General features: G+C 59.8%; 2 protein-coding genes across 6 annotated transcripts; one reads left to right on the forward strand and one right to left on the reverse strand.

The window, feature by feature from the left end:
* The first annotated feature begins 15,299 nt into the window (after positions 1-15,299).
* BRD3 (bromodomain containing 3) lies at positions 15,300-50,298 on the forward strand. Its single transcript, XM_053908508.1, is given in 13 exon segments — positions 15,300-15,429; positions 28,657-28,831; positions 28,833-28,982; positions 29,701-29,838; positions 30,483-30,630; positions 31,451-31,665; positions 33,550-33,921; positions 36,816-36,944; positions 38,934-39,125; positions 40,259-40,500; positions 43,746-44,038; positions 45,150-45,275; positions 46,965-50,298. Coding segments are annotated over 12 exon segments (2,184 nt in total). The 5' UTR covers positions 15,300-15,429; positions 28,657-28,768; the 3' UTR covers positions 47,081-50,298.
* A 1,821-nt stretch (positions 50,299-52,119) lies between these two features.
* BRD3OS (BRD3 opposite strand) lies at positions 52,120-54,832 on the reverse strand. Of its 5 annotated transcripts, none has more exons than XR_008424395.1 (3): positions 54,671-54,832; positions 54,087-54,136; positions 53,100-53,711 (listed from the first exon to the last, which is right to left on the reverse strand). XR_008424395.1 is itself a non-coding variant. In XM_053908510.1 (3 exons), exons 1-3 carry the CDS (start codon positions 54,781-54,783, stop codon positions 53,590-53,592), a joined length of 264 nt encoding a protein of 87 aa, XP_053764485.1. In that variant the 5' UTR covers positions 54,784-54,806; the 3' UTR covers positions 53,100-53,589. The 5 variants fall into 5 exon arrangements, 2 of the variants coding, with proteins under 2 accessions (XP_053764486.1, XP_053764485.1); XR_008424396.1 differs by having other exon boundaries at positions 54,678-54,710; XR_002076271.2 differs by lacking the exon at positions 54,671-54,832 and having other exon boundaries at positions 53,100-53,352; positions 53,468-53,711; positions 54,087-54,426.
* Positions 54,833-59,398: the final 4,566 nt, after the last annotated feature.

The following is a 59,398-nucleotide window of genomic DNA, read 5'->3' on the forward strand; positions in this document are numbered from 1 at the left end:
TTGACATCGGGGTGCAAGGCGGGGCTGCTCTCAGCAGCACAGATCGCCAGCCTGCTGGCCGGCCCCGGCTCCCCGGTCTGGCCCTGGAGACCGGGGCGGGTCTGCCAGGCCCTGCTGGAGGCTGGTCGCCGTGGTGACACCCCTCCACCAGCATCACCATCCTGGGCCATTCGGACACACCCGCATTCGAGTCCTGTCCTCTGTGCTAGAACTCCACCCCCTGCAGCATGACGAAGGGTTCCGGAAAGGATCCCCGCACATTGTCACATGGCACATGGTCCCCCGGAGGATGGCGATGGCGGCTCCCTCCAAAGAGTCTGTGTAGAGCCAAGAGTCCCTGTCCCCATCAGCCTCGAGGGGCTCTAAACTCTCCTGACTTCCTTCTGCATAGACCTCAGCACGGTTCCAACTACACAGGTGCTGCCATAATTGGGGTTTTAGGTCTCTTTGCCCCTCTCCAGGGCCCCCCTCCCATTGCGTTCTCCAGAACGCCCCGGCCCCCGCCCCCGCCGGAGACAGAGCAGCAGCAGCTTGACCAACCGCTCTTTGCCGGACAGAAGGGTGGAGAGTTGTCTTACGAACACTGATTTTACTCCCGGTGTCCTTGCAGCACTGCGTATACCGGAGGCGCTCAATAATGACTTACCAAGGGGTTAAGTTGATCAGCCGAGAGTGGGTGTGACAACTTTTGAGCATGTTGCAGCGCCAGAAAGTGAAGGAAGCTTCTGGAAATAGCAAAAGGGTGGGTCGTGTCACAGGGTCGTGGGGGGCCACCCCCGCTGGGGCGATTTGAGGGGGGAAACCTCCTTTGGTTTATGACCCAAAGCATGCAATAGATACACAGGGGGTGACACGGATAGACAGAAGCAGCTGTTCCTCAAAAGGGGGTTCCCGTCTGCCAAGGTGGCACCCGGGAGACACCCGGGTAACGAAGGTACCTCCCCGCTGACACCCCCTCCCCCCAGGACAGCGGGGCCCCAGGGAGGGGATGGTATGGGGTGGGAAGGGCTCTTCACCTCTGTGGCCTTCTTTCCAACACCCATAATCCCAGAGTCCTGGTGAGAAGACACATGAGCAGCCCAGCCTGGGGGGCATTCTACGAGATAACCTCGCCACTGCCCCTCCCAACTGCCCCGGTCCTCCCTCCTCCCGAGGAGCAGGGACAGACTGACGCGCTGTCACAGATGGGAGGAGACGACCGCAGGTCGCGTGTGGCGTCCGGGTCGGGTTCTGAGCAGGAGGAGGAAGCTGACGGACGGACGGACGGACGGACAGACGCGCTGGCGAAAGCCACATACGGTCGGTGCCGAGGGCGCCTTCTTGTTGTGCAGGCACCTTGACCTTGGTGATGCGAGGGGGTGATGATGGGGAATCTGGGAGAAGGGTCTGCGGGAGCCCCTGTGTTACCTGCAGCTTTTCCGTAAATCTAAGAGCAATCTTAAATAAAAAGTTTATTTAAACAAAGAACGGGCACACCCCTTGTCCCCCCCCCCCCCACCCCCGCCGCAGAGAGAGATGGGGTGGGGGGGCTTTGGCTCATCAGCGTGGACCAGACGGAGGCGCTCCACGCGAGAGGCAGCCGCCGGCCTTCTGCCACTCTTTTTGTTGCCCTGGATGGCCCTGGGCACAGGCGGGGGCCGGGGAAGCCTGGCACCCGGGTGACCAGCAGGGCCGCAGCTCCCTCTGCGGTGCTGTCCCGGCCCTGCAAAGCTCTGGGGGACCCCTCCCCACTCCACCCTCTGACTCGTTTCTTGACCTGGGGTTCCGGCACCCCCAGGGCCTCTGTGGGCCCCCTGGTGTTGCGTGCAGAGCTTTGGAAGTCTGGGCACGAGGCAGGGGAGTCTAGCGGTTCGGCCCATGGGTGTTGGCCAGTCCTGGCTCTGACCCTCTGGACGCCTGTGTCCTCTCAGCCTCGGTTTCCTTGTCTGTAAGGCGGGACAGCGGCAGCACCCAACGCAGGGCGGGCGCATGCGGGGCCAGGGACGGGGCAGGGCTGGAGGAGGGACGTGCCATCTGGATGGGGAGCTGTGGTCCCGCATGTGAGGTGGTTCAGAGGGAACAGACAGGTGGGAGCCGGGACGGAGGCCCTGAAGGGAGTGGCAGGTGTGCAGGCCCCCCCCCCACCCCAGTTTCACCTTCCCTCCCCCACACCTGCTTTCTGCTTCACCCCAAGGCTTTTGGGAAGACGACGTCTCAAGAGCATCACACACCATTTTCTCCCTCTGTGTTTTAGAGAAGGTCAACTTGGTGTCACAGGCCTCTCCCCCCGCCCCCCCCCCCGAAAATGCAGAGGCTCACTGGGCAGTTGTAGATAGACTAGAACTTCTAGATGGACTTTTCCTGTTCCAGGAAAGGGATGACCTACCGTTTGGACCAGACTTAAAACACTGACTCAAAGAACTCTACACATCTTCTTTCTAAAACGAGCACCTCGGGGCGCCTGGGGGGCTCAGTCGGCTGAGCGCCCGACTTCGGCTCAGTTCACGATCTCGCGGTTCGTGGGATCGAGCCCCATGTCGGGCTCTGTGCTGACCGCTCAGAGCCCGGAGCCTGCTTTGGATTCTGCGTCCCCCTTTCTCTCCGCCCCACCCCTGCTTGTGCTCTGTCTCTCTCCGTCTTTCAAAAATGAATAAACATTAAAAAAAAAATTTTTTTTTTAAATGAGCAGCTCTCAGCAGCGCCTGGCTGGCCCAGTCGCTGAAGTGGGAGAGTCCTGATCTTGGGGTTGTGAGTTCGAGCCCCTCGTTGGGTGTGGAGATCACTTAAAAAACTAAAATCTGAAGAAAAAATAAATCTAAGATAAATAAAATGAGCAGCTGTCACAATTAAAGCAGCCACAGGCCACCGCTTGGCAAGGGCCCTGCGTGGAGCCCCGCCCCGCCCCGCCCCGAACTCGCAACCCACGGGCCGAGAGCCATACCCAACGGATCCATCCAAACGTCGTTTGTCCAGCTCATCTGTGCTAAGCACCAGTCACGGACGAGGAGATTAATACAGCCGCAGGGCTGCAGCCCTTGGGAGCGACACACAGCTTAAGAGTTGTTGCCCCATGGTGGGGGAGACTCCTGTGAGGTGTGGGAGGGATAAAAAGACTGGGTATGATCAGGCAGGCTCCCTGAGGAGGAGACCCCTGAGAGCCTGAAGGGACATAGGAAAAGTGAGCAGCAGGAGCCAGGGAAAGCCAGGCAGAGGACAGGAGTGTTCCCAGCAGGAAGAACAAACAGCTTATGCAAAGGCCCTGTGGCGGAAGGTGTTTGGTGAGTCTGAGGGCCAGGATGCGATCGGCCGGAGCGTGTGGGAGCTGCAGGCCACGCTGGAGACGTGGCGCAACCTTGAGTGGCTGTGTCCCGTCCCGCTGCTCTGTGGAAGCCGGAGGCTGCTGTGGTTTTACAGGAAGAGACAGGGAGTGGACACAGTGGGGTGATATTCAGGAAGCAGGACCCGCAGGAGATGGTGGCCAACTGAATGTGGGGAGTAGGGTGCTGCTGGGAGTCAAGGTCATGACGCCGGTTCCTGATGGGGCATTTGGGGAACGGGGGTGCCTGTGCCCGAGGCAGGGAGCCCCACGGCTCTGCCCCTCCATCTGCCACCTCTCAGGACTTCCTCGCTGTCGGGTCCATTGCCAGTGGCCCTGTTCAGTCCTCAGCTCATGTCTCAGGGCTGTGACCGGGGCCCTTCTGCTCCTCTGGCTGCACAGGCACCGCCTCCTTCATCCCCCAGGACCCCGCAGTGCACTTTCCTTATCATCTCCATTTCACGGCTGAGGAAACCGAAGCTCAGAGGGGTTTAGCAACTAGCTGGAGGCCACACGACAAGGGGGGCAGTTGGGACTCAAACCCAGACCCGCGTGACGCTGAAACACACGCCCTCCGCGATCACCTGTGCTGGGCCTCAACAGCCGGTGCCCAGGGGCCACTGTTGCGAACCCTCACTTGACCCCCCCGCGCACACAGCGTGGGGTGTGCAGGTGCGTGGGATAGAGGACAACTTATTTTCTGGGGCCCTTTTAATGGCTTGTAATTCTTCCGCTGCTATTATCTTTGTGGGAACCTCTCCAATTTCATTTATTATTTATATATTTTTCTAGTATTTATTTATCTTTGAGAGACAGAGAGACAGAGCCTGAGCAGGGGAGGGGCAGAGAGAGAGGGAGACACAGAATCGGAAGCAGGCTCCAGGCTCCGAGCCATCAGCCCAGAGCCCGACGCGGGGCTCGAACTCGCGGACCGCGAGATCGTGACCTGAGCTGAAGTCGGACGCTGAACCGACTGAGCCACCCAGGCGCCCCTACTTTCTTTAGTGCTCTTGGATGCATGAAGGTTTTTATTTTTTTTTTTAACATTTTTGAAAGGCAGAGAGAGACAAAGCGTGAATGGGGAAGGGAGAGAGAGAGAGAGGGAGACACAGAAACAGAAGCAGACTCCAGGCTCCGAGCTGTCAGCACAGAGCCCTACCCAGGGCTCAAACTCACGGACCGTGAGATCATGACCTGAGCCGAAGTTGGACGCCCAACCGACTGAGCCACCCAGGCGCCCTGAAAGTTTTTTATTTTGATGAAGTCAAATTTATCTCTTTTTTCTTTTGTTGCTCATGTTTTGGCTTAGTATCTAATAATTCATGGCTAAATCCAAGGTCTTGTAGATTTATTCCTATGTTCTCTGCTAAGAGTTTTTGTGGTTTTAGTTTTTACCTTTAGGCCTTTGATCCATTTGGAGTTCATTTTTGTATATGGTGTGAGGAAGGGGTTCGTTTTTATTCTTTTGCATGGGGATATCCAGTTGTCCCGGCACCATTTGCAAAAAAGATGATTCTTTCTGTGCACTTTGGTGCCCACACTTTTTCTTTTTAGGATGGCATCTGTCATTTTTGATTAGGGTCCACCCTAATGACCTCATTTTAACCCAAATACCTCTTGAAAGACCCTATCTTCAGCTAGATCATCTTTTTCTCCCCAGTTCTTTTTTTTTTTTTTCAAACGTTTATTTATTTTTGAGACAGAGAGAGACAGAGCATGAACGGGGGAGGGTCAGAGAGAGAGAGAGGGAGACACAGAATCGGAAACAGGCTCCAGGCTCTGAGCTGTCCGCACAAAGCCCGACGCGGGGCTCGAACTCACGATCCGTGAGATCATGACCCGAGCCGAAGTCGGACGCCCAACCGACTGAGCCACCCAGGCGCCCCTCCCCAGTTCTTTTAAGATGGTGCACTGCATTCATTGATATTGATGTGTCGAACTGCTCTTTCATTCCTGGAATAAGTCTCAGTTGTTGTGTGATCCTTTTAATATGCTGCTTGCTGGTATTTTGTTGAGGATTTTTGTGCCTGTACCCACAAGGGATATTGGTCTGTAGTTTTCTTGTGGTGTCTTTGTCTGGCTGTGGTACGAGGGTAATAATGGCCTCATAAATGATAGGGGAGTGATTCCCCCCTCCTCTATTTTTGGGACGAGATTGAGAAATACTGCTGTTAATTCTTTAAACGCTTGATGGAATTCACCAATGAGGCCATTTGGTCCTGGGCTTTCCTCTGTCGGAGGTTTTTGATTACCTATTCAACCTCTTTTACTCATTTTAGGTTTTTTTGAGATTTTGTGTTCTTCTCTCTTTTTTTAATTTTTAAAAATGTTTTATTATTTATTTTTTGAGAGAGAGAGAGAGAGAGAGAGACACACAGAGTGTGAGTGGGGGAGGGGCAGAGAGAGGGAGACACAGAACCCGAAGCAGGCTCCAGGCTCTGAGTTGTCAGCACAGAGCCCAACGGGGGTCTCAAACTCATGAACTGTGAGACCATGACCTGAGCCGAAGTCGGATGCCTAACCGACTGAGCCCCTCAGGCGCCCCAAGATTTTGTGTTTCTTCTCAAGACAGTTTGGCCAGTGTGCACATTCCTAGGGGTTCATCCATCTCATCTAGGTTATTGAATTTGTTGGCAAACCCTAAAAAGGAAGTAAGCCCAAGTATCTTCACACAAGAAAGTTAACCTCCCATTCTGATTCCTGCTTCTACTCATATGAGCTTCTCTCTTGTTTTCCAGGCCAATCTACCTAAAGGATGGTCTATTTTGTTGATTTTTTTTAAAAAATGTTTATTTATTTTGAGAGAGAGAGAGAGAGAGAGAGAGCAGGGGAGGGGCAGAGACAGAGGGAGACACAGAAACTGAAGCAAGTTCCATCGAGGCTCTGAGCTATCAGCACAAAGCCTGATGTGGGGCTCAAACTCATGAACTGTGGGATCATGACCCGAGCTGAAGTCAGATGCTTAACTGACTGAGCCACCCAGGCACCCTCTGTTTTGTTGATTTTTTTCAAAGTAGGCTCTATTCCCAGTGTGAAGCCCAATCCAGGGCTTGAACTCACGACCCTTAGATCAAGTCCTGAGCTGAGATCAAGAGTTGGACACTTAACTGACTGAGCTACCCAGGTGTCCCTGTTGATTAAAAAAAACAAAAAATCTTTTAATCTTTTAATTTAGTTGGTCCTCTCTCTTGCTTTTCTATTTATTTTATTCATATCCTCTCTAATTTATATTGCTTCCTTCCTTCTGCTAGCTTTGAGTTTAGTTTGCTCCTTTTCTAGTTCCTTTTGGTGGGAGTTCGGGTGATTGATCTGAGATGTTTTCTCTTTTTTAACATAGGCACATATAGCTATGACTTTCTCTCTAGGTGCTGCTTCTGCCAAACCCCATAAGTTTTGGTATGTTTGGATTTTTTTGTTTGTTTGCTTAGTATTTTCCAATCTCCCTTGTGATTTTCTTTGACCCATTGGTTGTTTCAGAGTGTGTTGTCTGATTTCCACATGTTCATGGATTCTCAAATTTTCTTTCTGGTAGTGATTTCTCGCTTCCTTTGGTTGTGGTCAGAGGAGATATTTTGTATCATTTTAATATTTTTAAAATTTTGTTTATTATTTATAAATTTTTAAATGTTTATTCAATTTTGAAAGAGAGAAAGAGAGAGCAGAGGAGGGACAGAGAGAGAGAGGGAGAGACAGAATCCCAAGCAGGCTCCACGCTGTCAGCACAGAGCCTGATGTGGGGCTTGAACCCACATACTGTGAGATCATGTCCTGAGCTGAAGTCCGATGCTCAACCAACTGAGCCACTCAGGTGCCCCTTATTTTAATCTTTTTAATAAGTTTTTGAGACTTGTTTTGTGGCTTAACATGTGGTCCGTCCTGGAGGACGTTCTCTGGGCCCTTGAGAAGCGTGTGTGTTCTGCTGCTGTTGGGCAGAGCGATCTACATAAGTGTTAGGTCTGGTTGGCTATAGTATCATTCACGTCCTCTGTTGCCCTGCTGATCTTGTCTACTTGTTCCATTCATTATTGGAATGGAGGTGTTGAAGTCTCCAACTATTCTTATTGAGCCGTTATTTCTCCCTTTGATTCTGTTAGCTTTTGTTTCATATTGCCCCTTGTTGGGGGCTCTGTTTGTATGGGCATACATGTTTATTATCGTTATATGTTCTCGTTATGTTAAACTTTTTATCATTATATAATGTGTTTCTTTGTCTCTTGTAACAATTTTGGTCTCAAAGTTTAGTTTGTCTGATATTAATATAGCCGCTCCAGCTCTCTTTTGGTCACTGTTTATTATTTTTAAAATGTTCTTATTTTATTTTTGAGAGAGAGAGAGAGAGAGAGTGAGCATGAGTGGGGGAGGGGCAGAGAGAGAGAGGGAGAAACAGAATCTGAGCTGTCAGCACAGAGCCAATGCAGGAACGCTTGAACCGTGAGATCATGACCTGAGCTGAAGTTGGGTGCTTAACTGACTGAGCTACCCAGGCGACTCTGGTCACTGTTTAAATGGAATGTGTTTTCCTATTCTTTTACTTATAACTTATTTGTTTCTTTGGTTCTAGTCTCTTGCAGACAGCATATGGTTGGATTATGTTTTTCCCCCTTTCATCCATCCTGTCAATTGCTGCCTTTGAATTGGACAATTTAATCCATTTACATTTAATGTAACTACCTACACAGAAGCACTTCCGCTGTTTTGCCATTCAGTTTTGATATGTCTTTTATCTTTTTTGTGCCCCAATTCTTCCACCAGTATCTTCTTTTGTATTAGATATTTGCTACTGCACCATTTTCTTCTCTTTGACTAAATATTTTTTAGTTATTTTCTTACTGGTTGCCCTGGAAATTATAATTAACATATTAATTTAGAATAAACTATTTTGTATTGGTTTCACTGGTATACAAAAATGATGCTTCTGTATCAGGCTATCCCTCCCTCATGTTGTCATTGTTACAAATTATATCTCTATACATGATCCACTGACATAGATTTATAATTATTGCGTGTGTAGTTGTCTTTTAAATGACATAGGTAGAAAAAGAGGTGTTACTAACTAAAAATATATTAATCTGACTTTCATATTTACCGAAGTAGTTCCCTTTACTGTTCTTTATTTCTTCATGTGGATTCAAGCTACTCTCTCCTGTCCATTCATTCCTCAAAGGGCAGGTTTCTAGCAACAAACTCTCAGTTTTTGTTTATCTGAGAATGTTTTGATTTCTCTTTCTTTTTTACAAGATAGTTTTGCTGGATATGGAATCTTGGTTGACAGGATTTTTTTGTCTCTTAGCACTTTGCATATGTCATCATGCTGCTTTCTGGACTCCATGTGGTTGTGGTTTTTTTTTTTTTTTTCTCTAAGTTTATTCATTCATTTTGAGAGACAGAGAGAGCATGAGCAAGGGAGAGGCAGAGAGAGAAGAGAGACTATCCCAAGCAGGCTGCACACTATCAGCACAGAGCCCAACATCGGGTTTGAACTCCCGAACCATAAGATCTGACCTGAGTTGAAACCAAGAATCGGATGCTTTACCAATTGAGCTACGCAGGCGTGCCACCTCCATGGTTTCTGATGACAGATAAGCTCTTGATCATACTGAAGCCCCCTTGTACATGATGAGTGACTTCTCTCTGCTTCCAGGATTCTCTTTGTCTTTCAACATTTTGATTATAATGTACAGATCTCTTTGAGTTTATCCCACCTTGGATAACTGTTTTGAGCTTCTTGGCTACGCAAACTTTTGTCTTTCATCAAATTTGGGAAATTTTTGGCTGTTATTTCATAAAATATTCTTTCTTTCCCAATGAGTCTGTAATTTTCCCATTGTACATACATTAGTATGCTTGATAGCATTCTGCCGGTCTCTGAGGCTCTGTTCACTTTTCTCTCTTTTCTCCGTTTCAATCATCTCAATCAACGCATCATTAAGTTCTTTGTTTCTTCTGCTTGCTCAAATTTGTTATGGAGTGCATCTAGTGAATTTTCTGTTTCAGTTATTGCTCTTTTCAAGCCCAGAATTTCTATTTGGTTCCCTTTCATTATTTCTATCCGTTTTATTGCTGTTCTCTATTTGGTGAGATATTGTGCTTATGGTCCCCTTAATTCTTTGTGCCTGGTTTCCCATAGCCCTTGAGCATATTAACAGGGTTGATTTAAAGTCTTTATCCAGGAAATCTAACATTTGGGCTTCCCGAGGGACTGTTTCTATTAATTTCTTTCCCAGTGTGCTGGCTACACTTTCTTGCTTGTTTGCATGCCTCACATTTTGTTGTTGTTGTTGTTGTTGTTGTTGTTGTTGTTGTTGTTGGAAATTGGACATTTTCAATATTATAACGTGGCAGCTCTGGAAGTCAGATTCTCCTCCCTCCCTAGGGTTTGCTGCTGATGGCTGCTGTTGCTTGATTTTTCTGAACTAACTTTGTAAATCCAGTATTCTGCGTTGTGCATGTGGCCAGCAAAGTGTCTGCTTAATTAGCTCAGTGGTCAGCTAGTTATTCAATGGAAATTTCATGCAACACGGACATTAAACTGCCTCTTCCTTGATTGTTTTTCCAGTTTATGTAAACCTTTGACTAGTTTCCAGAGTTCAGATAAAGTATATTCTGACAGTTTTTTCCAGTTTATTTGCTGTTTCTGCAGAGTTATGGGCCCTTGAAGTCCTCTGCTCTGCCATTTTTGCTGACTTTATCTCAGCCGATTGCCAGTCAGATCTCGTTTTCTCTGATGGCTTTTGTTCCTCTGTGATACGTTTAGGGGTGCACTAACTCGTTTATCCTACTTGTGCTTGAAGGATTCATTTCCTCCATCTATTTTGCTCAAGTTTCATCTATTATCTGTACAAATATTTCTTCTCCCCTTTAATTCTTAATTCTGTCTATCTGGAGTTCCTATTAGAAGTATGACATAACACCCCTTTCCTGTTTTTTAAATGAATTTTCCAATTTTCATATTTTCCACCTCTTTGTTCCTCTAACTAATTCTCTCTTCAACAGTGTCTAAGCCACTCTGTATCCCTTCCTCTGAGGTTTAAATTTCCATGTAGCCTGTATTTTTGTTTTTTGTTTTTTATTTTTTAGCATGTATTTTTGATTTCTAGAACTTCTAAGATTTTTTTTTCAAAATTTCAAAATTTTTGTTAGCCTTTTTTTTTTATTACTTATTTTACATTTTCAATCATTCTGAACATACTTATCTCGTCATCTTGGGATTCCTCTTCAGAGGCAGGGGATAGGAGGAGGGAATACAGACAGGGCCATGATGTCACAAGACGTCAACACAGATAGCTTTCCTGCAGGTGGCAAAGCCAAGAGGGGTTGTCACCATGGCCTTGTAATGCCAAGGGCACCTCCACCTTGAGCGAGGATTCCAGGAGACCAGAAACCGCAGCACTTCCCGGGCCAGCCCGTCTCCGTTCTATTACCATGATTGTTTCTGCAAACAAAACGTAGGTTTTGGTTCATAGCAATACCTGTTTGCCATGGAAGAAAGCAATGATTGTCAAGAATAAAGTAAAAGCACTCACAATCCTGGTTCCCTCCCACGCTTCGCTGCCACAACCACCCGAGCCCAGCTTCCCTGGCTTCCTTCCCGGCTTGATCTTTCCCCACAGCACCGAGCACCGTCAGGCACCCTGCATATCTTACTTACTTATGATAGTCTGTGCGTCCCCAGGAGCAGGTCAGCTCCACGGCAGCTCGTGCCCTGTGGTACCTGCCATGCGAGGAAGCGGGAGTTAGCGTGCCATGCCCTCGGCCAGGCCCTCTGCGGCGGATGGAGGGGTGGACGCGTACGCTGTCTTACGAATGAGTACTTTCAGCACCCTTGTCCTCACGGCAATCTTCTGAGGCAGGTCTAGAGAACCCGTCTTACAGATGAGCAGCCTGAGACTCTGGGGGCCACCGCCTGTCTTCCCGCCCTGCCTCCTGCTGGCTGTGACCATGCTGCTGTGGCTGCAGCCCACTCCTTCTGTTCCCCTGAGCCCCCAGGTCGCCCCAGAGACCTCCACCGTGTGCTTTTAAGGACGTTACTATTACTGTCAAGCAAATGGTCTTCCGCGGGGGGGGGGGGGGGGGGGGGGGGAGGGGGGGGGCCAGGGAAAAGAGGGAAGTGAAAAGACTCACCTCCAAGCTCCATCCCCTGACTGAGGCTCCTCCCGCTTTTCTAAGAGAACCACCAGTTAAGAACAGGAGCCTCCGGTTCCCCAAACGTGCCCCTCGCCTCCCCTACCAAAACGCAGCAGGGTCCTAGAAGGCGCCTTGCGGGTGAAATGCGAACCCTCACCTGGCTCAGGCTAGTTAGCAATTGAACCTCGCTGTGCCTCCCTTTTCATCTGCCAAGCGGGCACGGTAACCCCTACCTCATAGAATTGTCTGCGGATTCGGTGAAATTACGTATGTAAAGCTGCTCACACCGTGTGCTGGCACACAGTAAGTGCTCATCAAATGACTGTGCAGTCAGAAACCTCTGCCCTTCACCCCCAAAGCTCTCTGCAACCCAGCCTTTGTAGAGACAGATAGTCCTTTCTTAAAAAAAAAAAAAAAAAGTCAACATTTATTGATCGTTGAGAGACAGAGAGAGGCAGAGCGCAAGCAGGGGAGGGGCAGAGAGAGGGAGACACAGAATCCGAAGCAGGTTCCAGGCTCTGAGCCGTCCGCACGGAGCCTGACGCGGGGCTCGAACCCACGAGCCGAAGTCGGACGCTTAACCGACTGAGCCACCCAGGCGCCCCATGTGGGGCTCAGAAACTTTTTTTTTTAATGTTTATTTATTTATTTCGGGGGGGGGGGGGGCGAGGGAGAGAGGGAGACGGAATGAATCCCAAGCCGGCTCCGTGCTGTCAGTGCAGACCCCGACACGGGACTCAGACTCACGAGCCGAGACATCATGACAGGAGCTGAGATCAAAAGTCAGACACTTAACCACCCAGGTGCCCCCCTCTTTTTTTTTTTTTCCTTAAGTTGTTCTGGGGGCTGATGAGTCTCCTGGGAAGCTGGAGAGGACCCACAATAACTATTTATTTATTTATTTATAAGAGCAAGGAAGCGTGCCCTCATGAGCGGGGGACAGGTAGAAAGAGAGGGAGAGAGAGAATCCCAAGCAGGATCCGGCTGTCAGTGCAGAGCCTGATGCGGGGCTCGAACCCACGGACCGTGAGATCATGACCTGAGCAGAAATCGAGAGTCGGATGCTCAACTGAAGCGCGCCATCCAGGCGCCCCACGATAACTAAACTTTTGAGAGACTCGTGTAGAAACTGTAATGCAGGAATACAAACTGCCCGATGCCTCCAGGGTCATGACGGGTAAAGACCGCATGAAAGCGGAGGAGGCAGTTGAGGCCCTGGGCCCCGTCCTGGCCTGAATGTGGGTTTAAGGCTGAGGACAAGCTTTAAGTCCATGGCCTTAAGGCTTCCCGCAGGGTTCTGTGTGGGGGTGAACAGGGCAGCGGCCTTAGCTGGAGGAGGTCTGGCTGTCCTGAGGTTTCCAGATGCAGGCTGCAGGGTGGGACAGGAGCAGGAGAAAACAAGTCATTCCTTCATGCCAGACCCCCCATGGGCCCTGGGGACAGAGCCCTGCTGTCACAGAGCTGCCACACTGGAGCGGGGACAGCCGATAAATGGGCCACGCGAGTAAGAGACAGAGGTGGAGAGGGGAGCCCCGACCAAGTTGGGGCCACAGGCCCAGCCTTTTGCACACACCCTTTTCCCTCCCACAGCAGAAAGCTCAGGCCCTATTTCTGTACTCCTTTGACAGATGAGGAAACCAGGGTTGGGGAGATTAAGTGACTCCATTCCGGGCACTCAGCAGTCCCCAGAGGCCCAACCTCAGTGGTGTTGAAACTCCAAGAGCCTGGGCTGATTAGGGGACGGTCACTGGGGCCGCTGTGGGTTTCTTCCCAAGGCAGCCCAGCCTCTCAAGAGGCCCCAGGGAGGGGCCACGGCACCAGGCCTGACAGGTAGTTAGCCAGGGGCTGGGATGCCCAAATGCCAGCCTCTGTCACATTCCTCTTACAGATTCTGCTCCTAGAGACTTCCAGCCTCACGGAAGGTTACCCCACCGAGCCACCTGGGCAGCACAAGTGAGCACGAGGAAGGGAAAGGTGGGGACCCGCGTCCTTCCATCAAAGCCAGGTCCCCAGGGAGAGCCCAGGTTCCTGCTACATTCCTCGCACGGGTACTCTTTGGATCAGCAGGCTACCCAAGGAGGGTCCTCAGGGTCCTGGACATTCGGTCAGCAGCCTTGACAGCCTGGCTGGTCAGGGGCAGCCTCTGTGGACTCCAACCAGGCTCTGCAAGGCCAAGACCAGGTGGAGAGGATCTTTGGTTTGGCCCGAGGAGGAGTGAGGTGGGATCATCCTGATGGCGCGTGCCCAGGCCGTCCTAGAGGAGGAGACCCAGACGACAGGAAAGGAACGCAGCCTTGGAGATGACTAACACAGGAGTCTGTAAACCCGGGCTTCCGGAGGGGTGCTATGAGGACCACAGGTCTAAGGTGTCAACCTGCAGATTCTCATCATCCACTCCTTGGCCTTCTCCCACTTTGGAAACTAGAAAGGCAAGGTTTTCCCCACGGGCGCCTTGCTCTGGAGTCTTGCCTGGGGTGTGTCAGGGGTCCTGGGCTCCCAGGGAAGGGGCAGCGTGGATGGTCCGGGAAGGTGTTGGCCTGTCCTGCAAACTGTTTTCCAGGCCCCCAGGCTCTGGCATCTCAGCTCTCCCACATGTTAGCTCTGTGACCCAGGGCAAGTCAGTCCACCTCTCAGAGTCTCAGTTTCCTCACCTGTAGGACAGGTGGCACATTCTGGAACCACAGAATGGCTGAATGGGCTCAGGGGAGACCGCAGTCACTGTAACATTAGTAAGATGCGTGCATTTCCGCGGGAGAACGCCTGAGCACCCTGAAGTAAACCCAGCGACCCCAGGGGCTTGGGATGGGTCCAGCCCACACAAGCAAACTTGACCTTGCAACTGGCAGGTTCAGCCAACACAGAGGAAAACCTGTCCCTAGACATTTTTATGGGGGTCTCACGTACGCAAGGTGCGTCCACCTTATATTACAGCTGGATAAAACTGTTCTCGTGTATACACCTGAGGAATGGCCACCCAAAACAAGACCCGAAACGTGTCCATGAGCTGAGCTTTTGAAAACACAGAAGAGCCAAGGGTCTCTGCTGTTACCTTTGTGGCCCACTCCTGGAATCTCAGGATGGGGACCTTTAGCTCATTCCTGCTCCTCCCGGCGCAGATGGGGAAACTGAGGCTGGCGGACCGACCAGGGCTTTGGGCAGAGCCGTGAACACCCCCTGCTCCCTGCCAGCTCCGGCGGTTCGGCGCCTTCTCGCACGCCAGCGGCATTGCGCTCTCGACCCCCCGCGCCAGGGGGACGCGAGCTGGGCGGCGGGGCCCAGGCGGAGAAGGGTAGACGGAGGGGGCGCGGCCGAGCGCGGCTCCTCCCCGGGCGGGGCCGCCCCTGCGCGCGCGCGCGCGCGCCGAAGCCCCGCCCCCGCCCTTCGCGCGCGCCCCCGCCGAGCTAATTAGGCGCGCGGTTTGTTTACAAACACGGGGCTGGGCAGGTGCGCGCCGCCCCAACGGCGCGCGGCTGGGGTTCGAGGGCGGCCCCCCACCCCCACCCCCGGGCTCCGGGGTCCCCGGGCGGGAGTGGCGGCGGGAGGGCCGCCGCCGGCCGCGCTCCTGCCTTTTCCACGCCTCCCGCGGGCACCAGGAAATTCGCCCGTGGGCCCGAGTCCCCCGCGCGGCGGGGCGGGCGGCGGGGATGCAGGGCTGGCCACGCGGGCCCGGGCTAGGGGCGGCCGCCGGGGGTCCCCGCCCCGCCCCGCCCCGCGCGCCCCCCGGGCCGGGCCCGCTCGCGGCCGGGTCGGCGGGGCGGGCAGCGGGCGGGGGCGCGCGGGGCGGGGCGCGGCGCCGGCGGGGCCGGGACATGTAGTCCGCGCGCCGCGGCCTCCCCTGGGCGGCCCCAGCGCGGGCCCGGCCGCGGACTACGACTCCCGCCAGGCGCCGCGGCGCAGCGCATGAGCCCTGCTCGGCTCCGGCGCGTCTATTATGCTGCCGGGGCCGGCGAGCCAAAGAGGAGCCGGCCGCGCGGGCCGGGAGGGACGGCCGCTGGAGCCGCCGAGGCCAAGTACGCCTTTCTCTTGCTTCCTTGCGCGCGCGGGGCGGCGGGCGGCGCGGGCGGCGGCGGGCCGGGCGGGCCGGGGAGCGCGGCCCCGTGCGCCCCGCGCGGGCCGCCGGCGCGTCCCGGGAGCCGGGCGCCCCGGCCGCCGCCGCCTTTGTGCGCGGCCACGATGCAACAAAGCGCGGCGGCCGCCCGGGGTCGCGGCGGCGGCGGCGGCGGCGGCGGCGGCGCGGGCTCCCTCCCCTCCGCCCTCGCCCGCGCCCTCCCGGCCGCCCGCGCCCCGGGCTGGGGGCGTCACCGCAGCTGGGGCGCGCAGCCCGGAGTTGGCACGGCCCGCGCGCCCCGCGCCAACCCGGCCTCCCGCGCCCTCCCTCGCGGAAGGGATTTTTTTCCCCCTTTCCTCTGCCCGCCATCTTTCGGAGGGGGGAACGAGGGAGGACGCGGAGGGGAAGGTGCGCGGCGGCGTCCCGGGCCCGCCGTGCGCGGCGGCGCCACTTTCCCGGCGCCCGCCCGCCCTGGCTGCGGCCCCTCGGGGCTCGCGCTGGGGGCCCGGCGCCGCCGCCGCCGCCCCCGGGGCGGGGGGCGAGACCAGGCCGGGCCCGCCTCGGAGTGGCGCGGGGCAGCTTCCTCCCAGAGTTAGGGGCCCCGCGCTGACTTTGAGCCCCTTTGAGTTGCTGGGTCGTTGCGGCCAGGCCAGGAGGAGACCCAGTTCCCGTTTTGAAATGAGCCTGAAAAGCGCTTAATCCGGGCGAGGTCGACATGGAGCGGGAGGAGCGGGGTGCTTCTCCCCTTTCCCACTCGGGGTGGGCACCGGCCTGATGATGGCACAAGCCCATCGGGGAGGAATGCCCGCCACGCAGACCTCGAACGTCCCCGTGGCCCTAGTGGGCTCCTCCGTGAATAAAGCTGGGGGCCCCGGGGAGCGCGCGCTCTCTCTCTCTCTCTCTCTCTCTCTCTCTCTTTCTCTCCCCCTCTCCCTCTCCCTTTCCCTCTCCCTCTCCCTCCACCGGTTGCTCATATGGGGGCTGGGCTAGCGTGGAGCCTTGTGCGGCCTCCGTTCCCTCGGGGGCCCAGGAACGATTTTGGAAAGCTGGGAGTGGGGACGCAGAATGGGGTCTGCTAGGTGGCCCGCTTGGGGCGGGTTCCTCCTGTGAATTCTCTCTGTTGAGCCCATTCCCCCAGTGTCCCGCGACCCTTCATTTTGGCTGAAAGCTTTCTGCCCAGACCTACAGAACTGGCGTCCCTCCCCCCTCTGCTAACTTGGTTATTGACTGCAAAGTTAACGTGGTGGGTGTGGGGCGGGTATTGTACATCAGTGGGCAAACTAACGGGCAAGAGGAAAATGAGGGAAACAATCCCTCCGGCCGCTCCTCGTGCTCCCCCACCCCACTGAGGACGAAGAAGGGAGTTTTGTTCGCTATCTCCCTTACTCTTTTTCTTTAAGATGGGGATTCTTTTCTTGGGTCTGTGGCGTGGCCCTGGGAGATCCTGAAGACTATGCAAAGTTGCCTGGCCTGGCATTTTGGTGGGGACAGGGGAGTAGTTTTGGCTGCAAAGGGGTCAAAGAAGTGTCTGAATCTGTGCAGGGGGTCAGTTCTCAGGAGGTAAGGACCTCTTCTCCTTCCCAGGGGCCCTTCGCAGCAGCCCTAAAGGTGGCCTCTCATTTGCAAATAAAGCTCTGTGTTTGCCCTTTTCTGTCTTGAGGCCTTGACGTGTGCTGGTGGTTACAGATAAGGAAAGATAGGGCACACAGCGGGGAGGGACGGACAGGAGGTGACGTGGGCAGCGGAGGGGCATTTCTCTCTGACCTTTCTGGTGACCTGGGGGGGCCTGCCTCAGCCCCTGGGCATCTGGAAGCTACCTCCAAGCAGCTCCTCAGAGGCCTAGATCCTGTCCCAGCCCTGCCACGGGGACGTCCAGGGAAGAGGGATTTAAGACGCTTTTCTGGGGTGGACATTCGACACCGTTTTGATCTTTATTTTGTTTTTAGGAAGTAGAGTAATTGATTTCCTTCAGCAACAGCTTGCCCGTGCTTTGGAAGCGCGCTTCGAATAAAGGACGGGATTTGTAAACACTGGGCTCCCGCCTTTGACTCTCAGGCAGTCCTGGGCAGAAAGTGAAAGTGGAGGGGGGGGGCCCCCTCCAGCGCACCGCCCAGCCCAGCTCGCTGCTGCAGCCCGCGGCTCCTTCCTGTGCCCGCCTCCTGCAGGCTGGCAGCTTGCCAGCCGCCAGAGCCGGGTGCCCGGCAAGTGGTGAGGTGCACGGCCACTTCCTGGTTCTAGGTGGCGGAGCTTTCCTGGGGGGGCGCTGTTCTCCCCCTCCCCCCGCCCCGAGCAGAGTGGTTCTGGTCCTTCTTTTTTTTTTTTTTTCCTCCCTAACTGGTCTTTGAACTGTAACCAGGGGCACCCCAAAGGCAAGCCCCGGATACCTGGCCTCAGCGGGTCGGGCGCCAGTTGAGGCAGTCTTTGTTTTGCAAGGAAATTTTAGTGGACCATGGCAGAAAGTGGCACCCTGCTCGTTGCACACGTGCCTCTGGGAACTCGGGGTGCCCCAGGGACTCGAGTCTTCTTGGGAGTGCGCCTCCCCTCCCGCCTGAGGCTTTGTCCTTTTGTTTGAGCAGAAGAGACCAACAGGTGTCCCCGCAGTGGCTGGGCCGCCTGGCGTGCTTGGGCCGGGAGCACCGGTCACCACCCAGGTGCCCAGGTGGTGCCCGCTGTGTCCACGAGGCCCTTTGGTGCTCACACCCCCGCTCCGGGCACCTGTGCTCCTGCCATCCGAGAATCGTGGAGTGGGGGGGGGCGGGGGGCGCTTAAAGGCAGAGTGTCATATTTGGGGATCATTCACACAGTGGTGGTTTGCATTTGAAGTCTGGCTCCTGGATGCACGTTTGCGGTGGAGATGGTGGGGACTGCGTGTGTGTGTGGCCGGGGCTTTCGGCTCCGCTGTTTAGTGCTACCGGGGAGTGTTGATTTCTTTTGCCAGCTTTGAACTGTTCTAGAACAGTCTGCTCTCAACTGGCTCCTTCCTAGGCCCTTTACAACCCGCAGCGAGAGCCAGCTGAAAGATGTGTTTTGAAGGAAGCCCCCTCCTCCCCGCCGCAGGTCCCAGAAGTACTGGGGGACCTCGTCAGAAGTTAGTGAGGTGTTCGGAAGTACTGTTCCAGCCCCTCAAAAAAGGTCACCTGGAGTGCAGTGACAGTTCGGGTGTTCCTCGCTCATTTTCTCTGTGTGCGGTTGAAGTCGGGCTCGGTGGCTGGTGTGGGACCGTGATCAGGACGTGTCGGTGGCTGCGGTGGGGGCCCCGTTGGGGTCCTGGGCACCAAGTGCCCCAGGACATGGAGGTGGGAATGCCTTCACCTGCTGGCTGCTGTCACGGTGGCCGCTGCCCGCAGACAGGAACACGTTCCCAGGTGCGTGTGGCCGGACCCTCGTAACGTGTTACTAGAAGGAAAAGGAGCCATTTCAGGTCTGTGACTAAGCCGAGGGGATGCCTTTCCCGTACAGGGGCAGTGACCGGAGGGTGTCACGGGGGTGCAGCGTGCGTGTAAGGGGCAGAGAGTGGCACGGGCCTCCCGAAGGGGGGTGATTCCCCCAGCTGATGGCCGGCTGCTTCCAGCACCAGCCTTGGCGTGGATGGGCACTCGCGGTTGAGAGCTCCGGCTAGGCTGGCCGTCGGCTCCCGGGCAAGGTCCGCGCCCGCTGGACTCCGTCCTCACTGCCTCCGGGCTGTCCCGGCCGGGCCGGGTGTGGGTCTGGGCTTAGAGACACAGATGACCCGGCCACTGTCCCCTGTGATGGCAGAAAGCCCCCACGGGCCTGTCAGAGAGGCCGAGGAGCGCCGGGGAATAGAGCTTGGGGTACACGCAGGCGCTTGGGCTGCGGGAACTCCAGCACCGCGGGCGGGTTCCCAGGGAGCACAGGGCTGCGGTGACATCACCACCGTGGGTACCGTTCCCAGCGGGCACTAGGGCGGTGGCAGCATCTGCGCTGTGGGCAGTATTCCCGTGAGTCCTGGGTTGTAGTAACACCTACGTGATATCCCAGCGAGCGCCGGGGCCGTGGTGACACCGCTACCGTGGGTACCGTTCCCGGGACCGCCAGGGCGGCGGTACTCCCAGCGCGTGTGGGCCGTGGTGACATCCACTAGATGCCGAGGGTGGCCAGGGGCTCAGGAGGTCCCTGCTCCTCACGCCGCGTGTCGCTGAGCGGCCTTGTTTGGGGAGCGGAGGCCAGGCCGTGGTGGGCGGCAGCCTAGCCTGGCGTGGGGCGAGGTGGGGTCGGGACCCCGTCAGGCGTGGCGGTCAGCTCTCCGGGCTCCCTTGGCGGGCCCTCAGAGCTCCTGGCAGCCCGGCACGGCCGCGGTTGAAGCGGTGCCCGCCCGTGACGTGGTCTGGTTCCCGTCAGGCGACTGGGCGCTCCCGCCTCCCTTCCCGGGATGGAACACGCCGGGGCCCGTGGGCTGCACCCCACACCGGGCAGGCCCGCCACAGCCTCGTGGTAGAAAGTCGACAGGCCAAAGGAGTGGCCAGGGCTCTGAACGCTGGTGCTCATGGGGCCGGGCCCCCGCCTCTGTATGTGTGCGGGGCCACTCGGCCTCCAGCGTCCTCGGGGAGACCAGCTGTCCCGAGCGGACGGTCCTTCCCTCCCCTGGACGAGTGTGGATGCCAGTCACTCTGTCCTCACGTTGTCTGTCCCCTGAAGACATTTCCCTTTGAGCCGCGGGTCACTTGCCCCTTCCCGGCCCCATGGAAGGTGTCATTCAGTGCGGCCTGTGGCCTGGCCTTGGGGGGTGCCCTGCGGGGATGCATAGGGGTGTTGCTGGGCTCCCCCACCGCTGACACCAGATTCTGGCCCGCCAGGTGCCTGGGCCAGGGCTCAGCGTATCCGAGCATGTGTGTGTGTGTGTCTGTGTGTGTGTGTCTGTCTGTCTCTGGGTGTGTGTGTGTGTCTGTCTGTCTCTGGGCCTTCACACCTGTTGAGAGGCACCCTTAGTATGGTGGGGGGAGGTCAAAAGACATATGGAGATGTACGGAGACAGAGCCTCGCAGCGGCGACGGGGTGCGGCTGGTGAGCCGTGAGCCCCACTTGGCAGTGGGGTCTCAGGTCCGTGTCGAGGCCGATGTTCGGCCAAGAAAGCAGCCCTTCGGAGGCGGGCTTCCCCAAGGAGGGCCGGCGGGGTGGGGAGAAGTGTAAGACCTTAGCAAACAGCAGGCTGAAGAAGCATGAGGTGGGCCAGGGGCCCGGGCCCCGGGCCCCCAGGTGCTGTGGGTACGGAGCCCAGAGGACAAGGCGGCGGTGGGGGGGTCGTCAGGAAGGTCAGGGCCGCAGTGCGGGTTGGTCTGCGGGCCAGGCACGGGGCCTTGGGACAGTCCTCCAGACCCAGTGGCGTGGCTGCACGTCAGATGGGCCTGGGCCAGCCGGGGTCGGGTCCCGTGCTTCGGGAGAGCAGGTGTGACCTAGACCCAGGGCGCGCTCCCTGCCTGAGCGGGTTGTGACAGGCCCAGCCTCCCGGTCTACTCCCCTCCCCTGGGGTCCCCTCCCCTGGCCCCACAGGAAGAGGCAGTTGGCTCTGTCTGTCATGGGAGCCGACCCTGGCCTCACGGATCCCGTTTCCTGAGACCTGGATGGCCAGCCCCAGGGCGGCCGCCTGTCAGCGTGTGCCGCCTGGGGGCACAGGTTGTCCGGCTCTGGGGCGGCACTCCGCTCCCGTCTGCTGGGCGGGGAATCTGCCTCCTCCTGGCCGGGTGACCTTGTGCCCCTTCAGCCCTGAGCCTCCGTCCCCCCTGGAAGACGGAGCTCACACGGCCTCCCACGGGTGCCGTGAGTGTGGCCGTGGGGGCCCCCAGGGGCACAGAGAGAGAGAGAGAGCCCTCCCGCACCTCCCTCAGGAGGCCGAGTGTTTGAAGGCCGTCCTCGTTGCTGGTGGGAACTGTGGGTCTGAGCAGGACAAGGCAGCATAGGCAGTCTCCGGCCCTGCCCCGTGTCCCCTTCTCTGGCTGAGACTGGGGACAGACCCCTACCAGTGACCTCCCCCTTCAAAGACAGCGTCCTCGGTGCCTCGTCTCCTCCCAGGACGTGCCACGGTCTCCGCTCAGATGCTCCCCATGCCAGGGTCCCGCCGAGGACCTCCACCGACCCCTCCCCTATGGTCCCTCGACCCTCCCTTTGAAAGCTGGGGCTCCTGCCCCCCCCCCCCCCCCCGGCACAAATAAAGGCTCCTTGCTCTGGGCCAGGCCAGCCCGGAAATGCCCCGTGTGGCCCCTGCCCCCTCCCGGTCTCATCCCCCCATGGCTGAAGGTGCTCCAGGGCCACCTGCAAGCGAGTGTCCGCGTGTCCCTCGTTTCTGTCCCCCGCCAGCCTCCGTTCCGGCTGCCCGGGAGCGGCCAACTCTGCCTGCCTCCGGCGCCACCTGTGGGCGGCCGCTGCCCCGTCTTGGGGGTGTTTTCCAAGGTGGCGCCTGGACCGAGGATCCTACTCATTTGTCCGGGGACCCCGAATAAGGGGTCTTTCCTGATGCCCCCGTGGGCTGAGTGAGCCTCCGGTGGACTTCTGTGTTCTATCCGGGATCCTAGTTCCCCGTGGAGGAGGGAGGTGGGTCCCAGAGGCTGGGTCCAAGCCCCTTGGGAAGTGGTGGGGGGCCGGCCGGCCGGCTCCGGGCCAGCCCCCACCTCGCCGCCTGCAGCCCGGGGCCCGTCTCCCCCCTCCCCCCTCCCCCCTCCCCCCCCCCCCCCCAAGGCCCGGCACAGAGCCCCTCACAGAGTGGAGCGTGTGTAGCCCCTGAGGGTTGGTGGCCAGTCTGCCCCCTGCCCTCCCCTGCCACCTGCCCACTTTGGGGACTCCGGATCTCTGGCTTTCACTTGTGTTTGAGGGTTTTTGTGGTTTATCTGAGTTTCCGCTCTGGGCAGTTTCAGATCCTCCAGAGTTGAAGGCGGCCTGTCTGCACTTTGACCTTCACCCGCTTTGCACGTGCTGCCTTCCTGCCCTGGCGGGCATCCTCTGGGAAGTGGGGCAGGTGCCCTGAGCCTCCGTCCTCCCCCTCCGAGGAACCGGGCTCCCTCCCTGCCTGGCGGTGCTTAGCGCAGAGTGGGCACTTGGCGGAGGCTTCCTGGCTGTCCCTGGAAGGAGTGCCACTTGCCTGCCGTCTGCAGGGCCGTGTCGGAGTGGAGTCCCCGCTCGGTGAACGGGAGGGCTGCCCGTGCAGACGGGGAGGGCCGTCTGTGCAATAAATAGCTTTCCGGGGTAGAGCGGCTGCCAGCGGGTGCGTGGGGAGCCGGAGGCTGCTGGTCTACGGGGAGGCTTACACGTGAAATTAATCGCTCCCACGTCATGTGTGCTTACAAACCTTCAGGCCCACGTTCTAGAAGAACGGTTTCCAGCCAGCTGGCGGGCCCGCGGGCCCTGATGCCGGTGAATTGGCGCCATGCGTTTTCTTCCTGTTTAGCCCAGAAGACGAGACCCTTACCCTGTCCCCTGGGAGCGGCTGGGGCGGGGGCAGGGCAGACTTCGCAGCTTACAGATTCTACATGTCCCGTGTCTGAAGGTGCTGGGGTCTCTTTGGCACCCACACTTCCCGCGCTTTGGACCTGCATGGGGGTCCTCTTCCTAGCCAGGTGAGGGGGGGGGGAGTGGGGAGCAAGGTCGTGTCCCCCAGATCTCACAGCTGCTGTGAGCGGGGTGGGGGGGGGTGCAGGGTCCTGAAAACCCAAGGAAAAGGGGTTCACCCTGTTCTGGTGCTGTAGGAGCTTCCAGCGCAGTCCATAGCCCCCAGGGTGCCCAGCTTCTCCTGGTTTGTCCTGTCTCCAGACCCCCACTCATTTTCAGGCTCCACCCCCACTATCGGGAAGCAAGCTCTGGGCGCGTTTCATTCATAAGACTCTGAGCGCCTGTCTCTGGAAGATAGTAGCCCCAGAAGACTGAAAGCCGCAATGCCTCTATTGCCCCCAAAGTCCTAACGCTGAATCCAAAAGATTACCAAAGAGTGCTGAAGGAAACGCCCCTCGATTCACTTTGCGGCAGGCATTTCTAGCAGCCTGGCTCAGGCGCCAGAGTCCGGGGCCACCTCCCAGCAGCCCTCGCCCACCCGTGACTGCCAAGAGCGTGCAATGGAGCAGCACAGGCCGGTCCCCTTCCGTGCGACCTGGGAGGTCCCAGGTGGGTGTAGAAGTTGACCCCGGGGACGGGCAGCCTTCCGTGTCACGCGGATCCACCCAGCTACAACGGGGTTGGACCCCTTCTGGTGCCCCAGTCTGCCTTTGTTTCCCCCTCGATTTGGGGGCCCCAGGGCGCCCCCACTGGAGACTCCTCGAGGAGGTGCCGGAGGTCCCCAGCAGTAGATGCAGGAGCAAGCCGAGCCGGCAGTTTTCTGTGTCTTCTGTCCCCGGCCAGCGCAGCAGGGCGGGCTTCTGCCCCGCTGTTTCTCCCCGGCCTGGCGTGGCCAAGGGGCGGGGCTGGGGTGTCCCGTGTTCCCGCAGGGAGCTCAGGCGTGTTGGGGCAGAGAGGGGCTGGCGCCCACCCGAGGGGCAGGCCCGGGGGAGAGCGGTGGGTGCGGCAAGAGCCTCCCTGCTCCTCTGACACGTGTGATGCTTCTGTGTGCGTGGCTGGCTGGGTGGCTCATGGTCATAACGTGTGGGGTTGGGAGGACGTTGAGGGGCCTGGTCCCGGTCCGCCGGGACACGGAGGTGAGGTGCAAGGCTGTGTTTACCTTAGGCGGACATGTTTTCAATGTCTGTCCCACGTGTGACCTCCTGTGTGTCCACACAGCATCCCGTAATGGGCGTACAGAGACTCGCGGCTGTGGTCCCCGGCCCTTGGCTGTGCTGAGTCCCCCTCCCCGGGTGACTTGGGAACCGGGGCACCTCATTTTCTTCCAGCCCAACATGCCAGAGTCACCCAGCTCCCTAGCCGTTGCCCAGGATGTCCCTGGTCTCCATATCCTCGTGGGTGGGAAGCCATGCCGCCCGTGTTTCTGTCCGTGGGGCTGGGTTGGGAGCGCTCGGTAGGGCGACGGCAATGCTGGAGGTCGGCCAGCGAGGAGAGCCGAGTTTTGAACCCTGGTGTGGAGACCCGGGCGGGTGCTCCTTGCCGCCCTCTGGGCAGCCCCCCTGGCCTGGTGCCCTTGATGTCGGTATGGTGACAGGACGGTCACCTTCTTCGGCTGCCTGGGTCTGTCCCTCGAACGCCCAGCTCAGGAAATACGCCGAGGACAGGGAGCCTCAGCCTTGTCTCTGTGAGCCTGCACGGTCACTGACCTCATAGGTCACACGCGCGTCTCGGCACCAGCAGAGGGGAGGGGCTCGTGGCCGCGGCCGACCGCTCCGCGTGTCGCTCGGTGTTTTCTCTGCTCGCCCGGGGTGGGGGGGGGGGCAGCCGTGAGGGCTGGGCCTGAGGGTGGTGGGTGCTGGCTGGTGGGGTCGGCCCTGCTCCTGGACACGTCCCAGGGAGAGGCTGCTCGGGGCGCTGTAGGCGTCCGGGGACCGGTGGCCACCCTGGGAGCTGTTGTCGCGGGATTCCACGGCAGCCGACCTTCACAGCACGTTAGACCTCCCTGTCATTTTGCGCTTTTCCATTACAGATTTTTAGTTCGTGGCTGAACCCTGTGAGGGGGTCGGCTAGTGGTCTGTGTAAGTTTTTTTTGTTTTTTGTTTTTTTTTAAATGTTTTATTTACTTTGGAGAGAGAGAGAGAGACCTGAGTGTGAGTGGGGGAGGGTCAGAGAGAGGGAGACACAGGATCCGAAGCAGCTCCAGGCTCCGAGCTGTCGGCACAGAGCCCGACGTGGGGCTCACGCTCAGGAACCGTGAGATCATGGCCTGAGCCGAAGTCGGACGCCTAACCGACTGAGCCACCGAGGCACCCAAGTTTTAATTTCTTTCTGGAAGCGTCATTTGCTTCCTGGTCTCAGAACGCAGCCCTGATCCCACCCAGGGAGGCTGATGATAGCGTGCCGGCTCCGTGTGCCTCCGGGCCGAGTGGCAGGAGCGATGCTCTGGGTCTTGTGCCTGTGCTTTGCCCTGAGGGGTGGGCTGGGTCCGGGTAGCCTGGGTGTGGCCGGTGGGACCCCAGGGGCTGGCCACGCTGCTGGGTGCCACCCCGTACTTTGGGGTCAAGGTGGCCCTGGGGTTTCCCCTCCCGGGAGCTTGCTGGGCTGCTCAGCCCTTCCCCTGACCCCAGGTCCGCGGCCCCAGGCCTCGGAGGAGAAACGGGCGCTCCGAACGCTTGGCCGTGAACCGAGTGCAGGACTGGGGTTGGCTGGTGCTCGAGCGGTGTTTCGAAATAGAAATTCCTTTATGCTCTTCCTTTTGCAAAAGAAACGGGTTTTAAACACAACCTACCTGTTCAGAAACCCAAGCAGAGGGGAGAGCCCCCGTCCTCGCGGGCTGGTGTGCAGGTCCTTGCCCATCATCCGCCTCCCGGTGGGGGTTCCCACGGTGGCCTGTGGCTCTCCTTCGTCCTCGTCAGCGTCTGTGAGGCCACCGCCTGGCCCGGAGAAGTGTCCAGGGGGAAAGGCAAGGCCAGGCTTCCAGTGCGGCCCTGCTCGTCCTGGACCCGCCGTCCACCTGTGCTTTGAGCAGAGGTGACCGACGCCCAGGCCTCGGCTCCATCTCGAGGGGTGACGGTGTGCGTGCGCCTGCGGGGCTGCGGCCACTCACGCTGCCCGCCACGGCGGAGGGGATGACACCAGGTGCCTGTGCGGTTTTATGACCAGGACCAGGGGCCTCTCTCCCTGAGTCCCCCTCCCTCCACGGGCGCCTCCCAGGCATCAGGTATTGGAGGTGTGTGGCCCAAGTTCTCTGGCTGTCCCCTTGCCGGTCCAGCCTCCTCTGGAGAAGTGGGGTCCTGGCACCTGGGCTGGAAGGGCTTGTGGGGGGTCCCCAGCCTCTTCTTCTCTGGCTGCCCTTCCTTCCTCCCCGTTGAGCTGGTGCCTGGGCTGCCAGGGAAGGAGGACTGGCTCCCGGGAGGCGTGAGAGGCCGAGGGCTGGGTGCTGTCACCCTCAGGTATTTGCAGGGGTCTGGTGGGGGGGTGTCCCCGCCCGGGTTCAGTAGAGTGTTTGCAGGAAGGGGGAGGGCCCATCGCCGTGCACGGTCCCCACAGATCGTGGGGCGTCATGGGCTGGACGGTGCTGGGCCCCTCCTGCACGTCTCACCGGGCCCCTGAGCGGAGCTGGAGGCGGGCTTCACCTCGGGCCACCGTGGAAGGCCTCCTGTGGCCCGTAGTGACCGCTGACCTTCACCGTCTGGGCCCCAGGTCGCGGCGGCTGCTGGTCTGCCCCTGGGCACTCCCCTGAAGGCAGGGTTGGGGACGCGTTCCAGTGTTTGTGGCCGGCGCTGGCTCCCTGCTCAGCCACGGGTTTGGAGCAGCAGTGGTAGGAGGAGGGAGGGAGGGAGGCCTTGGGGCATTTCTCCAGTCCTGGTGGCCTCCTGAGCGTGTCCCTGCAGTGAGCAGTGCCCGTCTGTCCTCCTGCTTGGGGCGGGGGGGTTGGCCCGTGTCCCCCCAGGCCCCCAGACCGTGTTTTAGCCCCTGGCTGCATCCTGCTTGTTCCCTGGCTTCCTGGGCCCAGTGGCGGCGGCAGCAGCAGCGGCCCCGGGTGGCCTGGGCCCACCCCCCTGCCAGATGTGATGCGCGGGGAGGGCTGGCGGGGAGGGCTGGCGGCAGGGGGTTCACAGGGATCCCAGCAGGTGGCAGTGGTGCTCAGGCCAAGCGTGGGCTGGCCTGCCAGGAGTGAGGGTGGGGCCGCGGGGTGTGAGCACGACCCCAGGTTTGCGCCCGGCTCCCACACCTTCTGGTGGTCAAGACCCACCCTCGTAGCCATTAGCACGAGCTGGCACGGCCACCCTCCCCGCTGAGCCGCTGGTGGGGGCCGAGGACACCATGCCGACCGTGCTGCTGCCCGGGCTTGGCGACCCGGAGGAGCGGGAGAGGCGCCAGCTCACCGCGGAAGTGCGTGGAAGGGGGGGTGGGGCTGGGGGCTCCCCAGGGAGCTGGGCGCGGCACTCGTGGTGGTGGTGGTTCCAGGGTGTCCCTCGAATGCACCGCAGGTCTGCTTGGTGCGTCAGAGCTGCCCCTGCTGCCTGTCTGAACCCCCTTCGTGCTGCTCGCGGTGGTTTGTAGTAGGTGCCCGTTACTTTGGCGTGAACACGCCCACGTGGCAGGCGGCCAGCTACCCACAGGGTGCTAACCAGCTCACAGAACTCCCCAGGTCTTAACCATCCGCTTTTGCAAGTTGTGGGCAGGGTGGCTGATGGCGGTCACCGACATGTGCCGTCCCGGTGACGTCCCCTGGTGCCCCCCGGCCCCTCATGCAGAGGGCACTGCCACCCCGCCCCGACCTGTCTGGATATTGTGACGCGGACTGGGACACACAGAAACCTGGAGTGTAGCAGGGCTCAGAAATGTGGCCCGGTGCTCTCATTCCACAGGCGGTCAACAGTCCACTCGTAAAGTAAACAGTCCCCTCGAGAGTAAAAGCGAGGCCTCCGGCTGCCCCCCGGGATATGTTGGGGCTTTGATGTCGGGGCCGGCCTGTGTGTTCTGGGGTGTAGTTAATCATCTTGGATTCCAGCCGTGAGCTTGGAGGGCATCCCTGAAAGTTGGCGGGGGGTGGGGGGGAGGGAGGTCCACAGCAGCCCTCATTTCCTGAGACAGGAGGGTGGGGCGTGCCCTCCCCTGCCCTCCCGATTGGCCCGGGGCCGGGCGTGTCATACCCCCGCCCGCCATCACAAACCAGCACCCGTTCTCGTGGTTACATCAGAACCTCGCTGCCCCGGGGGCCCAGCTCCACACGCCGCGCGTGGTTCCGCACACGTCCTGCCTGCCCGGCTCGGCTCTGCGGGGTCGATGCTGTAGCCCTGTCTACGTGTGAATCATTCCCCCAAAGGTGCCACGGCCAAGAACAGTCAGAGTCAGCCCCCAGCAGGCAGGCAGTTGGTGGGCAGTGAGCCAGGAGTGGCCGCGTCCGGGGCCACCGCCTCCCACCGCTGCCGTGTGCCCGGACGGCCGCCTTCCCGCCCTTGCGTTGCCCGCGTGGCCAGGTGGCCCGTGTTCGGTTACCTCCCTGCCCCAGCCTGAGAGCCGTAGTTAGAACGGTTGGGTGACAGGGGAGGGCTGGTTTGACCAGGGCGACTGTCGTGAGCAAGATGAATTGGCCTCACTGCGACCACGCGGGAGCCCGTGGGGCTGGGAGAGGCGGTGGGGCCTGGGTGACCGGCCCGTCTCTGCTGTACCTCCTCCCCCGTAGGTGCTGCCCAGCTGGGCCCAGAAATGGGACGTCAGGCCTCCGAAAGGAGCACAGTGGAAGCCAGGGCGTCCCCGAGCCGCTGCTGTGACGGCCAGTGAGCGAGCAGCGGAGGATGTCCACCACCGCGACGGTCGCCCCCACGGGGATCCCGGCGGCCCCGGGCCCTGTGAACCCGCCCCCCGCCGGAGGTCTCCAACCCCACCAAGCCAGGCCGCAAGACCAACCAGCTACAGTACATGCAGAATGTGGTGGTGAAGACGCTCTGGAAGCACCAGTTCGCCTGGCCCTTCTACCAGCCCGTGGACGCCATCAAGCTCAACCTGCCTGTGAGTACCCGCTCGTCCCTGCCCCCCGCGGCCCCGTTCCTGGACGGACCGCCCCTCGGGCCGAGGCAGCGGTGGTGCCGGTAAGCCAGGCACAGCCCGTGGCCCTTGGTGACCAAGGAGCGGCGGTGGGAGTGGGAGGGCCGTGTCCCCGAGTGTAGGGAGACCTGAGCCCTACGGGCCGGAGAGGGCGGGAGCAGGAGCCAGGACTCACCCGTCTTCCTCCTGTCCCGTGGACCCTCCTGGAGAGCGCTGCACCCGCCCCTTGGGGTCACGTTCCCGGCGCGGGCCATCCATCCGATGGGTTTCTCATCTGGACCCAAGTAGAGAAACCCTGAGCGTTTGAAGGCGAAGCCCGGGGCCAGGAGTTGGCGGCCCTGGGTTCTGGGCCCGGCTCGGCCCCGGCCTCCGGCGGACCCTCGGTTTGGAATCCGGGAGGGGGCTTGGCCCCGTCTCTAGAGTGCCGATCAGCTCTGGGGCCTGCTCCGGCTGCATAGTCGCGTGCGTCTCTAAGAACCTCCCACGCAGGCAGAAGCCGTCGGGCGAGAGGCGTGGAGGGCTTTGCGGCTGGCCGGGCGCTCGCCCCACATCCCGCCTTTGACCCGGGCCTGGCGCCTGACTCACCTGAAGAGACTGCGCGGCGTGCAGTCACTGTCCTCGGGAACAGCAGAAATGACCACGCGGCCGGTGCTGATGACGCCTCTGAAAATCTCTTTCCTAGGATTATCATAAGATAATAAAGAACCCGATGGACATGGGGACTATCAAGAAGAGACTAGAAAACAGTTATTACTGGAGCGCGAGCGAGTGCATGCAGGACTTCAATACCATGTTCACAAACTGTTACATTTATAACAAGGTAAGGGCACACGTGGCCGCGGGAGGGCCCTCGGGGCCGGGCACGTCACCCCCTGGCCCTCCGCCCTTCTGGCCACCGTCCCCACTCAGGGTCCCACACGCTGCCCGCACCAACCCCCCCCCCCCGGGGGGAGGGGAGGTAAAGGTGGGAACAGCCTTTTCAGAAGGAGTTTAGGGAACCAAATGCTTCAAGCCGTCCGCGCCCTTGGACCTAGACACCCCTCCCGTAGAGATGGCGGGCTCGCGTGTGCAGTGCAGCCGCCCGAGACGGCGAGGACTCTGCACGATGAGGGAACGTGTCCACGCAGTGGTTTCCAGCGGGAAGAGTAGATTAGGGAAGGTCCATGGGACCCTACATTCGTGGGGGTTTCGCCGTTTTCAAGAGCGACGTGATAAAGCAGAGACGAATTGAGTGGGAGCGGGTAGAAGGTTGTGTTTCCTCCACGTGATGGGCTGAAGGGTGGTTGTTACCCTTCCCGTCTCCACAGCGGGATGCGCCCCTTTGGCCTCCTCCCGCCTCCCGCCCTAGCAAATCTCTTAACAGAGTCTCGAGTCAGTGTTTTCTTGAGCTGCAACCAGCGATGTCTTTGGTGAACGCGTGGTTCCTTTCCCGACAAGTGACCTTGGCTCCCCCTGTGTCTTCAGCCCACAGATGACATAGTGCTAATGGCCCAAGCCTTAGAGAAAATTTTTCTGCAGAAAGTGGCCCAGATGCCCCAGGAGGAAGTTGAATTATTACCCCCTGCTCCGAAGGGCAAAGGCCGGAAGCCGGCTGGCGGAACCCAGAGTGCAGGTAAAGGGGCGGACGGGCACGGTCCCTTTATCCTGACACCCCCCGGGGACTGACAACAGCATTTCTCGTGCGGGTCCCTCGGCCCCTCTGAGCTCAGTTTCCCTGTCTGTCGAGTCGGGGCTGTCTGAGGTCCCGCCGGCCCTTGGTGGCCTGTTACTGTCTGCCTTCGAGCCTGCTGTTGTGGGGAGACTGTGGTCTTGCCTTGTCCCCATCCTCTGAGACCAAATCTTCCAGCAGTCTGGACAGGAGGTCCTTGTGTCCCCCCAGGACTTTGCCTCTCTGGCATGTGTTGCGTTCTCTGTGACAGGAGAGGGGCTGTGTGCCTTGTCGAGAGGGCAGTGGGGATTAGCACTGGGAGCCCTGGGGGTCTTACCTGGCCGGAACCCGGAACCCGGAACCGAGGTGCGCCCTGATGGAGAGGCTGACGGGGGAGGCCGCAGTGGGTCCCCCACACCGCCGCCCATCACACTTTGCCGATGGGACCGTGGGTGGTTAAGGAGCTCCGCCTGGGTCTCTCAGCTAGTTAGAGGTGGAGTCTGAGTTAACCTCCGGTTTCGCGGTCCCACGCCCGGCCCTTCCTCCCAGGCTGCCCCTTGTCCAGCTTCCTCGTTGAGATTTTAGTCTCTAGCCAGAGGGAGAGCCTGGGGAGGTGTGTTCCGTGGAGGCAGCCAAGGTTCAGGGCCGGGGCCTCAGGGGGAGGGGCTCCCTGGCGCCGGAGTGCTCTGGCTGGAGGGGATGGTCCAGGAAGCTTCTAGAAGCTTCTAGAAGCTGGCTGGCAGGTAGAGCCTGGTGTGTTCAACGTGCTTTCCTTGCCTTCAAGGTACGCAGCAAGTGGCGGCCGTGTCCTCTGTCACCCCAGCAGCCCCCTTTCAGAGCGTCCCCCCCACCGTCTCCCAGACGCCCGTCATTGCCGCCACCCCTGTGCCAACCATTACTGCAAACATCACGTCGGTCCCCGTCCCCCCGGCCGCCGCCCCACCTCCTCCCTCGACGCCCATCATCCCCGTGGTCCCTCCCACACCGCCCGTCGTCAAGGTGAGCGTCCCTGGGGACGAGGTCAGCCGGCTGTCTGATGGCCAGGCCGGGGTTCCTGGATTCGGGCAGGTGTGGGGCGGGCCGGGGGGGTGCACGGCCACCTGTCCCTGGGCACCGACTGCTTGTCGGGTGTTGGGTACATGTGACTTTGGTTCTCTCCGTGCTCCTGATGCAGACGGGGAGACCGAGGCTCGGGTGGCCTTAGGTCACACAGCTGGTGAGGGCAGGCTGTGCTGAACCCCCGCTTCTCTGGCCCTGAAGGCTCGGTCTTCACCGTGCAAGGGTCCTGTGGGAAGGTGTGGGGAGAGCGTGGAGGGGCCCGCAGCTCCCCCGCTCACGCTTGAATTTAGGGCAGTGGCCCGGGTGCGTCACGGGGGGCCTTGCACCCGCCCCTGCTGGCGTGAGCTCCGGCGCCATCCGTCCCCCCGGTGTGGCTGGCACTTCCGTGGCGGGGACCGTCCCGGCCGGGTCTGGGCTCAGAGCCGGTGCTCCCCGTGAGGTCTGGGGCAGGCCGCGTGCCGGACGCTGACGTGTGTCTTCCGTTTGCCCCTCACAGCGGCCCTCTGGGGCAGACAGTATTTCCCCCATCTTACAGATGAGGAAGCAGGAGCTCAGAGGGGTTAAGTGGCTCCCCCAAGGTAAAACGCCCCCTCCGTTGCTTTCCCTCCCCCGTGGTCTTCACCACCTGCTCTTTCCCGGGCGGCGCCTGGCCAGGCTGCCGAGCACAGTGCCCGGCTGTTTTTGGAGCGTGTCCTGTTTGCCATGGCCAGATGAGCTCTCCGCCGGGCCTCTGTGGCACGCGCTTGGCGTCCTGTGGGTGCCCACGAGTGTCTGTGGACCGCCAGCTCGTGCCCCTGCCAGCCGGGGGGCAGTGGCTTGGCCGGGGCGGAGACCGTGGCGGCGCCCCAGGGAGCAGATCCCCGTGAGGCCGTCAGCCCGGGCGCTGAGGCTCCGAGGGGTGCCTCTGCCTGTCTGGGAGGCGGGGAGCTGGCCGAGCCGGTCTCGGGGACGCACTGAGCCCTGGCTGTAGCACACACCGTGATGCCTGTGGGCCCCCGGGCCCGGTGCCTGAAGAGACGCGCACGTGCCAGGACTCCCGGGCTTTAACAGGTTCTCCCTCACCGGGCACAGCCCGTGTGAGTGCCCTGCACACGCCTGCAAAAGGCTCTGTTGGTCGTTTTAACATTCCCTCTCCTCGGGGAAAAGAGCTCTCTGTGGCTCCCGCTGCCTTTCGGGTGAAAGTCCCGACTTGCCCAATCAGCCCCTGGGAGTCCTTGGTCCGAGACCCGCGGCTGCAACCCTGCCCTCCCCGCTCTTCCTGCCTCCGGGCCTCGGCCTGCTCCACCGTGGCTGCCCCTGGAGCCCCAGCTTTGAGGCCCTGATCTGGGGCTTTCCCACTGGCCTTTAAGAGCCGGGAATCCCGTTCATCTCTGCTGTCCCTTAGCCCGAGTCCCGCTTGGGGACGATCCCGGTCCTGGGGTCATCCTGGTCATGCTGGCCTCTGGAGCCAGCACGGCCCCCGAGGTCAGACAGATGGCAGCTGAGTCGCACGTGACACCTCACGCTGCTGGGGTGTGACCGGAGCCTCGGAGGCCGGGGGGCAAACGGACAGGGCCCTCGGAGGGGCGGCTCGGGGGGACGGTTTCTGAGTCCAGCCTCACCACTACCAGCTGTGTGACCTTGGGCCTGAAACGTGGCCCCTCTGAGCCTCGGCGTCCCGTGTGCCGCGGGGGTGGGGGGCAGCGGGGAGGACGGGTGTGGCTGTGCATGCGCGTGCGCGCGGTCGCTTTGCTCGGTGCCTGGCCGATAGCGCCCTGGGAGCGCGGCCGCAGCCACCCGCGTCCTCGTGCCCGGGGCTCACCGGTCGCGTCGTCGCTGTCGCAGAAAAAGGGGGTGAAGCGGAAAGCAGACACCACGACGCCCACGACGTCGGCCATCACCGCGAGCCGGAGCGAGTCGCCCCCGCCGCTGTCAGACCCCAAGCAGGCCAAGGTGGTGGCGCGGCGAGAGAGCGGGGGCCGCCCCATCAAGCCGCCCAAGAAGGACCTGGAGGACGGCGAGGTGCCCCAGCACGCGGGCAAGAAGGGCAAGCTGTCGGAGCACTTGCGGCACTGTGACAGCATCCTCAAGGAGATGCTGTCCAAGAAGCACGCGGCCTACGCCTGGCCCTTCTACAAGCCGGTGGACGCCGAGGCCCTGGAGCTGCACGACTACCACGACATCATCAAGCACCCGATGGACCTCAGCACCGTCAAGGTAGGCGGACGCGGGGCCCGCTCAGGGCGGGGCTGGCGCGTTGACCGCTGGCCGCAGGGGGCCCGCGGGCCTGGGGGCGGGGGGAGGGGGGAGGCGCGTTCTGCCCGCTGAGCCTGCAGCTTCGGGGTCCTCGTCCCGCTTGCACCCGGGTCTGCGCGCTCCTTCTCGCGTCCCGTGCCGGCCCGTCTGCGGTTTCCGTGACCTCAGCAAGGGGGCCCTTTCGGGCGACCCACGCCCTCACTGGCCAGACCGGGGCCTCGGAGTGGGGCAGGTGGCAGAGCTGAGACCGAGAGCCCGGGCCCCCGCCCCCCGTTCCCGTGCCAGGGCCTCCGCCCGGGGCTTTCTCGGGTGTTGCGCCAGGCCAGGCTGGTGTTACAAGCGGAGACCGGGGAGAGAAAGTGCCCGGGGGGCGGCCGCAGCCGAAGGGCAGCAGACCCAGGGCTGGGATGAGCTCCCAGCGGTCTTCCCTGAGCACACACAGGTGGGGTTCCTGACCCCCTGTCTCGATCGGGCTCGGGCCCCAGCACACCTGCCCCCCTCCCCCCGTCTCCGGCCTCAGAGAGCGCTCCGAGCCGGCCCGGTGCTGGTTCCCGAGGTTCCGAGGAACGCCCCTGGCAGTGGGGGACTGTAGGCCACCTCCTCTGCAAGCTGCCCTTGTGGCCCCAAGAGCCACCCCACAAAGGGGAGTGGTGGCGCCTTTGCACGGATAGGGTCTGGCCCCGGAATGGCTGGTCTCCGTCGTTCTGCCTGGTTTCCCACTGTTGCCGGACTCGGGCAGGGTCTCCTTACTGGAGCCTCCTCCCCCCGGCGCGTGTGGGTTTCAGGCAGGACAGACCTGGCTGTCCGCCACTCCCCCCCCCCCCCCACCACGGTGGTGGCGCTTGGTGAAGCATTCGAGTGACCAAGCCTCTTCCTCAGATACCTTAGGTCCTGCCCCCACTGGGAGCCTGGTAACCTTGGCTTTGGACGGTTCGTGACCAGCACGAGTCAGTACAAATGCAGGACGAACGCAAAGGTGCCAGCAAGGCAGAGGCCGGTGGAGAGCAGATCCCAGCTCTGTGGCTGCCTCCCTTCCCGGGGAAGATCGCTAACCGTGCTTCAGATTCGTGCTTGGCCGAGGCCGGCTCTTGTCTAGCCAGTCTTGACCGTGGGGCGGCGGGAACACGCGCTCCCAGGTGCAGTTCTCGGAGGCCGAGCGCTCGCCTCGTGGAGGCTCCCTCCCTCCGTAGGGTCTGTGGGGTCCTGGCTCCAGGCTGACGGCAGGTGGCTGCCCCCTCAGTCCCAGATAGGGCCGTCTGCCCGTCTCGTTCTCCCCATGCAGTGACCTGGCTGGGACTTGGGTCGGCGGGGTACTGGGGCTGGGCCTTTTCGTCTGCACGCGCCCCTGCTGTTTAGGGACCGGGAAGCTGAGGCTGGACGGGTGGGTGCGTTGTGGGCGGAGCCAGGCCCGGAACCCAGGCCTTTGACTCTTCGAGCCTTGAGCTCGGCCGGCAGAGCTCCTGTCACCCAGATCAGGGCGTTGTTGACAACAGGGACGCCCGTGCCCTTGTTAATCCCCAGAGCCTTGAGGGGCACGTGAGGCCTGACGCGAGCAGCCACACGTCCAGGCCACACGGCCAGGGAGAGGCTGAGTGGGAAGCGCTGAGGCTGTGGGGAGGGGGCCGCGTCTTGCGGGGACCTGGGCGGTTTGCTCTGGCGCTCCCCTTGAGAAACACCCATCATCCGGGAGCCCCCGAGGAGCCCCAGCCAGCGGCCGACTCCCCTTGGGCCCCCAGTGCACTTAGGTTTAGCCTGTCTTTGCCTCAGCCCCGCCCAGGCGGCCAGCGGTCAAGTTAGCACCAGAGCCTGAAAATCGTACAGAAGTCAAGAGGGTCTCGGGTGCCCGTTTGTGCCCGGTAGCCGGGCCTCCCGCGGTAGGGAGGCTGTGCCGAGGGCTGGAGCCATGCAGCCTGGGTGCTGTCCGCAGCTCTGCAGCTGGTGGGAGACGGGGCATGTATCCAGGGCGCTAGAGAGGCCGAGGGTCCTGGAGTCAGGCTGCACTCAGCCCACCAGAGTCCGGGATTCTGTTCGTCTAGGCTCAAGTGAGACAGGTGGTTGGGCTCTAACCTGCAGGGTCGCGCTGCAGTGGCGCTCAGCGCCCCGGGAAGAGGGGCAACCCTCGCCGACAGGAGGTCGCTGACTGATGATTTCTGCTTGGGCCCGGGAGAGCCAGGGAGCTCGCTCCCTCACCGAGTCTCCCCTCCATCCGCCCTGACTGGCAGCTTGTGCCCGTCCGTGGTGGTGCCTCTGTGCTCGGCATACAGCCTGCCTGCGTCTCACCCCTGCCGGCCCCACCTTGTTCCACTGGGTCGGCCAGGACTGTCCGGTGCTGCTTGTGGGGGGGCGTCTGGGTCCTCAGAGAGGTGAAGTGAATGTCTCAGTCCATGACCTGCAGAGCCCCCCCCCCCCCCACCCGGCCAGTGTTGGCAGTGACTTTTACCGGAAGCCCCTCGTCCCCCCTGAAGCTCCCCCCGTGTATAATGTCACACAATGTGTGGAAACCAGGGCAAGGAGAGCTTACGTGGCGGCTGCAGGAGCCAGGATGCCTCCTTTCCTTCCACCCAGGGCAGCGGCCTCTCTGGGGTGTTGTTCCGGGGGGTCCCAGAGCCCCCTCCCAAGCCCTCGAGTCCTGCTTCCTCCCCCTCTCCCTCCCCCTCTCTCTCCCCCTCTCCCTCCCCCTCTCTCTCCCCCTCTCTCTCCCCCTCTCTCTCCCCCTCTCTCTCCCTCTCTCTCTCTCTCACTCTATTTATTGGGCTTGCTGCTGGCAGTGGTCCATGCAGGCGGGGCCTGGCGGGGAGTGGGGTTGCTGGGCGGGGGGGTGGCGCCCGTCACACCCTGTCGCTCGTGTCTTACAGAAGAAGATGGACAGCCGCGAGTACCCAGACGCGCAGGGTTTCGCAGCTGACATCCGGTTAATGTTCTCCAATTGCTACAAATACAACCCCCCGGACCACGAGGTGGTGGCCATGGCCAGGAAGCTCCAGGTAACCTGAGGCGCTCCCGGGCAGAGGGGCCTTCTGGGCACAGGCGGGACCCAGCCCAGGGTGGGCACTCGGGAAGGACATGGGCATCGCAGGGGACATCTGGCCAGGAATGCCGCGGGACACGTTTCTCCCCGGGGGCGGACAGGCGAGCCGCGGGCACACGCCCTCCGGGACGGGCGTGCGCTCCAGCTGGGCCGGGGAGGATGAGGGGGTGTCCATTCTCCTGCAGCTCTCCTGCTCTCGGCTCCGTGCCTGGGGGTGTGGGGGGGGCCTCGCCGCGAGGCTGCCGGAGGTTGTATGCGATGGCTGTTGGCGTGGCCTTTTCTGACGCCGAAAGCGGTTTGTGGGACGAGGTGTGGGAACCGTAGGGAAGGCGAGCCTGACCTTTGGTGCGGGGACTGTGTACCTGTGCTCTCACGCCTCGCACACACAGACGTGTGTGTGTGTGCACGTGCATGCGTGGGATTTTTGGCCAAAGTCTGGGTGCTGCGCACACGTTTCTGCGGGGGCCGGTACGCTCCCTTGGTGATGGGCGCTGTTGCTGTTAGAGTTAATAGCAGCGGAATTTTAAATGTCGTGTGATTGGAACAGTGTTTTGGAGGGAAGAGTAAAAATCGTGGACCTCTACTCTCTCTCTTCCAGCATTCCGTGTCTCCAGGACGCAGTATGTTTGTCGCGTGAGATGTTCCTAGTCTTTTGCTTAGAACGCTTTTTTTTGTTTGTCTTGCTCAGAACCCTTGACCACCCGAGACTCAGGGAGCGATGGGGGAGAAGCGGAGAAGCTGTCTTTGTGCCGCTGGGTCCTCCTGTGGGGGGGCCGTGCTGATGCCTGGCGGGGGGGGGGGGGGGGGGGGGGCACGCCCTCCGTGGACCGGCTCCCGCTGGGGAGGAGGGCGGAGTGGCCTTGGTGGTCCCAGGATGCCCGGAGAAAGCCCGCGGGATCTGCGGTTTCGTACCGAGACCACGCCCGCTGTGCCTCAGAGCAGAGTTCCCCTCCGTTTGCCCTGTGATGCTTCGGAACCCGGTGCAGCCTAATAAGGGAGCCAGGCGGCCCTGGTGGCAGGTCGGGTGTGCAAGCAGAGGCCGTGAGGCCCCACTTCTGTCCTGCAAGAGGTGGTTCTCGGCAGCACAGCCACAGAGGCCGAGAGCCTTGGTTAGCGATGGCCGTTTCGCGCGTGCGCTGCCACAGTGGTGCGGGGGCAGCTCTGGGGTCCGCGCCCCTCCGGGCCACGTGCCAGGGCCCGGCCAGACCCTGGCTCTGCGCCTCTGTGTCTTTGGGGCGGTCTTCACCCCAGGAGGAGAGTCTGGGTCCAGAACCCGGAGCGGGTGCTTCTGGAGCCGGATGGCTCGTCACTGGGGTGGCATCTCATGTGAGTCATCTGGTGTGGATGCAGCCGGCTGAGCTCTGCAGAGGGAGAGCCCCCACGTGGCTGCGCGCCCCCATCTGAAAGGGACCTGGGCGGCCGGGAGGTGCTCCTGAGGGCCCGGGTCCTGCTCTGTGGGGGGCTTTTCGAAAGCCAACTTTGACAGGACGACTTTTTTTGGGCCTGAGTCGGAATGAGATGCGATGCTGCGGTAAAAACCCCAAGGTGACCCCAAGGGGGAAAGTAAACCAGCCCCCAGGCCCAGCAGCTGGGGGGCCCACAGAGGCCACAGGTCAGACGAAGGCAGGCACTCGGGCTGCTTTGCAGGGGGGGCAGCCTCGGAGAGCCTCAGACCCAGAGGCTAAAGGGAGGCACCGGTCTCCAGAAGGTTTGCGTGCTTGAGAAAGGGGGCTTTCGGACCAGTTCCTAGAAGGCTGTGTCCGTGGCTGGGGCCCCGTGGCACCTGTCCCTGGACCTGCGCCCGGGGCCTGGGGAGGGGGGGCCTTCCAAGCAGCCGTGGGTGTATCTCCGAGGGCATCTCAGGGGCCCTCGGGTGTGGGTGCCCCGCCCCGAGGGGCCGCCTCGTGGGCGTCCAGGACCTCAGGCGGCCCCCGCTCTCCCACAGGACGTGTTTGAGATGCGGTTCGCCAAGATGCCGGACGAGCCCGCGGAGGCGCCGGCGCTGCCCGCCCCCGCGGCCCCCGTGCTGAGCAAGGGCGCCGAGAGCAGCCGCAGCAGCGAGGAGAGCTCCTCGGACTCGGGCAGCTCGGACTCGGAGGAGGAGAGGGCCACCAGGCTGGCGGAGCTGCAGGAGCAGGTGCGGGCGGTCGTCTGCTCCGGGGGCCCCTCGGCCGCGCCCGCGGGTCGGCGTCGCGCCCGCCCGGCTTGCGGTGGCCGTTCCGGGGGTCCCCGCGGACCCCGGGTGCCTCGCCCGCCGCGGGAGCGTCTGAGGGGGGCCGGCTCCCTGGCCGCTGCGGGGGTGAGGCGGCCCGAGAGCCGAGTGCAGGTGCCCCCGCGGTCACCACGGTGGGGCTGGCGTTGGACTTCGGCTTGAGCCTCGTTAGAGGCGGCGCCACAGGGAAGGTGGCCCTGGGTGCAGCCACCGGGCAGCCTGGGATCCGCGAGGATCCGTTTCCTCCCCTGTGAGGTGCAGCCTACGGTGGCCCCTCGTGGCCCATGTTGGGGGGGGGGGGGTGTCCCTGAAACGACATGGTAGCTGCTGGCGCTGGGTCAGTCTGTGCTTCTGCCGCGTGGCCTCCCTGTGGCTTCTGAAGGAAGCTGTGGAAAAGCTCCTTCGTGCAGACGAATAGACCTCTACCTAACAGGCCTCTATGTAGACTTGCCTTCGTCTGGAAGATACCTGGTGAGAAGAACGTCAGCTACCATTTAAGGTTTTTTTTTTTTGTTTTTTTTTTTAATGTTTATTTGTTTTTGAAAAAGAGAGAGAGAGAGCGCAAGTGAGCAGGGGAGGGGCACAGAATCGGAAGCAGGCTCCAGGCTCCAAGCTGTCAGCACAGAGCCCGACGCAGGGCTCGAACTCGTGAACCGTGAGATCATGACCCGAGTCAAAGTCGGAGGCTTAACCGACTGAGCCCCCCAGGCACCCTTGGCTGCGATTTATCAGGTTGTTACTATGCACCTGTCCTGGTCTGCACGTGTCACCAGGCTCACCTGCTGGCCTCCTGGCCACCCGTGAGCCGCGTTTCCGGTGAGGACGGCAAGGCGGCTCTTCTCCAGCCGTCACGGGGCAGTGAGGGCAGAGCGGAGCTCGATGCCACCTGCTCTGGGACCTGCCTGCCTTTCCACAGCAGGGTGTGGCCCCGGTGGCCCTGGCTCACCTCCCCGCAAGGTTGAGGTAGCTCCAAGGGCACCCCAAAGCCCCCGCCACCACCTGTGGCCCCCTTGGGCCAGCCCCAGGGCAGCCTTGCTCAGCCACCTGCTATCTTCCAGCTGAAGGCCGTGCACGAGCAGCTGGCCGCCCTGTCTCAGGCCCCAGTGAATAAGCCAAAGAGGAAGAAGGAGAAGAAGGAGAAGGAGAAGGAGAAGAAGAAGAAGGACAAGGACAAGGACAAGGAGAGGCACAAGGCGAAGTCCGAGGACGACAAGAAGGCCAAGGTGGCCCCACCTGCCAAGCAGGCCCAACCGAAGAAGCCTCCCGCCAAGAAGGCCAGCAGCACGGCGGCGGCCAGCAGGTGGGCTGTAGTGCCTTCAGACCCCCTCGAGCCCAGTGCCCCACGTCCTAGGTGCTTGTGTGGTGGGCCGGGTGCTGGATCTGGGCCTTTGAGCCTTGGGGGCAAGTCCCGGTGATGCGGAGACTGGGCTCTCGTCATCCAGCGGGATGGGAGCTGGGTGGTCCTGTCTCTCCCGCCTTTTGGGGAGACTAGGGGGACAGATGAGGCCCTTGCTGCGAAGACTGGGCTCTGGGGGGCCTTGCTCAGCAGTCCGTGCAGCTAGCCTCTCGATCTCGGGCACCATCTGGCACAGACCTTGGCATCTCCAGGCTTTGGGGATGTTTTCCTGATTTGATGTGGGGGCACCGCACCTTGGCAGAGGTTCGGCTGTCTGGTCTGCCTACCTTCTGTCCTCTCTCTTGCCACACCAGCCACTGCCCTGAGGAGTGCCTGCCCCTCCCCGGACAAGGGGGACAGTGGGGGACGGGGGGAAGGCATGCCTCTCCCGCAAGGTAGAAGGAAGGCTTCCCAGAGGTGGGGTGACCGCTGTGCGAGAGCAAGCTCGGCAGCGGTCGGGTCAGGGTTCCAAGGGTCAGGAACAGTGGGGACAAAGCCATGGAGCCCAGCAGAAGCGTTCTAGAAACTAGTGGGAATCAGGACGAGGTCGGCTCCAGTGAGGAACAGAGACTGGGTCGGGAAGAGGAGTGGCTGAGGTGGGCCAGCTTTGTTGAGGCTTCTGGTTTTATTCCCTGAGCAAGTGAAGGGGAGTCAGGAAGTGTTGGAGCTGGAAGTGGTCAGATCCTGGTCCATGTGGAGAAGGGGTCAGTGGGAGGCAGTAATGGGAGAAAGGACGCCCTGGGAGGTTTTGTGGTTCTGCAGGCAAGAGAGGTCCGGTGGCTGTGGAGGTGGGAGGCCAAAGGGACAGGCCGTGGTGCCTGGAAGCCAGAGGACAGAGGCATGTGGACTCTGGCAGCTGGGTTGACGGCAGCATTGTCCAGAGGTGGTGGTGGGAATACTCGGGTTTTGCCCTGCCTCCCTCAGATTTTCTCGTACTCTCTGTCTGGATTTGGTGTCAGTATAACACTGGCCTCAAAAACGAGTTGGGAGGTGCTCTCTCTTATTTTCTGAGTAGATGTGTACAGTTGGTGTTTATTCTTAAATATTAAGTAGAACTCCCCAGCAAAAACATCCAGGCCTGGAGTTTTTGTTGTTAGGTTTTTAACAGTGAACCCAGTTATTTTTGTAGCTAGGGGACTGGTCATCTTATCAGTTTCTTCTTGGGTGAGTTTTGGGGATCTGTGCCTTTTGGACACATTGCTCCTTTCCCTGAATTGTGGAATTTATGGGCATTGGTTTGTTTGCTGTGTGCCTTTGTTATCCTTGTAACATCTGTGGGGTCTGTAGTGATGTGTCCTTTCTTTTATTCCTGGTGGTGGTAATTTGTGTCTTTTTTCTCAGCGAATCTGGAGATTGATTGGTTTTATTGGCCATAGAAACAACTAGCTTTTACGTCATTGGTTTTTGTCTGCTTTCGCTTCCTTTTGTTTATGGTCTTATTTTTATTACTTCCTTTGCTTGCTTTGCACTTAACTTGCTCTCTTGAATTAGGAACTTAGGTTTATTGATTTGAGATCTTTTGTAATGTAAGCATTTAGTAATAACTATTAATTTCTATCTAAACACTATTTCAGCTGTACTCTATAAATTTGATATATGATTTTATTTGGTTCAAAATATCTTCTGATTTCCCTTCAGACTTCCTCTTTGACCACAGGATATTTAGACGTGTTAATTTCCAAGTAACTAGAGATTCTTCTGGACATTTTTCTGTTACTAGTTTCTGGTTTAATTCCATTAGGGTCTGAGAACATACATTGTGTGATCTCAGTACTTTTGAATTTCAGATTTATTTTATGGCCAAGATTTGGCGATGCTCCACGTGGACTTGCATATGTGTTCTCCCACTGTTGGGTCTAGTGTTGCCTAAATGTCAGGGGGAAAAAAAAAGACAAAAACGTGTCAGTTGGGTTAATTTGGTTGATGGTGGTGTTGGTCTTCTGTCTTCTTGCTGATTTGTTGTATTATTAATTAACGTGAGGGAGAGAATCGTTGGGTCCCCAGCTGTAATCGTGGATGTGTCTGCCTCCTTTGGTTCTACCGGTTTTGCTTCGTATATTTTGGGGCTTGGATTTTAGACACACGCACACTGAGGACGGTGATGTCTTCTTGGTCAGTTGATTCTTTTACCACGTGCTGTTCCTTCCTGACGATATTCCTTTTTCTGAAGTCTTCTCTGTCTGATGCTAATACACCCACTGCAGCTCAGCTTTCTTTTGGTTAGCCTTTGATTCCCCCATTTCTTTACTCTTAACCTAGTTCCGTCACTGTATTTAAAATGGGGCTTTGTGGACCACATGTAAGTCGGGTCTTGTTTCTTATCCAGCCCGACTTTGGTTTTCTTTTAGTTGGTGTCTTTAGACCATTTACGTTTAATGTAGTGATTGTTACAGTTGCATTTTGGTCTGCCATTCCGTGTCTTCTGTCATCCCTCTGGTTTTTACTCCTCTGTCTCCGTTCCTGTCTCCTTTTGGATTATGTCAATATGGAGGTCAGTTTTTGACCTGCCGAATTTGAGATGAATTTGAGACGCCTGTGGGGTGTTGAAGGGAGCTGACCACTGTAGTCCTGTCCTGGCTCAGGTGTGGAGCACCTTCTGCTGGAACAGGGTGTTCTGTATCCCTGCAGGTACACATGCAGCCCTCAGCCTACCTGGCTTCTCTGCCTGGGGCACCACTTTGGGCTTGCCCCTTGGTAAAAGAGCCCGGTCCTGGAGAGGAAGAAGGCCAGACAGAATGTGGGCAAGGGGCTGGGGCTTCAGGGGGGCTGGAGGGACAGGGGCTGGAGGCTCCACGGGGTGGGGGGGGGGGGTAGGGACATGGGGCAGGGCCTCCATGGGGGCTGGGGGAACAGGGGTAGGGGCTTCACAGGGGACGGGGCAGGCGCTCCATGAGGCTGGGGGGACAAGGGGCAGAGGGGATGAGGCTGGGGCTTCATGGGGGTGGGGGGATGGGGGTCGGGGGGCAGGAGACAGGAGGATGGGGCAGGGGCTCCCTGGGGGCTGGGGCGACGGGGCAGGGGCTCCACGGGGGCTGGGGAGACGGGGCAGGGGCTCCCCGGGGGCTGGGAGGACACAGGCAGGGGCTCCACGTGGTCAGGGGGACGGGACAGGGGCTCTGTGCCACGGTGTTCTTTGCCTCGTCCCTCAGGCAGCCCAAGAAGGGCGGCAAGCAGGCGTCGGCCTCCTACGACTCGGAGGAGGAGGAAGAGGGCTTGCCCATGAGCTACGACGAGAAGCGCCAGCTCAGCCTGGACATCAACCGGCTGCCCGGGGAGAAGCTGGGCCGGGTGGTGCACATCATCCAGTCCCGGGAGCCCTCGCTCAGGGACTCCAACCCTGACGAGATAGAGATTGACTTTGAGACTCTGAAACCCACCACGTTGCGGGAACTAGAGAGATACGTCAAGTCTTGTTTACAGAAAAAGCAAAGGAAGCCATTCTGTAAGTTGTGGGGGGCAGAGCACCCTACTTGCCATCTCTGTCCTCCTCCCCCCTGCCTCCCCCGCTTCCCTCTTCTGTAGGCCCGGTGGGGGGGGGCGGGAAGCTAGGAAGTGGGGTGGGTCACTCTCCTCCCCCCATTCCCGCCACGTGCCCCAAAGACCGGTGCTGATGGCTCAGCCGGGCCCTCCTCCCCCGCCCTTGGGCAGGTGGGCAGTGCGTGCATGCCTCGACGGTCACAGGGACAGGCAGGACCCCTGGGCCGGTCCTGAGCCTCCTGCATTTGAGTGCCAGCCAAGGCCTTCTCCACAAGCCTCCCTGAGGCTCTGTTTGGAGCAGGGCTGCAGGGAACCTCTCGATGGTCCCCGTGCCGGGGCAGACCAGTTTCCTCTTACTGGGAGTTGAGGGTCCAGAGGCCTCCCAGGACGGACGTTGGCACCGGACGGGGACGAGGCACTGCCTGGGGCAGCGGGTGCTGGGGAGTGAGGGAAAGGACAGGCCCGAGGAGGCAGGAGAGCCGGGCAGCGCCCGGCCCCAGGGAACAGCCAGCGTGTGCCTACACCTGCGTGCGGCCCGCTCATCGGGCTTTCTCCCTCACTCGGAGGGGTCGGTTGCTTCCCCCTGGACGGAGTCACGTGACCCCCGCAGTCACGCACTTTGGGCCCTCGGTAAGCTCCCCTTGGACTCCGAGGTGGCGGCACAGGCGTGCGGGGCGGCCGAGCCGAGGGAGAGCTGCGCCCGTGAGGAGAACTGTGAGTTGGAGGGTCAGCGTTCAGGTCTCGACTCTGCCCTCCGCACGGGGGACGGGGTCGCCAAGCGGCACGCGCCCGTCTGTGCGCCGTGTGGAGTGGGGATGGCGTGAGGTCTGCAGAAAAGGCTGTGCCTGTGGCGAGGGAACAGCGCATGCGGGCCGGGGTCCGTGTCCCGGCAGGGAGCTCGGGCGGCGGCCCTGCGGGGGGGGCCAGGCACAGCTCGTGAGCGTCTGGTGGGGGGGGGGGGGGGGCTGGCTGGCACCTGGAGGCCGCCCTGCCGAGGGCCGGGTGCGGCCTTGGCCCCAGGGGTGGCTGCCCGCCCTCTCCCCGCCCCGCCTTCTCAGCTCCGTGCTCTTCTGCAGCCACAAGCGGGAAGAAGCAGGCGGCCAAGTCGAAGGAGGAGTTAGCTCAGGAAAAGAAGAAGGAGTTAGAGAGGCGGCTGCAGGATGTCAGCGGACAGCTGAACAACAAGAAGCCTGCCAAGAAAGGTACCTGTGCGTGGGCCACGCTGCTGCTGAGGCGTGGGGTCCCCCGGCGGCCCCTGCTGCTGCTGGCGGGGTGGGAGGGTCGGCGGCAGGGCAGTGGCCGGCGGACCCAGGCTTCGGTCTGCGGCGCCACCGGCTCAGGGGCAGCGTGTCCTTAGGTGAAGCTCTCGATCTCTTGAACCCCCGAGTCCCTTGCCTGTAAACTGGGGACCCCGGTCCTGCAGGGAGGTCGAGCAGATGGGAGGCATGGGTGGGAGCGCCCCAGGCCAGAACCCCCGGAGAGGACTCTGTGGAAGGGCCTCAGTGTGGTCTTTGGGGGTGGACCCCGTGGCTTGAGAGGGACTGGGGTCCTGGCCCCCGGCAGCGGGCTTTCTTCCCGGCTGCCCCTGGCCAGGCCCTGTGCTTTGTGGACCGCGGAGCCTTATTTTAGGTGAGCAGGTGATTTGACTCGTTGTCTCTTTCCTCTGGAGCCTGTAAGAAAGGGCAAATAAGTTTCTCCCGGCCCCAGGGATGGTGGCGCCCAGGTGGTGATCAGAGTCGGGGTCCCATCTGCACGATAGTGTGGCGGCTGGGTGCCGCCGCCTTGCCGAGTCCTGCTTGCCCTGCCCGCTCCCTCTGAAGCCTGGGAGGGTCCCCGGGATCGCCCCTGGGAAGGGCAGAGTAGGCGGCACGTGACTGGGGGATATCTGTATACTGCTGACCTCCCCCCACGCCCCGTCAGATCCTCCTAGCAGATCGCACCTGTGTTTTCTAGACTCAAGTATACTTAGCTTTGTTGACCTCTGAGCTAGCTTTACTCCCACTTCTGTCACCAAGTGCGTGGGCTTCTGCTCACGCTGACTCTGCAGTGCCAGCTGTGGGTGGGGTCCAGCCATCCGGTTCGGTCCGGACACTATTTACGTAGGGTTCGCTCAGACCCCAGTGGTGGGGGGTCCACCCCCAGAGACCGCCCTTCTCTTAGATGCCAGGTGCAAGTCCTGGGCCTGCCTTACCACCGACCTGTCAGCTGGGGTTCCCGAGACCCTCTGCTCGGATTTGATAATTTGCTAGAGTGGCTCGCAGAACTCAGGAAAGTGCTTTATCTACCGTGTCGTTTATTGTAAAGGGCACAACTCAGGAACAGCCGAAGGGGAGGGGTGGCAGGGGTGAGGGCGTGCAGCTTCCCTCCCCTCGCTGGGCACGCCACCCTCCCCGCCCCTCCGCCCGTCCGCCAACCTGGAAGCTCCGGGGAGCGAGAACATTTCAGCGCTCCGCCTCCCCTGCCCTCCCTTCCCCGGAGTTAGGGGCCGGGGGGTGGAAGTTCCCAGCCCCCTCCACACGGTTTTCCTGGGGACCAGCCGTACCCTGAGTCGCTCACGAGCCTAAACTCGGGTGTGATGTAAAGGGGGCTCCGTGCAGATAACCAAAGACGTCCCCGTGCGGGGATTCCCGGGGTTTGAGGAGCTCTGTGCCCAGAACCCGGCCAGAGGCCGAGCGCGTCTCTTACCGTACAATGATCTCATTAACGCGGTCATTCTTTTCAACAAACGTTCGTTAATGTCGACCGAGCTCCGGGGTGAAGAAATGGGTGGGTCGAGGCACGGGAAGTGGCGGTGTGACGCCGGTGGACGTTCCGGAAGGGCTCGCCCGGCGGGTGCGGGGGTGTGCAGGGGTGCGCGGGGGAGCGCCTCTCACCTGCCGCGTCTCCCTCAGAGAAAGCGGGCTCCGCGCCCTCGGGAGGGCCGTCCCGGCTCAGCAGCAGCAGCTCGTCCGCGTCCGGGAGCAGCAGTTCCAGCGGGTCCAGCTCCGACAGCAGCGACTCGGAATGAGCTCTGGACTCCCAGAACGGCACAAAACCAGCAACGTCGCACACGCCCCAACTCTGCAGTGTTCCCTTCGTTCCCTTCTATGGTTAATATACTACTTTCGTTCCACGGTGTGCGGGCTTTCTTCTTAACTCAGTGTTATGGTAGCTTCCAGTTTTTGCTTTAATAGGTCAGAGACCTTTCTCGTGGGTACGTGAGGCTTTATGAGACGGTGCGACTCTGCATAAAGCCTTTGTAACCGAACTCGGTTGCTTGGAGACGGTAACTTCGAACGCTGACCCGACGGCCGTAGAAAAAACATGCCAGATGCGGTCTGAGGTTTCTCGCGAAACCCCTCTCTTACGCCCCACCTGGTCTCTAGCCCCGGAACGCATTGTTGCAAAGGAAGTTTCTCTGGATGGTACCGTGTGGAAAGCAGTCAGCTTGGCAAACAGGTGCTGTCTTTGTCCTTTGGGCCCCGAGCTCAGCCTCGCGGCTGGGGTCGCCTCTTTCTGGGGGCGCAGAGAACAGCCAGCCTGGCGCGGGCTTCGGGGGCCCCGTCCAGCTCCAGGCAGGGCTTCTGCAGGGGCGGGGAGAGAGGCAGGCGGGCGCGGAGAGGAGGGGTGTCCGGGGCTCCCGGAAGGGAACACGGGGGCTGCGTGTGCAGTTCATAGGTTTCCATACACTGAAACTTTTACCTCAACTTAAGAAAAAAAAAAAATAACAAAAAACAAAACAAAAAAAAAAGATTAAAAAGACAAAAAATAAATAAAAAAATAAAAGGAGACCTTTTTGTAAGGTTCAGCAGTTTTCTACGAAAGCCCAGCCCGACGTGTGTCCCCAACTCCTTAGCTGCCGCACACCCTGGAACCGTTTCCCCAACTTCATGTATATATGGATACTTTATTTATTAACATCATTGGTCATTTTTTTAAAAAAAAGAAAAGAAAAACAAAACTGCAAAAGAAATGCATTAAAAAAAAAAAATATCGCAGAAGTGCAGGCCTCGTCAGTGGTTGGCAGGAGAACCCCGGACTCCGGCCTGCAGGTGCTCTTGCCCCACCGCCCGCGCCGGCCCCCCTCCCGGCTCCGCTGGGGTTCCGCGTCTGTTCTTCGTGTGTGTGTGTGTGTGTGTGTGTGTGTGTGTGTGTGTGTGAGAGAGAGAGAGAGAGAGAGAGAGAGAGAGAGACGTTTGCAGACGTACAGGCAAGTTCCAGCTGCAGCACACCCCCAGTTTTTATTATTTTGTTGAGTTCTTTTGTATTCGCCTCTGGTCTCTTTAGGACTGTTTTAAAAGAAATCAATTTAGGGAACCCCAGTTATATAATATAAACTTTGTAATCTGAGAGAAAAAAAAATGTATAGTAAATCTAAGTCTTGATTTTTAACTTTCTATTGTAAAAAAAAATAATAATAATAATATACAGAGTTTAACAGAAGGTTATGTTTTGGTTTTGTTTCTTCCAGAGGCCGCCCTGCGGCCTTTGAGTACAGGGACGCCCCGCCCCACACTGCCTGCCTGAGCTCTGAGCGTGTGGCTTAGGCCAAGAGTGCCGGGGTCAGCCGTCCGGGTCCCCAGACGGGGCACCCCTCACCTCCCAGCCCCGGGGGCAGGGGCAGCGGCAGCGGCCCCCCGCTGCCGCCTTTCAGCCCACCCCCGGGCTCGCCCTGGCTGGGCTTCTCTCTCCAGGGGTGAAAGACCCCCAACTCCCTGGCCGCAGGAGGGTTCGCTCCCCAAGACCACACAGGGCATTTTCCCATTAGCACAGAAATGACTGACACAGGGCATTCTCCCAGGCCTCCCTGTGAGGACTTCCTGGAGGCGGGTGCTTGGGGGCGGAGCTGCGGGTGGCCTGGCCTTTGGTCTGGTGGCACGTTTCCAGGCAGACGAGGGGACTAGTCCTCAGTATCCTAATAGGGGGGCAGTTTTTTTAAATCATAAAATGCATTCAGATTCCACCGGCCCTTACGGTCACGGATGCCCTCGGTGGATGTGGAACTCTGACTGATGGGGCAGTGGATGGGTTACCATTTTTCTTACTGCTGGTGATTCTGACGCTAGGTGAGTTTTGAGCCAGTTAAACTTTTAATCACGTTTTGTTTATAATCAAAATATATGTGGATTTTAAACTTGCCATTTTTTAAAGTTACCCTTGTTTTTCAAAGGTGTTTTCTAAGCAGATCTTTAATGGAATATTTAAACTAGGACTTTAAGGAATTAATACATGACACGATGGATGGGTCTTAAAGCAGGATCTCTCTGGCAACGCACGGCGAGCGCACCTCCGGGTGACAAACGGACCCCGAACAGAGGGTGCCGGGAGTTGCACGGGGCCGAGGGGGGCTCCCGGGGAGCACCTGTCCAGCCGCAGAGGTGGCGAGGGGCCTGTGTGAGCCGGTAGGTCGGGGAGCCCGCGCTCCTCACACAGCGACGCGTTTCCGAGCCCTTCGGTACCCGCCAGCTCTGCGGGAGACCGGGTTCTGGAACGCCTCTGCCCCTCTCGCCCCGGGAAGAGGCTGCCGGCCGCGATGGCGCGCAGGGCTGCTGTCCATCCAGAACAGTCGTAGGCTGTCGGTGCTGCGGTTTTCTTTTTTAAGGCTTTCTGTGCAGACTTCAAAGCTGGTTTCTCTTTAGAGTTTGGGGGCACGTCCTCGGCCCCCTCGAGGTCAGCCTGCGGTGGCTGCCGTCTCTCCACGTCTCTGTGCTGGGGAGGCTGCAGCGGGACGACGGGCAGGGCCGTCCCGGCGCCGAGGACCCGAGGGCAGCCCCTCACGGCCTCTTCTCGAGCGGGAGGGACCCGTGCGCTTAGGAGGTTGGCCTCACGTGAGCCCCGGAGGCCGAGGGGGCAGAGACCCTTGCTCCTGCCGGGCGGCCGGCGTCCTCTTGCTTACAAACTGTAAGATATGTTTTCCTTTTGTTTGTTTTTGTTCTGCCACACCCACGTCTGTGACAGCCCTCTGGGAGAAACACCGCCCAGAGAAGGGACGCATTCCACCCGCTGTAGCCTGTACCTCGATGCTGGCGTAACGCGTCCAGGAAGTTTTTCTTTTTTATATTTAAAATGTTACTTTTCTGTATGATGTGCATGCAAGTTTACCGTAACTTTTCTTAAACTTTTTAGTGCCGTTTCTAGTATATTCCTGTAAATGTCAGTTACTGAAAATGAGTCCAATGTAAGTAGTTTTAGCTTGTTTATTGCAGTGCTGGCCTCAACACAACAGAATAAAAATGGTAGAAAGTACTCTTGGATGTCTCTGGTAATCATGGACCCTTCTCCTGGGGCATTTGTTTTGTTTCATAATAAAACAAACAAAAAAAAAAGAGGTCCCGTACGTGCTGTTTCCTGTGCTTTCGGTGGCTCCCAGCCTCCTGTGCGTGTGTGTGGAGGTGCTCGGAAGGCGGCCCAGTCCCCTTACTGCTGCAGAACGAGGGGCCGGGCAGAAATACCCCAAGCAGCTCCGGTCCTCCCCCCGGGCAGGAAGGCACCAGGGTTTCGGGAGCATCGTTCGTAGCCTTTCCTGTCCGCTAACTGTCCTCCAGAGCAAGCTGTCCTCCATGTGGAGGCACATCTGTCACGATCCCGTCCTCCTGCGGCCATCCCTCCTCTCCGGGCGGATCCCCCCTTCCCCGCCGTGCCTCGGTCCCCACGGGGGCGGGTTCCGGGACAGCGGGCATCAGACACTGTCGCACGTTTGCGGAGCCCGGCGCAGAGTAGAAGCTTCGGCGAGGAGCGGTTGACGCGGGAGCTCGGACGCTGTTGTGCAAGCAGTCTGGCCGTTTGAGCCGGGCCTTGTGGAGCCGTCCTCCAGAAAGCTGCCGGTGGGCCCAGGTCCAGGCCTGGCGCCCCGCCCCGCCCCACCCCACCCCCAGGCTGTCAGCAGGCACCCTCCCAGCATCCCCTGCACCGGCATCCTTGTCCACACTCTTCCCCCCACCCCCCCCCCCCGCCCCGCCTCATCCAGGCCAACCTCCCCAAGGACGGGGGCTGGGCCGTGTCCACCTCAGTGGCCCCAGCCCAAGCCAGGGAGACCAGCAGTCCGGGCTTCCCTCGGGCAGACGGTGGCTTCCGATGCTCTAAGCAGCTTAGCGCCTGCTGTCCTACAAGCAGCCAGTGCACGTCGGTCACCTGCACACCCTGACCCGTGCAGACACGGGCGGTGGCCGGTGCCGGTCTTCCCAGGCGCTACCCCTCCATGCCTGGGGCCAAACCGAACTCAACCACCACCTGTTCTCAGGTTCATCCGAGGTGCGGGTCAGCGTGTGGCACAGAGGCATTCCCGATGAGTCTCTGAAGTCTGCTTTCTTCCCAAGCAGGACTTTAACGGGAGACCTGCAGAGACATTGACCCAGCTGTCCACTGGGTTAATTCCCGTGTCAGGGCTGCTCGACAGGCCAGCCCTCACTGCAGAGGCCTCACTTGGTACCTGGGACCAGCCTCCCTCGTCCGCTCCGGGAGGCGATCCACGAAATGTGACTTCAAGCCTCCCAACCCACGCAGCAAGCCGGCCAAGGGTCCGTCACAAAAGACCAGGCCGGTGGCTGGACACTAACCATTTGGGGAACGCACTCGGACCCAGCAGTCCCAGTTCCGGGATGTTTGCCAGTGAACTTGGCACAGCCACAAAATGAACCACGTACGACGAAGCTCGAGCTGTGCTGTCTGCGCGGCACCATCAAGGAGACCCTCTGCCCACCTGCCGGCTCACCGGAATGCTGATCAGACATTCAAAGCATGGTGGAGACGTCCATCTGTACAGCAGAAGAAACTCCCAGAACAAGGCGCACGGCGCAGGCCGTGCCTTTAAAAGCATGCGCAGTTGTGCGCGCACACGCACAGGGCTGATGCTTTGGGGTTGCTTTATGCGTTCCTGTAACGGGGTTTGTAGCAATCATTAGATTCTCCTGGTATGAACACACACACACACACGCACACACACACACAGAATCTGAAGCCAAGTTAAGGTGCTACGAACAAACATAAAAGAAAAAAAAAAGTGAGGAAGGAAGGAGTGTCCCAAAGGGTATTTATTTAGAAAAACCAGCCTTGACAAAAGATTCCCACAGCTGCATGGCTGCATGGCTCACAGCATTCAGTCCCAGCAGACGGCAAAGCCTCTGAAAACGCCTCCCGCGGCACGCGCCCGACCCCGCAGAGGTGGCACACCGCGAAGCCGCACCGGCCTTTTCCAGCCACGCGATTCCAGACCCGTAGTTCTGGGCTTCCGCCCTGTGTTGGGACGTACTCGGCAGCTGGTGCGGAAGCTGCCCCGCGCCTTGCACGCGATGCCCATCTTGTAACAAGACGCGCGGCGTCAGTCCCTCCCGCGGTGCCGCCGCTGGCCTCGGAATCCAGCTTGCCCCCCGCAGACGCTGCCTGCCCACACGTGGCGCTAACTCCTCCACCGTTTTCTAGATCTGTCTCCAGACCAGGCAGAAGGGACAATGCTGACGACAGCCTAGAAAGTTTTGAAAAGGTGGTTTGTAGCCAGGGGAGTCCCCCTTGCTTGGTTCGTTCGGAAGCGTCAGAGAAAAGCGGCGTCTGGCCGTGCCCCGGCCTGGGCTGTGCCCGCAGTGCCAGCGGACCGGGCACCGGGCCCAGAGGCCAGGTCCGCCAGTCACTCGATCCCGTGAGAGAGGGCTTGGGCGCCACCGGCCCGGCTTCGTCTTTGCGCTCACTATTCGCGATCTCCCAGGAAGGACTGGAAATCACCAAGGCCCCTGAACGAAACGTGGCCTGTTCTCCCCCCCGCCCCAGCCTGGTGCCTGGGCCCCGGTCTTCAGGCTGGAGTTACATGACCGTACAAAACTTGGACTGGCCCGTGTCCCGGGAGACCTCAAGCTTGTTTCTGTCCCGGACCAGGATGGCCTCGTTTCCGTACTGGGAGTACCACATGCTTCGGCTCCTGCTCAGGTATGTCCCAGGGGGCACGGATTCCAGCGTCTGCTGCTGCTGCTGCCAGATGAGCAAGGAGGTGTCCCGGTACCGGAGCCGGGCATAGCTCTCAGACAGGGCCTTCTCCGCCAGCGGCACGCGGCCACTCATCACTGGCCGCAAACTCCCCTCCTGGGCTCCTGCACACCGGGCCTCTCTGAGCCAGAACTCGCGTGGCGTGGACAGCTGCCCGCTGCCTTACGCTAAGTGCGCTAACTAACTTTTTCGGTTGTTGGGTTTCGGGATCCCCTATCGAACTCCGTGGTGAAAAGGAGGAATCCGGGCCCTTTGTAGGCAACACCCTCAGGACGACTGCATCGCAAGGAAACTTGAGAGGAGCCTCTGAGCATTCTGGAAGCACACCTGAGAAGCACACGCGAGACAGCAAGCTGGACGGTGGCGCCCCGGCCACAGAGTCTTCTGCTGACAGCTGTGCGCACCTTACCAGATGTGCGGTTGCCAGGGACGAGGCACCCACCTTGGGGGGACTTGCCGGGGGTCTACTGTGATTCTGACACCATGGCTGGACCCACTTCACTCGGAAAGGTATCTCTGGTGCCCTGCGTGAAAGGACACCGTGCAACTCGACGGAACTTGACCTCATTCCCCGTAGCTGCCCTCCGCTGATCTGGGCCTGGGCGGGCCTCCCGCGCTGATGCACGGCGGGGTTTGGAGACAGGCTTTCTTCAGTGCTTTGTCCTCAGCTCTCGCCCAGGGTGATGCTACAAAGAAACGACCATGTCGTCAGGGGCGGGGGAAAGCACCCAGCGGCAAGCGGGGCCTTGACGGCTCAGGATCTTAACTCTTTTTGGATCTGGAGCACCAGGCCAAAGTACTGACACGTTTCACGATCTCAGTCGCCGTCCAGTGGCCCAGACTGTGAGCCTGGGTTTGAGGGGCAGGCCTGTGACTTATCCTAGTTCTTTTAGGAGCTCACGGGCAATACCGGGGAACTGCCGGTTGGAGCGCGTGAGTCTGCATCTGTGACGGAAGTCCTGAGAACTTGAAAGAGCACAGGTTTTGGGGCTCATCCCTCGGCGCCTGGCCTGGAGGGTGTTTGCCTGGGCTGCCCGTGCTGAGGATGGCTTGGTACTCACCCCGCCACCAGCACCTTCTTTCTGCTCCAGGCATCTGGGAGGCCCCTGGGCTGGAAAGAGAAATGACGTCATGTGGAAACCAAACAGGGAAGCATCCACAAGACCCCCCCCCCCAAAATGCTTTCCCAGCCATGCAGAATTTTCCTTCTTTATGGCCAGAGTCCCCATCACTCAGCGCTGCCCTCATTTCTGGCGGCAGAGTCTCCCTGACTTTGCCCAGCCAGCGGGCATCCTTCATGGCACGGGATCCCTTCATGGCACGACCCTGTTGCCTCCCCGGCATCCTGGGCCCTCCACCCATCACTGCCTCCTACGAGGAATCACCCTGTTACTGGGCTCTTCCCCCACTGCCACCCGCCCCAGTCACCCCTTCCCATCGCCTTCTCATCCCGTCGCCTCCTGCCCGGGTCACCCCTCCCCATCACCTCCCGTCCCAGTCCCCCGCGCCCCCCCCCATCGCCTCCCGCCCGCCCCGGTCACCCCTCCCCGTCGCCTCCCGCCCCAGTCCTTCGTGGCCCCCATCGCCTCCCGGGGGCCCCGATCACCCCTCCCCGTCGCCTCCCGCCCCAGTCACCCGCCCCCACCGCAGACCCGCGCCCAGTCACCAGCGCCGAGGGGCCGCGGTGACGTGCGGGCGCGGGGGCGGGGCGCTCGGAGGCGGGGGCGGGGCCCGTTGGCCTCGGGGCCGCGTCTCCATGGCAGCGCCGCAGGCATGCCGAGCCGAGCGCCGAGGCCGGGCAGGCCCGCGCGGCGAGCCGGAGCCGCGGATGCTCCGGGGGCGGGGCCGGAGCGCGCGACTGGGGGCGGGGGAGCCGGGGACCCGGAGCGGCCCTTGTCTCCGCCCGCCACCGTCGCGGTTGGTCCCAGCGTTTTGTTGACAGTAGTTTCGTGTTGCTTCTCGTGTACTTTTGCCACTGCTGTTGCTATTGCTATCAGCATTCTGACTCCTAAGGATCGATATGTTTTTTAAGATAATTCAAGTTTGCTCGCTGCTCACTGCGTCTCAAAATTAGGTCTTGAACTTCCCTTGCCCCGATGCTGCCCCGAGCATTCCGCACCCCCTCCAGTCATGCCCCAATAATACCCTCATGTGGCATCTGCTCGCTCCCTTACCGAGTGTATTTTACGGTTTCCCCAACGGTGACAATGACACCGGTCCTGGCGGGGGCCCCCCGGGGCGCTGCGCCCGCACCGCGAACCCGCACCGCGAACCCGCACCGCGAACCCGCACCGCGAACCCGCACCGCGAACCCGCACCGCGAACCCGCACCGCGAACCCGCACCGCGAACCCGCACCGCGAGTGCACGCCCCGCCCCTGCGCGGTGAGCGCGCGTCCTGTACCTGCGAGTCCTGCGTGCGCACCCCCTGTGCGCATCCTGCACACGGACTCAGAACATTCAGGAAACTGAGCATGTGGCGGCTGTAAGTTAGTTTCGACATATTTCAGAGTATTCAGATCATATATAAATAGGGTCACGGGAAAAATGGTCTATAAAACAATAAAAAAAAAAACCAACTAGAAGAAAGCATATTTAATGATCATTAAGAAGTCTATTTCTAGGGGTGCCTGGGTGGCTCAGTCGGTTAAGCATCCCACCTTCGGCTCAGATCATGAGCTCATGGTTTGTGAGTTCGAGCCCCCCTTCCAGCTCTGTGCTGAAGGCCTGGAGCCTGGAGCCTACTTCGGATTCTATGTCTCCCTCTCTCTCCGCCCCTTCCCTGCTCATGCTCTGTCTTTGTCTCTCAAAAATAAATAAACATTAAAAAAATTTTTTTTAAAGAAACGTATTTCCAAATTTCTCATGGATCAAAGAGAAATTCGGAATATAAATTGTAAAGTACTTTAATGGAATAATGATAAAAATGCAACATATCAAAGCTTGTAGGATGCAGTAAAAATCATGCGGGATGGGGGGCCAGGTTTCCCCTGGGGGGCTCAGTTGGTTAAGCGTCCTGGCTCTTGATTTCAGCTCAGGTCATGATCTCACAGTTGTTGAGTTTGAGCCCTGAGCCAGGCTCCCTGCTGGCAGCACAGAGCCTGCTTGGGACTCTCTCTCTCCCTCTCTCTGTGCTCCTCCCGACCTCAAAATAAATAAACTTAAAAAAAAAAAAAATCATGTGTGGGTTGGGGGTGGGGGACTAAGAGCCTTAAATGCTAAAAAATATACACATCTATGGTGTATATGAGGGGAGGGTATATGGTAACTCTGAACTATCTTTGCAATTTTTCTGTGAATCTAAAACTTTCCTAAATTAAAAAGCTTATTTTGCTTTATTTTTTTAAATGTTTATTCATTTTTGAGAGACAGAAAGAGACGGAGTACAAGCGGGGGAGAGGCAGAGAGAGGAGGAGACACAGAATCTGGAGCAGGCTCCAGGCTCCAAGCTGTCAGCACAGAGCCCGACGCGGGGCTCGAACTCACGGACCGTGAGATCATGACCTGAGCTCACGTCAGATGCTCAACCGACTGAGCCACCCAGGTGCCCCGTGAAAACTGATTTTAAAAGTAAGTGGAAAAAGTGTTAACTAACTGGAATTAAAATAAAAACTTAAAGAGTGCCTGGGTGGCTCAGCTGGTTGAGCATCCAAATCTTGCTTTTGGCTCAGGTCACCATCTCATGGTTGGTGAGATTGAGTCCTGCGTCGGGCTCTGCACTGACGGCACGGAACCTGCTTGGGATTCTCTCTCTCCTTCTCTGTCTGCCTCCCTACTCCTCAAAATAAATAAATAAACTTAAAAGAAAATAACAACTTAAAACAATAAGTGAAAAGGAAAGTCACGGACGGGAGAGGAAATTTGCAGTACATATCATTGATAAGGGACTCAGGGTCCCGTTCAAAGACAGAAATCCCACCAATGATCTGACCAGAGAGAAGTTAATAGATGTGGTCGTTCATGACGTCCAAAGTTAACTAGATAACTGTCCAACAAAATAAAAACGTCTAGGGGCATCTGGGTGGCTCAGTTGGTTAAGCGCCCGACTCTTGATCTCAACTCAGGTCACGATCTCACGGTTTGTGGGATCGAGCCCCACATTGGGGCTCTGTGCTGACAGCGTGGAGTCTACCTGGGGTTCTCTCTCTCTGCCCCCCTCTCTGTCTCTCACAAGAAATAAGTGAACTTAACAAAACAAGACGTCTGAAGTCTCTCTGAGGCATCAGCTGCAGGAGGCAATGACCACCTCCAGGGCTCGGGGCAGAGAAGAGGGTCCTATAACCAAGTAATATTATGGAGATGGTAGAAACACAGAAGAGGGACAGCACGGAGCTGAGGTCCGACTTTGGAGGAAGGAGCACTGGCAGCTTGAGCTGGCGTCTGTGCACCGAGCGTCCCAATGGCTGGGGACCCAGACCCCGGGGGAGGGGCACCCGCCGGCTGCCGCCTCTGAGGGCCGGCCACATGATAAAGTGGATTCTGTGCTTGTCGGAAAAGCCACGGACCGGATTCGGCAGCTGCTTCAGGACAAAACCGTGAAGAATCTTTACACGCTGGCAGGAATTCCACAGGAAGCAGAGAGGAAGGAGCAGGGCTCCCCAGTCTGCCTCCCAGAGCTTCCCAGGGAGACGCCGGCAAAGGGCAAAATGAGGTTGGCCGGGGCCTCGCAAGGCACAGCGTAAAGGATGTTTGAGATCACGTTGGACGTAAAGGCGGCGGGCGATGAGCCAGAAACTTCGGGACCGCCACAGTCCTGCCCTTTGTTCATTCAGCTGGCGAACGTTCATTTCTGAGCGGATGGGAACTTCCTGTAACAGAAGCAGAAACAGAACACCCAGCCCTACGTGCCTGCCCGAGAAGATGAAGCGTGTCGTGCTGGAGCCAGGCGGTTGAGCCTCCCCCGGCCCCGGCGGGACGAGACGCCGTCCCTGGCGACCCTTCCCATTCCGTCTCCTTCTGTCGGAATCTTCTGCCTGAAACCAGATTGCAGCGTCCACTCCCAACAGCGCTCCCCGAAAACGCTAAGGGGGACGAGGAGATCTTAAAAACCGCAAGATGCAAACACGTACACACGTAACAGGCATCGGAGCACAGACAGCTGTCACCGCGCCCGCTCCCGTACCGTCCCCTGTCGGGGGTCCCTCGCCCGCGGCAGCATCTCCGCTGGGCACGGTTTCTTTAACTAACGGGGTGCCTTAGACCTTCGTCCCCGGGGGGGGGGCACAAACCTCCAGTTTTCCGGCTATTTATTTACTTTTGGTTGTGGTAGCCCTCTATTTACTTTGGGCGGCAGAAATACCAAAACGCACCTCAGATGACTCCCTGGGTTCGAGCCTTGCCTCTTCCTGCTCTCAGCGTGAAGCGACAACCCACCTTGTCCCTGGTATGAGGGCTCCACGGCCCCAGCCGGTGAGGTCACCCTCTCCTTAGTGTTTCGACGCGGCGGCACGAGGGCCCCCACGTTTCTGGGTGGGAGCCTCGTCTTCCGAATCGAAGGAGCCATTGCGGATTTCCGGGGGGACTTTCCTCCCTCGAGAACCAAGACTTCCAACCCGGTCGAAGCTCAGAGGTGGGGGGGGGGGTGGTGGGACTCAGAGCGCCGTGAGGTGTTAGTGGAGGTCAGAGGAGCCATTGCCACGTCTACTCTTTGGGTCCTTGACGTGCGATCGGGCCGCGGGGGAGACAGCACCGTGTATCTGTCTCTGGTTCGAAGCACGCGCTGGAGTCTGTAAGCGAGGACCCCCAGCTTCCGTGGTGTTCCTGCTGAGCGGTGCCGTCACCATGTCCTTCGTGGGCCGCCCCGCCCGGTGTTCGGTGGGCACGTCCGGGTGACGGGGCACGTGAGAGACCAGTGACTTCCGTGAGTACGCGCCCACTGCTCCGCTTTTCTTGCTGAGGACTGAGCTCCTGGCTCAGGAGCCGTGCGGGAAGCCGTGATGGTGAACAAGGCCCTCCCCAACTCCATGGATCGTCGGGCTGGCGGAAGACTCAAGGGCAGGGAAAGCCAGTCCACGTCCAGAATCCACATCTGTTCCAGTGGGACGGATAGAACTTCCGTCCCCTCCGTGACAGAGGAGTCCAATGTAATACACGTGTCAGGACTTGGCTGGCCGGCCCCCGTGTGGTGGTGCCATATCGAGAGGGGTCAGCAGCGGCTTTGGCCGTTGGCCGGCTAGGCCCTCAGCAGTGCAGTGGGCCGATCGGCTTTGGTGGCGGAGGTACGTGGAGTGGCCGGGCCGGGTCTCCGTCCCTCTGACCATGGACGCAGGGGCCATCGAGTGAGCGGAAGAGGCCGAAACCTTTACAGAAGGATCCCGTGTGTCCGTCTGATTCTTGAGAGCCTCCTCCTCAGGGGACGGGCCATGGAGACGTCC

This window comes from Panthera pardus, unplaced genomic scaffold (genome assembly GCF_024362965.1).
Source record: "Panthera pardus isolate Hobbes unplaced genomic scaffold, ASM2436296v1 HiC_scaffold_20, whole genome shotgun sequence".
In the NCBI taxonomy this organism is placed as follows: Eukaryota; Metazoa; Chordata; class Mammalia; order Carnivora; family Felidae; genus Panthera; species Panthera pardus.

Bases quoted from the DNA above. Each gene is read 5' to 3' on its own strand.
- BRD3OS (XM_053908510.1), bottom strand. From the start codon at position 54,783: ATGGAGACGCGGCCCCGAGGCCAACGGGCCCCGCCCCCGCCTCCGAGC. The intron at 54,137-54,691 runs GTGACTGGGCGC...TTCTCTTTCCAG, and splicing joins ACCGCGGCCCCTCGGCGCTG to CCCAGGGGCCTCCCAGATGC. The intron at 53,712-54,086 runs GTGAGTACCAAG...GTTTCTTTGTAG, and splicing joins AAGAAGGTGCTGGTGGCGGG to CATCACCCTGGGCGAGAGCT.